This window comes from Callospermophilus lateralis, chromosome 14 (assembly GCF_048772815.1).
Source record: "Callospermophilus lateralis isolate mCalLat2 chromosome 14, mCalLat2.hap1, whole genome shotgun sequence".
In the NCBI taxonomy this organism is placed as follows: domain Eukaryota; kingdom Metazoa; phylum Chordata; class Mammalia; order Rodentia; family Sciuridae; genus Callospermophilus; species Callospermophilus lateralis.
Genome location: NC_135318.1, coordinates 80,963,750 through 81,035,838, shown reverse-complemented (window position 1 = coordinate 81,035,838; position 72,089 = coordinate 80,963,750). Strand labels below are relative to the sequence as shown.

Here is a 72,089-nt window from a genome sequence, read left to right as displayed (position 1 = left end):
GTGGGGATGGAAAGAACACAGTTGGTCTGCTAAGACAACAACGGGTACCATGAGACATTTTTGCAGGTATATAACAATTTCAGCCAAGCAAATCCAGATATTGTAATGGGTTTTAGAAGCCAAGGAGTCTGACTGTACTGAATTTCCACAGCTGGGGTACAACAACAGAACAACATTATTGTGAAAACCAAAGCATTTACAGAGTTTTGTGTGTGTTTAGCAATCAAAGCAGTAACTAAGTTTTCTGGAGTACATTTTAACCCCATTTGAGCCAACAGATGTTGAGCTGATGTTGTTAATGATTTTATACCCCCCCCCCCCAAGTCCCTGGAAGTCTAGTATCTTGGGATCCTCTTTTAGTGTATCTTCTCTTTTGAGGAGAGTGATCATTGTCCTTTTGTCTGGTGGGATTCTCCTCATCCACAATCAATTGCAACTTGGGGATCGGGTGGTGAAGTCCCTGGTTTCTGTTTGTAATTGATAGGTCTCACACACCAAGCTGGACTCTAAACTGGACCTCTTGGTGTAAGCATGCACTCTATCCTTCTCCCCATGTGATCAGAGTATGGTGTCTTGTCATTCTGGATCTGGTGGCAACCTATATACTATGTAAATTCTTGGCAATGGCTGTTTGGGTGGCCATGCTTAAAGCCATACCATAAAAGTACTTATCACCATGACATTAGCATTTGTGTCCAATAACCCTGTAATTGACTGTTCTTTTAAACAGAGTTAATTTACATCTACTTATAGTAAATGATAAACATGTTTTAATGACAGTAGAATCAAACCTTGTATGTCCCCTTTTATTTAAAGGTTGTAACTCTTTAAATGTAGCAAAGGTAACTGTTCATATTTTGGTTGGTTAGCGGAATTTATCTTAATAGGACAGACAGGTAAGTTATGAGACTCCCCCTCCTCCACAGCTTTTCCAAAACAATTAACTGGGATCTAGCTGGGGGAGGGGCAGCTGCCTGTCAGCCAAGGAAGCAATGACAGTGAATTAGTTAGAATTATGCGTGGGAGGCTCTGGGACAACTCCAGGCTCAGTGTTGTTGTCAGGGCTGTGCCACTGCCTTGTGGGGGAGAGGCAGGGGATTTAAAGGGGCCACATAGTTAGGCACAGAAAGAAAAGAGCAGGCAGTTTGTTAAATAGAAGTTTTATCAACTGCATCTCTACAAAGAAACCAAGTTTGAAGCACAGGAATAGAAGTTTGTGGCTTCTCATGTAGTGATTCACCTATTTTTTCCCAGTCTTTCAAATTTAGTGTCCCACTTTCTGGATAAAAAGGACAACAAAATCAAGGCAGTAAGATCACTATCACAATATGCGCAGCCTAGCTAACTAGGAGAGAAAGCTCAGCCTGATGACACTGTTGAGCGTCAGACAGAGAATTACCCATAGCCTACTGATTAGAGGTTGGTTCCAGCCAGTGAAAGAGACACACATCAAAAGCCTGTTCCAGGCATAAGTAAGCTACTCCCCCCACCCCCATCACCTGTCAATGTCCAGAAGGGTCTCTATTAAGGCAGATTCTGTTATCCCTCTCTGGAGTGGGAGGCCTTTTGGGGAGAGAACTTTTCTTGGGCCCCAATGTTGGTTGTCAGTTGTCAAGAATAGCACCTTTTGGACAAGGCTTGGCCCAAGACCTCACCCACCTATCCATGTCACCATCACTCCTCCTCCAATATGTGGATGACCTTCTTCTCTGCAGTCCCCTCCTATACCATAGTAAAGCCCACATGGCCAAATTACTAAATTTCTTGGCCTTGTGAGGATATCACATCTCCCCATCTAAGGTTCAGCTCTCTCTTCCCACAGTCGCTTCCTGCTAACCCTGTCCCACAAGGCCATTACAATGGATTGAAAAAACCTCATTTCTTACCTTCCTGTTCCCACTACAAAGACTAAAATACTCTCATTTCTGGGATTAACAGGATACTTTAGAGCACTCTTTCCCTTTGGATCTCACTAATTGAGGACCTTACTCTAACTTCAAAACCTGTCCTCCCCTCACTTTACTGCAAACCACCCAATAGTGCTACTCACCTTGCAGCTCAAATGAACACAATCCTCCAAACTTCACCCAGTACCAGAACAACCCAAAGACCACACCATCTCAGGTGAATGACTCTCTCTCCCCTTCTCGTAAATATCAATTTCTTCTCATGGACAGAGCTGGCTGCTGACCCAGGACTTCCAAGGGGGAAATCACTTCCACTTTCCTCTTTCAGCTCATTCAGGACTTAATTTTCAGAAAAGATAAAACAAAACACATAAATTTCAGAGTCTAATAGCTAAGTTGGAACTAAAGTTCTCTGGCAATTCCCTCCCCTCCTCTCTCACCAACCTATGGAAGCTTACCCTTGCTTGGGTCTCACCCCTACTGGGACCCTCACTGCCATTCTCTGCCTGGCCTTTTTTACCATGTGCTTTCAAGTTTTTACAGGAAACCATCATGGAAAGGACTAAGAGCTTCTTATCCCAGGTGTGTGTGTGATTAGTCCTGCACCACTTTCTTTCAAGTAGCACCTCCACCTGTACCTCCACTTGGACCAGTGCATGAGCAGAGAGTAGAGAGTGCAAGGCCAAAATGAGCATTGCTCTGTGACCACCTCAGGCCAGGGGCTCCTGTGTCCCTGCTTTAGAATTTAAAAATGGGACAAAATTGGTCCCATGGCTACACCATGCCTGGGAGTGAAGATCTCTTCAGGTAAGCACACAACAGAAAGTGATGTAATGTTACCTTCACAGCTCCTTGGTAGTTTCAGGTGATGACTGGATTCCAGACAAACTATATTGTCAAGGATCACAGAAAAGCATCAGGGCCTAGAATATCAGAACTGAAGTCAACCCAGCTGACTGGCTGGCCAGCCCTGCACTGTGGAACCAGTAGTTCCTCACTTCTGCTCCAGGGATATGCTATTCCTTCTGTGGCTATTAAATTGGAAAGGGTTAAAATTGAAACTGCATGGTGTATAGGGCTCTTATAATCCTAGCAACTAAAATAAAATAAAATAAAATATGCATATTCACAAACATGTACACAGACATGCTGGTTTTCCTGTACATGTACATTTTCATATTCATATTTGTGGACATGTACCTGTTCATATGCATACTCATATTTATGTACACCTTCTTTTTCAATTTTTATTGATTTTTTTAATAAATGACAGTGGAATGCATTGCAATTTATATTACATATATAGAGAACAATTTTTTATATCTCTAGTTGTATATAAAGTATATTCACACTAATTTGTGTCTTTATACATGTACTTTGGATAATTATGTCCTTCACATTCCACCATCATTGCTAACCTCCTGCCCCTTCCTTTCCCTCCCATGATTCTGCCCTATATAGAGTTTATCTATTCCTCCTATGGTCTCCCTTCCTACCCCACTATGAATCAACCTCCTTATATCAGAGAAAACATCACCATTTGTTTTGGAGGGGATTGGCTAACTTCACTTAGCATTATCTTCTCCAACATCCACTTATGTGCAAATGCCATGATTTTATTCTCTTTTATTGCTGAGTAATAGTCCATTGTGTATATATGCCACATTTTTTTATCCATTCATCCACTGAAAGGCATCTAGGTTGGCTCCACAGTTTAGCTATTGTAAATTGTGCTGCTATAAACATTGATGTGGCTGTGTCCTTATAGTATGCTATTTTTAGGACCACTGGGTATAGACCAAGGAGAGATATAGCTGGGTTAAAGGTGGTTCCATTCCCAGTTTTCCAAGTAATCTCCATACTGCTTTCCAGATTGGTTGCAGTCCCAACAGCAATGTATGAGCGTATCTTCTCTCCACTTCCTCATTAACATTTATTGTTGTTTGTATTCATAATAGCTGCCATTTTGACTGGAGTGAGTTCTTTATATATTCTAGAGATTAGTGCTTGATCTGATGTGTGAGGAGTAAAAAATTGCTCCCAAGATATAGGCTCTCTATTCACCTCACAGATTGTTTCTTTTGCTGAGAAGAAACTTTTTAGTTTAAATCCATCCCATTTATTGATCCTTGATTTTAATTCTTGTGCTCTAAGAGTCTTATTAAGAAAGTTGGGGCCTAATCCAACATGATGGAGATTAGGGCCTACTTTTTCTTCTATTAAATGCAGGGTCTCTGGTTTAATTCCTAGGTCTTTGATCACCTTGAGTTGAGTTTTGTGCATGGTGAAGGATAGGGGTTTAATTTATTTTTGTTGCATATGGATTTCCAGTTTTCCCAGCACCATTTGTTGAAGAGTCTATCTTTTCTTGTATGTAGGTTTTTGGCACTTTTGTCTAATATAAGGTAATTGTAATTTTGGGGATTGGTCTCTGTGTCCTCTGTTTTGTACCATCAGTCTACAAGTCTATTTTGGTGCAAATACCATGCTGTTTTTGTTACTATTGCTCTGTAGTATAGTTTAAGATCTGGTATGGTGATGCCACCTGCTTCACTCTTCCTACTAAGGATTGCTTTAGCTATTCTGGGTCTCTTAATTTTCCAGGTAAATTTCATGACTTCTTTTCCATTTCTAGTGGAATGCCATTGGTATTTTGATTGAAATTGCATTAAATCTATATACTTTTGGTAGTATGGTCATTTTGATAATATTAATTCTGCCTATCTAAGAGCAAGGTAGATCTTTCCATCTTCTAAGGTTTTCTTTGATTTCTTTCTTTAGGGTTCTTCAGTTTTTATTGTATAGATCTTTCATCTCTTTTATTAAGTTGATTTTGAAGTATTTAATTTTTTCAGACTATTATAAATGGGGTAGTTTCCCTCATTTCCCTTTCAGATGATTTCACTGATATATAGAAATGCTTTTGATTTATGGGCGTTGATTTTATATCCTGCTACTTTGCTGAATTCATTAACTAGTTCTAGAAGTTTTCTGGTGGAATTTTTTGGGTCTTCTAGGTTTAGAATCATATCATCAGCAAACAGTGTTAATTTGAGTTTCTCTTTTCCTATCCATATTCCTTTAATTTTTTCATCTGTCTAATTTTTCTGGCAAGTGTTTCAAAAATTATGTTAAATGGAAGTGGTGATAGAGGGCATCCCTGTCTTGTTTCAGGTTTTAGAGGAAATTGTTTCAATTTTTCACCATTTAGAATAATGTTGGCCTGGGGCTTAGTGTAGAGAGCCTTTATGATGTTGGGATATGTTCATGTTTTCCCTAATTTTTCTAGTGTTCTGAACATATATGAGTGCTGTATTTTGTTGAATGCTTTTTCTGCATCTGTTGAGATGATCATGTGATTCTTATCTTTGAATCTATTGCGTGGTGAATTACATTTATTGATTTCCATACGTTAAGCCAACCTTGCATCCCTGGGATAAATCCCATTTGATCATAATACACTATCTTTTTGATATGTTTTCGTATTCAATTTGCTGGAATTTTATTGAGAATTTTTGCATTTATGTTCATTAAAGATATTGGTCTGAAGTTTTCTTTCTTTGATGTGTCTTTGCCTGGTTTTGGAATCAGGGTGGCACTAGCCTCATAGAATGAGTTCAAAAGTGCTCCCTCTTTTTCTATTTCCTGAAATAAATTGAGAAATATTGGTATTAGTTTTTCTTTAAAGGTCTTGTAAAACTCAGCTGTGTGTCCATCCAGTCATGGGCTTTTGTTTGTTGGTAGGTTTCTGACAGTGTCTTCTATTTCATCGCTTGATATTGGTCTATTTAAATATTGTATATCATTCTGATTCAATTTGGATAAATCATATGACTTAAGAAATTTGTCAATGCCTTCAATATCTTCTGTTTTATTGGAGTAGAAGTTTTCAAAATAATTTCTAATTATCCTCTGTATTTCTATAGTGTCTGTTGTGATATTACCTTTTTCATCACATATGTTAGTAATTTGAGTTTTCTCTCTTCTCTTCATTAGCATAGCTAAGGGTCTGTCAATTTTATTTATTTTTTTTAAAGAACCAACTTTTTGTTTTGTCAAGTTTTTCAATTGTTCCTTTTGTTTCAATTTATTTATTTCAGCACTAATTTTAATTATTTTCTGCTTTCTACTGCTTTTGGTGTTTATTTTTTCTTCTTTTTCTAGGGCTTTGAGAGGTAATGTTAGGTCATTTATTTGTTGATTTTTTCTTCTTTAAAGGAATAAACTTCATACAATGAACTTTTTTCTTAGTATTGCTTTCATAGTGTTCCAAAGATTTTGACATGTGTGTCTATGTTCTCATTTACTTCTAAGAATTTTTAAAAGTCCTCTTTGATGTCTTTGGCAACCCATTGTTTATTCAGTAGTATATTTTTTTAGTCTCCAGGTATTGGAGTAATTTTTTATTTTGTCACTGATTTCTAATTTCATTCCATATGATCTAATAAAATGCAGAGTAGTGTCTCTACTTTTTTGTATTTGCTAAGAGTTGCTTTGTGGCATATTTTATGATCTATTTTAGAGAAGGATCCATGTGCTGCTGAGAAAAAAAGTGAATCTGCCTGATGAAGGATGAAATATTCTATATATGTCAGTTAAATCTAAGTTATTGATTGTATTATTGAGAGCTATAGTTTTTTATTGATTAAAAAATGACAGTGGAATGCATTACAATTCCTTTTACACATAAACAGCACTTTTTTTATATCTCTGGTTGTATATAAAGTATGTTGACACCAATTCATGTCTTCATACATGTACATTGGATAATGATGTCTGTCACATTCCACCATTCTTGCTAACCCCTGCCCCTTCCCTCCCACCCCCTCTTCCTTATCTATTCCTCCCATATTCCCCCTCCCTACCCTATTATGAATCAATTCCTCCCATATTCCCCCTCCCTACCCTATTATGAATCAACGTCCTTATATCAGAGAAAACATTCGGCATTTTTTTAGCATTATCTTCTCCAACATCCACTTACATGCAAACACCATGATTGTATTCTCTTTTACTGCTGAGTAAAATGTGTATATATGCCACATTTTTTTTATCCATTCATCCACTGAAGAGCATCTAGGTTGACTCCACAGTTTAGCTATTGTGACTTGTACTGCTATAAACACTGATGTGTCTGTGTCCCTGTAGTATACTGTTTTTAATTTCTTTGGGTATAATCGAGAAGCGGAATAGCTGGGTCAAATGGTGGTTCCATTCCCAGTTTCCCGAGAATCTCTATACTGCTTTCCATATTGACTGCACCAATTTGTAGTCCCACCAGCAATGTATGAGTGTACATTTTCCCCCACATCCTCGCCAACACTAATTGTTGTTTGTCATCATAGTACCTGCCATTCTGACAGGAGTGAGATGATATCTTAGAGGAGTTTTGATTTGCATTTCTCTAATTGCTAGAGATGATGAAATTTTTTATATATATATATTTGTTGATTGATTGTATATCCTCTTCTGAGAAGTGTCTGTTCAGGACTTTGCCCCATTTGTTGATTGTTTTTATCTTGATTTTTTTTTTTTTTTTTTTTGTGTGTGTGTATGTGCTTAGACCTTAAACTATACTACAGACCAATAGTAACAAAACAGCATGGTATTGGCACCAAAACAGACTGATAGACCAATGGTACAGAATAGAGGACACAGAGACTAACCCCCCAAAATTACAATTATCTTATATTAGACAGTGGTACCAAAAAACATGCATTGGAGAAAAGATAGACTCTTCAACAAACATTGCTGGGAAAACTGGAAATCCATATTCAACAAAAAGAAATTAAACCCCTATCGCTCACCATGCACAAAACTCAACTCAAAGTGGATCAAGGACCTAGGAATTAAAGACACAGAGACTCTGTGTCTAATAGAAGAAAAAATAGGCCCTAATCTTCATCATGTTGGATTAGACCCCAACTTCTTTAATAAGACTCCTATAGCACAAGAATTAAAACCAAGAATCAATAAATTGGATGGATTCAAACTAAAAAGCTTCTTCTCAGAAAAAAAAAATCTGTGAGGTAAACAGAGAGCCTATATTCTGGGAGCAAATTTTTACCCCTCACACATCAGATAGAGCACTAATCTCTAGGGTATATAAAGAACTCAAAAAAAAAAAAAGATCTATAGTTTCTTTATTCAACTTTTGTTTGGAAAATCTATCCAGTGGTGAGAGAGGTGTGTTAAAGTCACCCAAGATTATTGTGTTGTGGTCAATTTGACTCTTGAACTTGAGAAGAATTTGTTTGATGAACATAGCTGTTCCAGTGTTTGGGGCATATATATTTATAATTGTTATGTCTTGTTGGTGTATGATTCCCTTGAGCAATATGTAATGTCCTTCTTTATCCATTTTGATTAACTTTGGCTTGAAGTCTACTTTATTTGATATGAGGATGGAAACCCTGCTTGCTTCCACAGTCCATGTAAGTAGTATAATTTTTCCCAACATTTCACCTTCAGTCTGTGCATGTCTTTTCCTATCAAATGAGTCTCCTGGAGGCAGCCTATTGTTGGGTCTTTTTAAAATTCCAATCTGCTAGCCTATGTCTTTGGATTGGTGAGTTTAAGACATTAACATTCAGGGTTATTATTGGGACATGATTTGTATTCCCACCCATATTTGTTTATTTTTGTTATTTAACTCAACTTGAGTTTCTTCTTTAATTAGTTTTTCCTTTTGGGTACTACTTCCCTCTATTAATTTTCATTTTTTAATTTTCCTCTTTATGGAATATTTTTCCAAGGATGTTTTGTAGTGCTGGTTTTCTAGGTGTAAATTTTTTAAACTTTTGTTTATCATGAAAATTTTTATTTTATCATCAAATCTGAAGCTTAATTTTTCTGTATACAAGATTCTTGGTTTTGCAATCATTTTCTTTCAGAGCTTAATATATGTTGTTTCAGGATCTTCTAGCTTTCAGGGTTTGTTTTGAAAAATCTGCTGTTGTCCTAATTACTTTCCCCCTATATGTAATCGGATTACTTTTTCTCATGGCTATTAAAATTTTCTTCTTATTCTGTATGCTGGGCATTTTCATTATAATGTGACTTGGTTTGGTGTCCTGTAGGCTTCTTGAATTTGATTTTCCAATTCATTCTTCATGTTTGGAAAGTTTTCTGATATTATTTCATTGAATAGATTGTTCATTCCTTTGATTTGGAACTCTATGCCTTTCTCTATTCCAATAACTCTTAAATTGGGTCTTTAATGCTATTCCATATTTCTTGAATGGTCTGCTCATTGTTTCTTGCCATTATCACTGTGTGATCTACAGTCACACAAGATCGTATATTTTGTCTTCATTGTCTGATGTCTTATCTTCTAAGTGGTATACTCTGTTGGTGATGCTTTCAATTGAACTTTTAATTTTGTTTATTGTTTCTTTCATTTTAATGATTTGTTTCGTTGTTGTTTGTTTGTTTAAGTAGCTCCTTTTTGAAATGATCTTTTGTTGTCTGTATTTGCCCTCTTATATCTTCCTTTAGTTCACAGAATATTTTAACCATGTACATTCTGAACTCCTTCTCTGTAATTTCTTCTGCTGTTCTGGCCATGGATTCTAATAATGTGGTATCTTGATTTATTTGGGGGCACTTTCTTCCCTTTTCTTTTATGTTGTTCATGTGTCTTCCCTTCTAGCTCTGTGGATCTGCTGTGTTATTGTTTTTATCTTATAGGTTTGTAGTGCTCCTGTGGGTTTCAAAACCTCTCTTTATGAGGAAGGGCAATGTTAAGAGATCCCAATATCAACAATATACCACCTGTGAACAATTTGTTGCTATTAAAATGTTTACAGTTTGGCCACAGTGTACAGAAATATTGGGTTCAATTATTATCTATAATATAATTAGTAGTTTTGTAAAAAGGTTTACAGTTTCTGACAGTGGACAATGAACTGGGGGTGAGGCATAGGATGATATGCTGAGGAGGTAGGATGTGCAGATATAGAGTTAATATATCTTAGGAAGAGTGAAAGATAAATCTAATGAAGAGGGTTAGTAGCAAGAGAATAGACTATTAGTGTCCTTTTAAGGTACATGTACATATGCATATGCATACACATATTCAATTTCTTGCAGATGTACACATACACACTTATGTCCATGTACATATTCATGCACATATGCATATTCACACACATATACATATAATTGTTGATTTTCATGTACATGTACACTTTCATATTCATATTTGTGGAATTTACATGTTCATATGCAATTCATATTTATGTACACTTTCTTATTCATGGACATACACATGTTTGTCTCATACACATATCCATATTTACATATTCATATGCATGTTCTTATTCATGCATGTGTACATATACATATTTATGTACACATACATATTTTTATTCATGTACACATTAACATTTCTATATTTGTATATGTACTTGTATGTATTAATATTTATACACATATTTATATTTCTATTAATTTATATGTACATTCTCATTCATGTTCATGTTCATATCATATTTGTATACCTGTACATATTCATAGTCACATTTATGTACCTGTATATTGTATTCATATTGATATTAATAAACTTTCATGTTAACATACATATTCATTTATACATGTGCCTGTATTCATATTCATATCCCTGTACATATTCATGCCCTTATTCATGTTTATGTTCACCGTTAGATTCATATTCCTATTCATGTACATGTACATTTTTATATTCATGCTAACAGGAAGATGTCATCTCTAGAAGTTTTATCTCCACTGGTTTCATCTCTAGAGGACCAAGCCTGGGAAGCATCAGATCTGGGAACACATCCCAGAGCAGGCAGAGTCCTCTGCCTGAGGTTGGCACAGCTCAACTCGGAGCCTTGCTTTGTTTAGTTTTTGCTTTGCAGATCTATCCAGTAATGAGAGATTTGTTAAAGTCAGCCAGTATTATTGTGCTATGATATGTTGGATTCTTGAAATTGAGTAGGGTTTGTTTGATATATGTAGATTATCCATTGTTTAGGGCATAAATACTTATGATTGTTAAGTCTTTTTAAGTATAAGTCCCTTAAGCAGTTTAAAATGTCCTTCTTTGTTCCATGCAATTAACTTTGGCTTGAAGTCCACTTTATCTGGCATGAGAATAGAAAATTCTCTTTATGAGATCCATGTGACTGATATGTTCCCCCTGCATCCTTTCACCTTCATTCTGTGAATGTCTTTGCCTATGAGATGATTCTCTTGGATACAGCATATTGTCAGGTCTTTTCTTTTAAATTCAATCTGCCAGTCTATATTTTTTGATTAATGAGTTTAGGCCATTAATATTTAAGGTTATTATTGAGATATGATTTGTATTCTTGGTCATTTTGGTTTATTTCTACTTTTTTAATTTGAATGAGTTTCTCCTTTGATTGACTATTCCTTTAGTGTAATTTCTCCTTTTGCTGGTTTTCTCTTTTTTTATATTTCATCTTCATGGAATATGTTGTTGAGAATATTTTGTAGTGCAGGCTTTCTATTTGTGAATTCTTTTAATTTTTATCAAGGAAGGTTTTTATTTAATCATCAAAGCTGAAGCTTAATTTTGCTCAATATAAGATTCTTGATTGACATCCATTTTCTTTCAGAGCTCGGTATATGTTGTTCCAGGATCTCCTAGCTTTGAAGGTCTGGGTTGAGAAATTATCTGAGATTTGAATTGGTTTCCCCCTATAACCTGATAGTTTTATCTTTTGACCTTGAAAATTCTATCCTTATTCTGTGCCAAGTATTTTTATCATAATGTGCCTCAATGTGGGTCTGTTGTAATTTTTAATATTTGGGGTGCTGTAAGCCTCTGGTATTTGATTTTTCATTTCTTTAAGTTTGGGAGTTTTTATGATAATTTTCATTGAAAAGATTGTGCATCCCTTAGGTTTGTGTCTCCACAACCTTATCTACCCTGATAAATCTTAAATTTGTTTTTTTCATGTTATCCCATAGTTCTTGGAAGTCCTATTCATGGTTTTATAACATCTTCTATCCATGGTCAACTCTATTCTCAATATTATATATTTTGTCTTTGTTGCCTGAGGTCTGTCTTCCAAGTTGTTTAGTCTGTTGGTGATACTTTCTATTAAACTTTAACTTTGTTTGTTTGTTTATTTATTTATTTATTTTTTACTTCAAGGATTTCTGCCTGGTTGTTTTCAGAATCTCCCTCTTTATTGAAGTGACATTTTATTTCCTGTATTTCCTTTTTGCTTTTATTTCTTACACTGCCCTTTACTTCACAGATCAGTTTAACTATGTACATTCTAAATTTCTTCTCTTACATTTCTTCCACTGTGGTGTCTCCCATCTAAGAGTATGGATATGAGGTTGTAGATTTTCTACTCTGTGGATTTATTGTATCCCTAAAGGTTTCCAATACTCACTGTTTAGGGGGAGAAAAATAATAACAAAAAACAGTGCAAAACATATACAGTATTAAACCAAATTATTTCTGCTATAATGTCTTCAATGTTCATTATAACAATAAACAGAAATTATATAATCATTTATTGCCTACAATAAAAACAGTAAGTTGGAAAAGGGCTTACAAATTCAAATGTTGCACAAGGAGAGAACAGAAATGATATAGAATTGATGATTATGAATGAGAAGGAGAGAAGATAGAAGTAAAAAAATTAAAGGAATGGTGAAAGAAAGAGCAATAGAGATTGACTATTAGTGTGATAAAAGAGATAATCGAGAAAAACAGTAAAATATATATATTAAAAAATTACTATATATATATAGTAATTTTCTTTAAAAAAATAAAGGTAAAAATAAAAGAATGCAGAACAAATCTAATATATACTAATCCATGAAAAATAAATGTGGTCAAATATGCTAGAAATAATTTCAAAAATAAATATTAAAATGAATAAATGTTCATGTACCATTAAGGTCACAATTAAACAAACAAACAAAAAATAATTTTAAGAAAAGGAAAAGGAAAAAATCTGATGAAAATTTAATTCTTTCCATTGGAATTCAAAAGATTTTCAATTTCTCTTTTCAGCTCCTTTATGTGGAGTCATCAGGAACATGATGTTCCACCCTACATATTTCTGGAGGGAGAGAGGTAATCACATGGGTGGAATTCCTGGAGGCAGGGTTAGACTTAGGTGGGCTTTAAATTAATCTCTGAATGCTGATTGGTCTGGAGATTTAAAATCAGTGCACCTCCAGTGCCCAGTATTTGCTGATCCATGCTGGAAGACAGGACCCAGGGATTTCCTCTAGATTCCACTCATGTGGTGGGGGAAAAAATTCTGAATCCTCTACCTTACCTGCACAACCCACATTTCCTGGTCTTGGGTTGAGTCACTAAACAATCTCTCCCACTCCTGCCCTTCCACATTTCCAGTCAGCTACACCTCCCCCAGCTGGTCCTGCAAGCTGCCAAGTTGGGGAGGAGGGATAGAGCTGGGTGGGTTTCCATGACCGGTTGTCCCCTGTGTAAATCTCTCTCCATGTTTGATTGTCCCGTGGTCACTTAAGCACACTCTATGTCATAAACTGTGTGTTTACTGGGCCTGTATTTGGGGACATGCTTGAGTTTGTCCAGAATCAGTGGCTAGTCCCAGTGTAAAATCATTCCCAGGTTGTAAAATCAAGTGTAAAATCAAGTCCCAGGTTGTAAAATCATTCCTTCTTTTGTCATCTGCACGTGGCTTCTTTCCTCACATGATATTATGCAGCTCCTATTTCAGTTTGTTGGGCAATGTCCTTGATCTCTAAATGCTCTATACCCAGACACACTGGGTTCTTTAATTCCCTCACCTCTTCACTATGCTTACAGAGTGACAGCTCTGGTTGGTGCTTCTGGACTGGCCACTGCAAAGGCTGTGCCACTGGGAATTTTTTCCTTATTATATCCAACCTCCTGTTTCCTCAGTCTGATTTTAATGTCCAGTTTAAAATTCCAATAAACTTCCCTCCCCATTTTTTTTTGTTGTTGTTGTTGTTGATCCCCCATCCAAAGAAGCTACTTTTCTAAATTCTTGGCTTCACTCCATAAAACAGCAGGAAAGAAACTTCCTCTATTACACCATCTTTTCACCAGCTTCCCACCTGCCCCAAAGCAGCATTTATACCTTTGATTCTTGTTTTATGAGTTTTTTTTTTTTGTACTAGGGATTGAACTACCACATTGAACTAGGAATGCTCTACCACTGACCAACATCCCCAGCCCTTTTTATTCTTTATTTGGGGACAGGGTCTCATTAAGTTACACAGTCTGACTTTAAACTTGTGATCCTCCTTGCCTCAACCACCCGAGTCTCTGGGAATACAGGCAAGCCCACTGCTCATGGCTTGAATTTTTACATATTCTGGATATGAGTTCTTATCACAAATGATGCCCAAGATATTTGTCATCATCTGTGATTTGTCTCTTCATTTTCTAAATTGTGTCTTTCACAGAAAAGAAGTCTTTAATATTGAAGAAGTTCATTTTTTCAGATCATTCTTTTGGTATCCCATCTAAGAATTCTTGCTTAATCCCAGGTCATGAAAAGATATTCTCCTAAACATGTTTTCTTCTAAACATTTACTAGTTTGACTTTATATATTTATAATTATAATCAAATCTGTTTTACCCCTAAATTCTATTATATCACTCAGAACTATGCAACTGTATTTTTATTTCATTTAAATTTACTCAACAGCTGGATGCAGTGGACACACCTATATTCTCAATGGCTCAGGAGGTTGAGACAGGAGGATCATGAGTTCACAGCCAGCCTCAGAAACTTAGCAAAGGAGGCCCTAAGAAACTTGATGAGTCCTCTCTCAAAATAAAATAAATTAATTAATTAAAAGGGCTGGGGATGTGGCTCAGTAGTTAAGAGTTCCTGGGTTTAATCCTTGGTTTAAAAAAAAAAATCCTTCAATGTAAACTTAACCATTTTTTAGTGAACAATTCTGTGATGTTTGGAGCACTCACAGTGCTGCACCATCATCTGTTTCAAGATGTTTTTATCATTCTGTACCAGTCACACTGTGTGTGTCCTTCTCTGAACCTAGAAAACCAGCAGAAGAATGAGCAGTTACACTCCATTTATGTATAATGTGTCAAAGTGCATTTTGCTGTCATATATAACTTATGAGAATAATTTCTTTTTTTAAAGCCTAATATATATCAGTCTAAAATTGCATGACCTGCAGAAATACGTTTCTAGGATGAGGAGGAAACTGAAAGTTTCAGATAAACCAAAATGGGGATACCCATATATAATAGACCTATACAAAAGAATACTGTTTTGGGTCAGAATCCCTCAAAACAGCCCATGACCTTGTTATGTCTGTGACTTATTGAGGTAGAAATCCCAAGATAAACCTGTCAGGAAGTGATGGAAGCTAGACAGGTCAGGAGAGGCAGCAATGGGGTCTTGGCTGGGTAGAGGCACAAGCATCAAATCCCACATGAGCACAGGGAACATGGCATAACAAGTGGTTTTGGAAACGGTGTTCACATATCACAGAAGATTACCATGCTTCATGCTAGGTGACTTTGCTTATCTGCAGAAGTGATCTGAACATGTTTCAGGCAGGCTATCCTCAGCAATGATGCTTGGTAGGTTAGAGTATTCAACATATGGAAATCAATAAGCATATTTCATCACAGTAATAGACTTAAAAATCATACGATCAACTCAATAGATGCAGGAAAAGCATTTGATAAAATACAATACCCTTTCATGTCCAGAACATTAGAAAAATTAGGGATAGTAGGAACATACCTCAACATTGTAAAAGCTATTCATGCTAAGCCCAAGACCAATATTATTCTAGATGGAGAAAAAAAGTTGGAGGCATTCCCTCTATGAAATGGAATAACTCAGAGATGCAGTTTCACCACTCCTATTCAACATAGTCCTTGAAACTCTGCCCAGAGTAATTAGACAGATGAAAGAAAAAGAAGAACTCAAAATATCACTATTTGCAGATGACCTGATTCTATATTAAGAAGATAAAAAGTTCCACCAGAAAACATCTAGAACTAACAAATTAATTCAACAAAGTAGCAAGATATAAAATCAACACCCATAAATCAAATGTATTTCTATAACATCAATAATGAACTCTCAGAAAGATAAATTAGGAAAACTGCCTCATTCAAAATAGCCTCAAAAAATAAGTAAATAGAATACTTGGGAATCAACAAAAACTAATGAACAACAAAAACTAATGAACACTAAAGAAAGACATTGAAAAGGATGGGGTTGTGGCTCAGTGGTAGAACATTTTCCCCCATATAAATAAAGCAAGTGCAGTCTCTCTCTCTCTCTCTCTCTCTCTCTCTCTCTCTCTCTCTCTCTCTCTCTCTCTCTCTCTCCCTCTCTCTCTCTCCAGTGTACAAGCTTGATTCTTAAGATCAGAAAGCTGTCCTACCCCCACTTTCTATAATTACTTCTCATGTTCTGGGTGGGTTTTTTTTAATCTTCTTTTTCTTCGATTTTATTCTGTAGCCAGTCTACTCCACAGAAAGGAACCTCAATTCCACCACCTGAACAGGATATGGGTGAGATAGGCCCAAATGTTCATCATGTCAGATTAGGTCCTGATTTCCTTAACCAGACTCTTAAAGCACAAGAAATAAAATCAAGAATTAATAAATGGAATGAATTAAAACTAAAAACTTCTTCTTAGCGAAGGAAAAAATAATGTAAAGAGAGTGCCCTCAGAGTGGGAGAACATCTTTTCTACATGCTTATCAGATACAGCACTAATATCCAGGATGTATAAAGAACTTAAAAAATTTATCCCCTCTAAGTACATAACCCCAACAATCAATGGGTCAAGGAACTTAATAATGACTTCTCAGAAGATATACAATTGATCAAAATGTTCAACTTCTCTAGTAATTAAATAAATGCAAATCAAAATTACTGTGAGATTTCATCTCACTCCAGTCAGAATGGCAATTATCAAAAATATAAACAATAATACATGTTGGCAAGGATGTGGAGAAAAAGGTATATTCATAACATTACAGGTGGGACTGTAAAATGGTGCAACCACTCTGGAAAGCGGTATGCAGATTCCTCAGAAAACTGAGAATGGAACCACTATTTGATCCAGCTATCCCACTCCTTATATACCCAAAGGTCTTAAAATCAGCATACCATAGTGACACAGCCACATCAATATTTATAGCAGCTCAATTCACAATAGCTAAGCTATGGAACCAACCTAGATGTACCTCAACAGATGGAGGGATAAAAAAAAAACTGGTATATATACACAATGGATATCATTCAGCATTAAATGAGAATAAAATTGTGGCATTTGCAGGTAAATGGAGTTGGAGAATATCATGCTAAGTGAAGTAAACCAATCCCCCCAAAAAACAAATGCTAAATGTTTTTTTCTGATAAGTGGATACTGATCCATAATTGGGGGCTTGGGGTAAATGGAGGATCTTTGATTGGGCAAAGGGAGGGAGGGGAATGGAGGGAGCATGAGGTCAAGAAAGATGGTGGAATGAGATGCAAATCATTACCCTAGGTTACATGTATGATTGCACATGTGGCACAACTCTGCATAATGTAAAACAGAGTAATAAAAATCTATGTTCCATTTGCATAAATAAATTGAAATGTATTCTTCTATCATGTATAATTAATTCAAACAAATAAAAATAAATAAAATTTAAAAGAGTAATTACCTAAAGCCCTGCCCAACTTAAGTAAATAAAACATATTACATTCCTCAGCAAACAACATGTTATCTGTGGAAGAAACACAGCCTCACAAGGCTCCTCCTTGCCAGTAAGAACACAAGTGACCTGGGGTGGAGTGTGACACTTTCACAGACCAGATTCCAGAACTCAGGGAAATAGGGTAATTCTCCCTAAAATAAAACGTGTAACAAGTTCCAACTAGAACCAATCCATATGGGTCAAAATGACCTGGGATCACCTTGGACGTTTAGTTCAACAGTAATAAAATCTCCTTTCTATGGGGAGTTGAATGTCTGATGCAATCCTGATGTCAGTCAGAAGTCAAGAGGAGAAGCTTGGTGGGACTTTTTTACCTGAGTGAGAGAAAGGGGAATTTGAGAAGAAAAATCTATAAGCTGGACCTACAATGAAGTCAGAAAAGATGGTGGAATGAGATGCTGCACCCCCACAACATGGATTTTTTAAAAGATACAATTCACCTAAGGTATTCTGGCCCTGCTCTGGCTTAAAAGAATATGATACTACATTTCTACATGGTGAACCTGTTGTCTTCTAGTTGATCTCTCAGAGCCAAGGAATGCATGTCCACAGACTGCTCTCAGTCAATAAGAACATCTTACCCTGAAAGAGGACATTGTGACCTTCATAATGACCAAAGAATTCAAGATTTATGTTAACAGGATAATTAAAGCTAAGGCTATTGAGAATAAAAATCTGTAAAAAAAAAAAAAAAAAAAATTCCAAGTAGAACTAATCAGTGCAGGCCAAGATGACAAATCATTGCATTTAGATCTTTAGCAGATTATTTTAATCTTTTAATAATACAAGTTTTTATTATAGTTAAATCTCCCTCCCCACGTGGATTTTGCTTGGGCAAAACCATGTGCAGTAAGGATTTAAAACTGATGTAATCCTATTGTCAGTTAAGAGTTAGGCAGGAATGTGAAAACCCCCATAATGCCCCAGGAATCTTGGAGGCAAAGGGTTTGTGGGAGAGATCTCATTTCCCTTGGCTCCCTCTTGCTACAAGTTTGTTTCCTAATAAACTTTGCTATACTTCAACTATATTTTATGACTCATTTGAAATACTCTCCTTCAAGACTTCAAGAGCTACAACACACAACACCAGATTCCTGGACCAACCAGCAACAATACCAATCCTGTTTATTTTGTTTATTTATTTATTTTAAAATTTTGAGGCAGAATGTTGGGTCTGGCCTTGAACTTGAGATTCTTCTTAGTCAGCCTCCAAATACTTGAGCTTACAGGCATGTACCACCAAACCTGGTCCCTTGCCTATTTAAAAAAAAATTATTTTCACAGTTGCTTCTTATCTCCCCCAAACTATAAAAATGTCCCAAATTCCAGTGCTGACATATGAATCTTACTATATGATATAATGGAATGGGAGAAGACTACTGAGAGAGAGGGAGAGAGGAGGGAGGGAGGGAGGAAGAAAGGAAAAGAGAGTCATCAACTTAGAAAAAGTGGGGACAATGGTGTGCATGGCAGAACAGAATTTCAGCACTTGTCAATCAGAGACATGGAAAGATTTATTTAGGAAAGCAGGTCCATATTCAAGGACAAATGTGGGACATCTCTAAGGGAGATACAAAAAAAACATTCATCTGGGGTGTTATTTATAGATGCACATTAGGTGAGGAATGATGTAGAGCTGAAATCAGAGCAGAGTTGTGTGATTTCACACCAGACATTTCAGGTTGCTCATTGTCTGGGTGTCATGTTAGTATTTTGTGAGCAAGAATGCTGGAATAGGAGGAATCCTGGATTGCTTAGGAATTGCTTGTTTTTAATGTCAAATAATGGTCATGAGCATTTCCTGAATTCTAGTGGTTAATGAGCCTTCTACTTCGAGACTCAGTAGAACTTCTTTTTATCCCAGATTACTATCTTGTCCAGACATAGTCCTCACTTCCTTATGGCCACCAAGTGTTGCTAGAGAATCAATAAGATCATCATTTTATTAGACAAACACTCAGAGTGGATTCAAGGTGGAAGTCTTAAGAAAATTCTAATTATTAGATATATATTTCTTATTTATTTTGCTGAGTACTCACAAGATTTTAGAAGTGGCCCGTGATCCAATGGATCAGCATCATGTCTCCTGGAAAACTGAATTCCAGCCTCAGAACCAAGGATTAGGGTCCCACTCAGTGTTTCTTAATGAAGTGTGCTTGTGCTAAAGCCTGAGACGAGGGGTTCACACAATGACTTTTTTATCAGTGGTACAAACACCTCACCTGTGTATATTTTAGAAATGCAAAATCCCAGGCTACATGCCAAAACTATTATTTCAGAAGCCAACACTAACATGGTCTCTGGAGAATCAAATCTGAGAACACTTGACTATATCACCACATCTGCATGATACAATGAGGACCTCTTCAGTGAGCTTAGAAGTATAATACTCTTTTTTTTTTAAGAGAGAGAATTTTTTAAATATTTATTTAGTTAGTTAGTTTTCAGCGAACACAACATCTTTCTTTGTATGTGGTGATGAGGATCGCATGCCAGGCGAGCGCGCTACCGCTTGAGCCACATCCCCAGCCCAGAAGTGTAATACTCTTGTTGGAGAAGTGCTGAAATTATCTTAAAGAAATTATACTGAGTCTCAAAGTAGACTCGTTGGGCCCAGAACACCCAAGCTGCTTAACAAACTGCACGGTGGTGGTAGAGCTGAGTTCAGAGGGGTGAAAAGAAGTCTCTGCAGGGAAGACTCCAGCAGAAACACTCTCATTCCAGCTGGGCCCCAGGATCAGGTAGGTTGGGAAGGTTTCAGGAACTGGAGAGACTTCTGCAAAAGGCAGGAGAATAGAAGAAGCAGTAACTGGGTGGCTGATGCAAGCATGCAGCTGTAGATGTGTGGGCTGTGCTCCCTGGGGTCAGGGGTATTGGAGCTGCTCTCTTCCTGTGGGGAAGGAACATGTGCAGAATCAGGGTATAAGGGAGGTAGACCACAAACCTGCACAGGCCAGTAACTCCTTGGCTCCCTCTTTCCTTCCAAAATTCCCTGAGATTATCTTGCAGTTAGCTGTATTTTATTTAGAGACAGGGTCTCACTGAGTTGCTTAGTGCTGTGCCATTGCTGAGGCTGGCTTTGAACTTGTGATCCTCCTGTCAGCCTCCCATCCCACTGGGATTACAGGCATGCACCACCACATCCAGCTTCATGTATTTTTATTGGCTCTGAGAAAACCACTATCCACATTCATTTATCCAGCCTGAGGATGCTGTACAAATCATGCATATGCTCAAATAAGAGTGCTCACACTTCTCCAAGTTTCCTTAAGAGTGTTGAGTACAGACCCAGAGAGTAGAACCATTCACATTGGGGTGACATTTGGGATAGCAACCTGCAGATGTCCGAAAACACCTAAAGTCCTCTGCTCTCCCTACTGAGCTATGGTAAGCTAATGTAAAACTCCCTTAAAATCATTGAAGTTGGGCACAATGGCACACACCTGCAGTCTCAGTGGCTCCGGAGGCTGAGGCAGAAGGATCCTGAACTCAAAACAAGCCTCAGCAACTTACCAGGTCCCTGAGCAACTCAACAAAACTGTGTCTAAATAAAATAAAACATAAGAATGGGCTGGAGATGCAGCTCTGCTGTTAAGCATGTCTTGGTTTAATCCTCAATCCCCCCCAAAGAAACATTTAAATATTTAGTTGATGGTTTTACTTTGACTATAATCCATTTCATTTGACAACAGGCAAACATGAGGTAGTTGTTAAGGGTATTAGATATATTCTAAAACTCACTGGGTTTGTGGTCATTCAAGTGTACTAAAAAAAACCAAAAAAACAAAAAAACAAAAAAAAACAACCTTTTCCTGAAGACTTAAGGTCTGTGTGGGTAGTTTTTTGTTTGTTTGTTTGTTTTTAAGGCACAGTGACACATGCAGTGACTCAGGAGGCTGAGACAGAAGAAGTGCAATTCTGAGGTCAGCCTCAGCAACTTAGCAAGACTCTTTCTCAAAAAAAAAAAAAAAAAAAAAAAAAAAGAAAGAAAGAAAGAAAGAAAAAAAAAAGAAAAAAAACCCGAAGAGTAAATATATTGCTCAGTGGTATAATAGCACTGGATCCAATTCCCAATAGTAAAAAATAAAGTGCTTTTTATTGTAATACTGTTTCACACATAGGTCTTAAAAATTACCACTAATATTCTCTGTCACTCTAGGTAAAATAGAGATAGGTTAATCACACTTATTGCACTTGACCTCCTGTCCCACCTGCTTAGCAGTCTCCCTTTTCTATTCAAGGTGAATGATTATAAGATTCTCACAGATAACTGGGCTCAAGACATACCATATTGAAATAGTTATTTTTCTGGTTCATTTGGGAAACTGAATCGCCTTCATGGAAACAAGGAAAATTAAGGGGAGATGTAAATATAATGTGCTAGTGACTGTGTGTGTTTTAGGAAGTTAGTGGCTCATGTTATACTACACAATTATAGTGGGGCAAGTAAATGAAACACACCACATGCATCTCAATTTAAAAAAAGGAATGTGAACTTCCCATGTCAACCATACTGTGGTGACTTGCTGATGAATGGGCACATATACCATGGTGCCTAGGAGAGGAACACATGCCAATAGAAGAAAGAGGAAGCCATCTGCAGTGACTGATCTTTTGTATAAAATGTATGAACTTGATTCATGGGTCCCACTCTGGTTATGGGTTGAAAACAAAAGATGGGTTTATAAACAATTTCATGGAAAAAATAAGTTCTGGGTTTGTATGGTCCAATTACACAGTTGGGTGACTATATTAATGTGTAGTGCATTCAAAGATGAGAAGAAACACTCAATGTTTTCCCCAAAATGATGCAAAATATTTGAGGGAAAAGTTTTGTGAATTACTTATTATATAATAATACATGTATTGAAACTTCCCTTGATGCTGTTACATTTCCCTTGATGCTGTAAATTGAAAATTATTTAAAAATGCAGTAACATGGGCTGAGTTTGTAGATCAGTGGTAGAGTGCTTGCCCAGTGAGGCACTGGGTTCAAACCTTACCACCACATAACAATAAATAAATAAAACAAAGGCATTGTGTCCAACTACATCTAAAAATACTTTTTAAAAAAATCAGTATCTTCCAAGTCACTCCCAATTTCAGTTTAACTTGCCTTAGGAACCCATTAAATGACTTGTCAGAACCAAAGCAGTCTTTTATGTGAGATAAAATAGGGTGTAGACAAGCAGAAAAGATACAGCCATAAAACTGGTATGAAGAATGGGTGGTGAGTGTGGCAGAATATGAAAACCAAGATCTCTCTCTCACACACTGCCTCTGTTCCTTATGCATAAAATTTATCATTCCCTTGAAGTACTTAGAATCCCAATTAATTTAAATAAGACAAAATTTTGTGGGTGTTCCATTGACCCAAAGAGTAATACAACAACAAATTGTTTTTTTCCATTTTTGTGTTTAACTTTTAATAGGGACTTGTATAGAACCTGCAGTGGCTCATCTGAATAGGGACTTTGTCTTTCTATATGTGGTGGCATGTGCTCCAGTCCTGTTAAACAGGGAAAATTTATGACAGATATGATTTGGAATATCTCAGAAAGACTATGTGCTAAATAAGTTTGGGGAGCCTGTGCCATTTACTATAATTCCTCTGATCCCAAAAGTATAATAACAATTGTAAATTATAGAGTAGAATAAAAGATACCTAAAGTCAAAAGATATATCATATTATAAATTATTTTGAAGGTTTAAATGCTCCATGAGTATGGCTCTTTTTTTTACCCTCATAATTGAACACTTGTTTCTGGTTAAATTTTCTACTGATTGTCCAAAACCAAATAGGCATTCAATATTGGGCAGAAATACTTTTTTAAATTTTTTGACATGACTCAAGTCTCCTCAGTGGGTAATTATCTAGGGACTTCATAAGGAAATGCTTGGATTCTTCAGTTTTTTGTTGGTTTCTATCAGACATGCCAGGAGCCAGAATGGGTCAGTGTTCAGCTGAACATGTTGCTTCCTGAATAACTATTGGGAATCTCTCTGCAATGACCCTCCTTTTCACAATATATGCACTGGTGGCTCTTGGTTTCTAAGGTAGTTGAGAAGTTGTGTTCTCTCTCAAATTGCAAGGCCTTTAGGAGTAAAGTCATTCTATAGGGAAAAAAAAATGGAGGGGGGAGTACAAGGGATTGAATTCAGGAGTGCTTAAACACTAGGCCACATCCCCAGTGCTTTTTATCTTGAGACAGGGTCTAAGTTGTGTGGGGCCTCATTAATTTGTGGAGGCTGACTTTGAACTTGGGATCCTCCTGCCTCTGCCTCTTAAGTTGTTAGAATTAAAGTAATGTACCACCATGTCCAGAACTTACACAGTAAAATTTTAAAGTACTAATTCAAGATAGTAAAATCTGGTGTTTATTTTCATGTACTTATATGTTATCTATAACTGTTTTAATGTCTCCTTAATGATAAACAGGTGGATAAAGGTCTGATTTATGGGAACACTATTTTCTAAGTGAGTTGATGTTTCTAAAAAATTAATGGTGGTATTTTAGTATGTTTTTACTATCTGCTATGTAGAACCCTTAGTAAAGAGGCACTGTGATACCAGTGAGATAGTATCATGATCCAACACATAACACTGTTAACACATTAACATATTGTATACAAAATATTAATCAGGTATTTCAAATACACCACAAAGTCTCAAAAATATAGATTACCAACTCTCAGGAACAGATTTTCTTCTCATGAAATGATCTATGTTAGAACTGTTTTCAAAAGTGAGGATACTGAGTATTCTTTAATTTTTAATAAATTCCTATCTGTTCAGAGACAAGTTTTCTACAAAATTCTATGATATTTATGAGAATTTCTTTGTTTTCCACATCAGCTAAGGATTTTAATAAACTTTAAGCAAAAGTTAAAGGCAATTCCTCATTTCTTACATACATAATAAAATGGAATACAGAAGAGGGCTTTCCTATGTTTTTTATATTTCTAGCATGATTTCTTCCTTATAGATATTTTGCTATTATTTAAGGCATGTATTTCAGGGAGATGTCTTTCTACCTTCCCTATAGGTATCTGGTTTCTAATGCCAAATTTGAAATTTGAGTAAAGACTTGGGCACAGTATTCACATTGCTTAGGGGTTTTATGCACTATGAATTCTCCAGTGTTTAGTAATGCTAAAAGGTCTGCAACAGAATGTACATTTGTATTACCTCTCCCAGTTATGAATTCTCTGGTATTGAGTACAGTGTGGTTTTTGATTAAAAGCTTTGCCACATTCTTCACATTTGTAGCAATACTTTCAAGTATGAATTCCCTGGTGTTGAAGAAGGCATGCTCTTTGAGTAAAACCTTTGCCACTTGCTTCACAATTGTAGGGCTTCTTTCCAGTATGAATTATCTGGTGTTGAGTAAGGTGTGCTCTCATAGTAAAACATTTCCCACATTCTTCACATTCATAGGGCTTCTCTCCACTATGAATTCTCTGGTGTCGAATAATGTACTGTCTGTGAGAGTAACCTTTGCCACATTCTTCACATTTGTAGGGTTTCTCTCCAGTATGAATTATGTGGTGTTGAGTAAGGTGTGCTCTCATAGTAAAACATTTCCCACATTCTTCACATTTGTAGGGCTTCTCTCCAGTATGAATTATCTGGTGTTGAGTAAGGTGTGCTCTCATAATAAAACATTTCCCACATTCTTCACATTTGTAGGGCTTCTCTCCAGTATGCATCCTCTGGTGTTGAGCAAGGTAATATCTATGAGTAAAGCATTTGCCACATACATCACATTTGTAGGGCGCAGTATGAATTTTCTGGTGTTGAGTAAGCCATGCTCTTAGATTAAAGCCTTTCCCACATTCATTACATTTGTAGAGCTCCTCTCCACTGTGAATTCTCTGGTGTAGAATAAGCTTTGCTCTTTGAATAAAACCTTTGCCACATGTTTCACAACTGTAGGGCTTCTCTCCACTATGAATTCTCTGGTGTTTTGTAAGTTGATCTCTTTGATTAAAAGCTTTGCCACACTCATTACATTGGTAGGACTTCTCTCCAGTATGAATCCTCTGGTGTTGAGGAAGGTAATTTCTTTTAGTAAAACATTTGCCACATACATCACATTTGTAGGGCTTTATTCCAGTATGAATTCTCTGGTGTTGAGGAAGGCTTCCTCTATGAGTAAAACCTTTCCCACATTCTTCACATTTGAAGGGCTTCTCTCCTGTATGAATTCGCTGGTGTTCAATAAAGCTTCCTTTATGAGTAAAGCCTTTCCCACATTCATTACATTTGTAGAGCTTCTCTATACTGTGAATTTTCTGGTGTTGAGCAAGGTAACATCTTTGAGCAAAACCTTTTCCACATGTTTCACAATTGTAGGGCTTCTCTCTCCTATGAATTCTCTGGTGTTGCGTAAGGCATGATCTTTGAGTAAAACCTTTGCCACATGTTTCACAACTGTAGGGTCTCTCTCCACTATGAATTCTATGGTGCATTGTAAGTTGATCTCTTTTATTAAAAGCTTTGCCACACTCATTACATTTGTAGGGCTTCTCTCCAGTATGAATCCTGTGGTGATGAGTAAGGTAACTTCTTTTAGTAAAACATTTGCCACATACATCACATTTGTAGGGCTTTATTCCAGTATGAATCCTCTGGTGTTGAGTAAGGCTTCCTCTCTGAGTAAAAACTTTCCCACATTCTTCACATTTGTAGGGCTTCTCTCCTGTATGAACTCGCTGGTGTTGAGTAAGACTTCCTTTCTGAGTGAAACCTTTGCCACATTCTCTACATTTGTAGAGCTCCTCTCCAGTATGAATTGTATGGTGTTGATTAAGCTGTGAACTTTTATTAAAACCTTTGCCACATTCTTCACATTTGTAGGGATGCTTTATAGTATGAATTCTCTGGTGTTTGGTAAGAGTAGAAACCTGGTTAGAGGTGTTGCTTGCTTCATTATGTGTATTCCATACTTTCCAGAACTCTGTATCTGAATTTTGATTAAGCAGTAATGAGTACACAGGGGCCTTCCCACAACAATTAAAAGTGTATGTTTGGGCACAAGAAGGAATTTTTTGTTCATTGCTGAACAATGGACAGTTTTTAAAGAAACTTTCAAAATGATCATCTTTAGAAACTTGTCCTTCAGTTATATATGGAATACTTTTCTGAGGTATTAAATGTTCTTCAGGTCTGCTGACAGTAAAATTTTCATTATGGACATGCATTACTGATTTGTCTTGTCCTTTATAATAGGATTTCCAATCTTCATTCTCACCTACACTGTCCTGTACTTTCTTTTGTTGTAAATAGTCAAGGTCACAATTTCTATATCTTCTCTTTATCACTTTTTTAAAAAAAAGTTTTATGCAAGACTCAGGTGAAATTTTCTGGGTATAATGAGAGTTCACGGCTGAAAGAATAAAAATAGGAATTATTTTACATATTAGACTGGAATATACTTAACAAATATAACATGAAATTATAGGTAGTCAGGACACCAGCAGGGTAGTAGAACAATATATCATAGGCCAACAAGCCTCCATAAATATATAAACTAAATAATAATACACAGACAAAATTTCTTTCTGAGAATTACCCAAAGTATTCACAATATCTATAATGAATATATTATTAAGGAGGCAGTAGAGTAGAGGTAAGGAAAGTGTGTTTACTTTTATCCTCCAGGCCTTCCTCCTCCACAATATAGCACTGTGCACAAAATCAACCTCAATTCTACCTAATAGAAAATGTATAATGGGAACATTTCTGGCGTGGGGGGGAACTGTCTGAAAATTACTTCCTGTCGATCAGGAAACAGACTTAAATATAATGGATAGGTTTCGGATGACAATAATACAGATATTCAACAGGGTTTAAGGGCTTATGATCTCTAATGAGAAATAGGGATAAATCTTTTTAATGAGAAAAATAAACACACACACGGCTAATATCAATATTACATGAATAAAATCACTAAATAACAATCAAGACAAATAACTTGGTTTTAAATTTTTATAATTTTGAATTATTTACTGATTTGTTTCATTGACAAATTAAATTTCATTTGCTAAGGATACTTTAAAATATAAATAAAATATAAATAAATGATGAAATGACTAAATATACCTAATTAACAAGTACACTGTTTTAATGTAATTATCATTTTAGTGCTTTAAAAAATTGTATTCATTCTATTAGCATTCATCAAGAATAGAGTATATTAGCTGATGTGGTGGTACAGGCCTGTAATTCCCAATACTTGGGAGGCAGAGGAAGGAGGTTCTCAAGTTCAAAGTCACATTCAGCAACTTAGCAATGCCATAAGTGACTTACTGAGACCCTGTATCAAAATAAAATAAATTTTAAAAAGGGTTGGGCATATTGCTCAGTTGTTATGTACTTCTGTTTTCAATATTTGGTTTGCTCCTTCCACAGAAAACAATATAATACATTACACTCACCATGGGTACAATAGAACTCTTGACCTTTTTATATCCCTTACAATAATACTTTGCAGACATTGACCAACACTTCACAAAACACAGTACTAGTAGCCATTTTACTTTCTGCAGTTCTGATTTCCACATGTGAATCAGAATACAGACATAAAATTGTGTTTTGTGTCTGCCTTATTTCACATAATGCAAAGTACTGCATATCATCCCATGTTACTTTTAGTGACAAAATATCTCCTTTTTACTGTTAATTAATGGTGTATTAAAAACATTTTTTATTTATTAAACAAAAGATGGACACATATTGCACTGAGCATGGTACTTGAGATATGTCTTCAACATGCTGATTTAATCCCCTTTGGATACCTATTTATAATTTGCATTTCCAGATCTTGGGGTTATTCTACTTTTAATTTTTTTTATGTGTGGTGCTTAGGACATGGTGTTAAAAATTTGCCATAACAGGCATTAAACAAAATCCACTTGCAAATCCTCTCCATTATCTAAGATTACAAGCATGTATCAGTGTGCTTACCTCTTTTTGAATTCATTAATAACTTCCATGTTTTTTTCCAAAATGATTAATAGTCTACCATTGGCTGTTTTTTATATGGACAAATCAAAAATACTATAGTACAAAAAAAGATACTTGGCTTAAGCAAAGAAACAAAACAAAACACTAGCAGTTGAAAATGATAACTTCTCCACCAACATTTGGAAGTTTGGCTTCCTCCTTGAACTTTTTGGACCTCTCAACTGTGTTCTCTGATTCATGAATTTCTATCTACCTGGGAACATGGCTCAGGGCTCTCTCCTTTGCTCCAGAGCAAGGTGTGCAAATATGGTTTAGAGACAATAAGATGTGTTCATTGGAAAATAAAATGACTATTTTTGGGATTCTTCCTGTGACTACTGATGCCTCCATTCTTGTACTGTAAAGAAAAGAAATTGGACTTTAATGTGTAGGTCACATCATTTGGTATCACAAAATTACTGTAAGTACCACCAATCTAAAGAAAAGGGTATATAACACCTGAAGAAAGGGAGACATTAAGGACTAAAAGTAATGAAAGTAATATTTTCTTCTCTGGAAAAAAAAAGAGAAAAAAAAACCTGCCCAATCCTTTTACTTGAAAGCAAAAATCTGAAACTCATTCAAGAAGAGCAGAAGCTTCCCAAAGATATTCTGCATGGGAAAGAATTAAAAATTCTGATTAACGATGAATTCTAAAGGGAAGCGCTGCTCACCCAGGAAGATCAGGTTTCTGTAGGTCTCTAACATTACATCTCTGTATAAATTCTGCTGAGCAGGCTCCAGGCATTTCCATTCCTCTTCAGAGAACTCAATGGCCACGTCCCTGAATGCCAATGATTCCTGAAATAAAAATAGGTAAATTGATAGTACATTGACCAAAATATCATTAACAGGGAGCTTTTAAGTTGAAAGAAGATAAAAATCAGAGTTAGTAGAAGTGGCTTTCAAGTAGGTGAGTAAATTTTAATTATTCAAGAAAATACTTTGTAACAGTGATATTCTCTACTCTATAATTCTGAAGAGTGTTGAGTCATATATACATAATATGTGTGTGTGTGTACATACTATTTATATGTCACCTTTATGAAGTAGAATGTAAAATTAAGGCATCAATACAGAAATATACACTTTAATTGCAACTCTAATATCATAAAATAAATTTTCTATTTCTAAGACAAAAAAGTTATAGTGAGTAAAAAAGATGATTTTCAAATTTTAAATCAAAACCATGAATCAGAGATTTACTAAAATACAGACTCTTGCCCAGTAGTTCTGGGATGAGACCTGGTTTTCTGAATATGTAGCAGTAATTCCAACCTAGTGATCCTAGCGCCAGTGGGCCAAGAAATACTCCTGCATAACGATGAAGTAGACCAGTGTAGGAAAAAAAAAAAAAAAAAAAACCCTTGATGGAGTTCAAATATTTCAAAGGATTTATGTACTTTTCATGTCTTTTTTCAGAAACCCAAAAGAATGTGATAGCAATAATGATATTCATTTTTATGACATTTTGTCAAACACCCAGTAAAAGACTAAGTTTATTTGACCTGTAATTCAGAAAAAAAGGAGAGCATTAAAGTCAATTTAAGGTCTGGAATTGTGGCTCAGTGTAGAGCGCTTGCCTAGCACGTGTGAGGCACTGGGTTTGATTCTCAGCAACACATATAAATAAATAAAATACAGATCCATTAACAACTACAACAAATTCATTAAAAAGTCAATTTAAAGTGTGAATTTTTTGAAAAATTTCAGAGCAGGGTAGTGATTATACATGAGAAAACTAATGGAAACATGTTAAGAAGAAACAAAAGCAGATTGATGAAATGATATTTAACTTGTATAAATTATGGGTTTGTTTGAGCCATCACAAGGCAAGGAGTTTGCTTTTTGGAAATCTGGAGGTGAAATTCCACCTATGCACACCCTGCCTTGGCTTGGACAGCCCTAGATTTAAACACAGCCACCCAAAGCCCCCAAAAAGTTGTTTTTGCCATCTTCATCCCATGTTCCTGAAGAAGTTCATCTCACTGAATTCCTTTGGTGCACCTATCCATATAAACTACTGCTTGGACTCCATCTTTTATTAGATCAAATCTCCATCACAGCTGAATCATTTTGCCCCTGCTTTTAGTAAATAAATTTTTTCTCATTTCTGTACTTTGTAATTAATTTTCCAGTCTGGCTCACCACCTGTGATGGTTACCCATCCATCTGCAGTGCTGGTTGCAGCAGACTATATACGCCACATAGCACACATAGGAGCAGACTATATATGCACACATAAAAATGTTAACTTTATAGGAAACAACAGACAATTTTTCATGCAAATAAGAATAAGTCATATCTTCCATTTGGTAAAACAAATCAATTTGGGAGGATGCTCTTTTAAAAGACACTATTGAGATACACACTTTTAACAATGGAGAATAAAATAAGAGCCACAGTTACTGGGTCTTTTATACTCTTTATTTTCTCCCTGTTATTCAAATTCATCTTGAGGTACACTTTATAATTTTCAGGCACTTGTTTCTTTCATTGAAAATGCAAAGAGGTATGTCTGTAAGCTGGAGGCAGAATAAAATGAAAGCCTATAGGACTGTGGTCTGCTTCAGAATTTTCAGTAACAAAGCCAGTAACCCTGGTAATCAAAAGCCAGATGCTTCGTTCACCAAAGCAAGGCACAAATGAAAAGTACTAAGAAAAAAACGGGTTCTATATCAAAGATAAAAGTTTATGTAGACTGTTTAGAAAAATCCTATCAAGATTCATTAAAATAATGAAAAAAAAATTTAACTTTATAGGGAAAATCCTGCAAACAGCATTTACACCAAGCAAATAAGGTTAAAACAGCTGTAATATAACAAATGGTACAAAGTGTAAGTCAACATAAAAGAACACATCGTCATTGCTGTGATATCAGTGGCCAAATCAAAACAAAATGATATAATATGGAACTTTATTAGACTTTCCTTGGCATTCTAGAGTTTGGGTCTCTTCTAATCATTCTATTCTTTTAGAACTTAGTAAGTTTCTAGATGCAACCAATGTGCATTTAATCGACTCTTTTGTATTTATACATGACAGAGCATCCAGACGGAAAGAAAACAAAGCACAGTTCACTTCTTTGGCAACATCTGAAGACACAAAAACATCCCCAATGGAAATCTAGAATAGCAAGATTTTCTGATGTTCATTTATCAAAAAGTTTTTTTTATTTGTTCAATCCTGCATGTCATGTAAGCATGGCATGTCTTGGACGAAAGTGTAAGAAAAAGGTTCCCAATATAGGGAGTATATATGGGCATATATGTTTTAAAGAGTTAGTGTTGGTATTGTAAGAAGAAAAGGAAACAAAATGGCTAAAACAAGTTAAGCACAAACCTGAATGGTAGAGAAGTAAAGGTATGCACATTCCAAATATCAAGTACTTTGGGGGAAAATACAATGCTGCCCCTGGCCTGGGCCACACACCTGGAAAACAACATCTTTCTCCTCTTTCTCTAGGCTTCCTTCTCAGGACCGACCGCTACAATTCAATGCCTTATATGGAAAATACATGCCTCAGAAAACAAAACACAAGGCTCCCAAGGAACTTCTTTTATAGGCTCAAGATAAATTTAACTAGAAATCACTAAGCTGTGACTTTCCTGCTTCCCAATTTTATTCATTCAGTTTTAAAAGAGAAAGGAACCACTACTTAATGAGTAAAAGTATTCATATTCAGTGAAATTTCATTTTGAATTAGAGACTGAATCCAGGGACTATTTACAGATTTACTACTAGCAACATCCATAGCCTTTTTTATTGTTATTTTTAATTTTTTAATTTTTTCTACTTAGTTGTAAATGACAGTAGAATGCATTTCAATTCAACTGAAGCACAACATTTCAATTCTCTGGTTGTACACAGTGCAAAGTTGCAACATTTGTGCAACCATACATGTAACTGGGGTAATGATGACCATCTCATTCCATCATCTTTTCTACATCCATGACTCCCTCCTCCCCACCATCCCCTTTGCTTGATCCAAAAATCCTCCATTCTTTCCATACTACCCACGTGCATTATGGATAAGCATCCACTAATCAGAAAACATTCAGCCTTTAATTTTGGGGGGATTGACTTACTACACTTATCAAGATATTCTCCAACTCCATCCATTTACTTGCATATGCCATAATTTTATTCTCTTTTAATGCTGAGTAAGATTTCATTGTGTGTATGCATATGTGTATGTGTGTGTGTGTGTGTGTGTGTGTGTGTGTGTGTGTGTATACTCAGTTTCTTCACCCATTCATGTATTGATGGGCATCTAGGTTGCTTCCACAGTTAAGCTATTGTGAATTCAGGTGCTATAAACATTGGTGTGGCTGTGTCACTATAGTTTGCTGACTTTAAGTCCTTTGGTATAGACCAATGAGTGGAAAAACTGGGCCAGATGGTGGTTCCATTCCAAAATTTCTGAGAAATCTCCACAGTACTTTCCAAAGTTGCACCAATTTGCAGTGTCTGAGTGTACCCTTTTCCCCTCATTCTCGACAAAACTTAATATTGCTTGTATTCTTGATAACTGCCATTCAGACTGGAGTTAGGTGAAATCTTAGAGTAGTTCTAATTTGCATTTTTCTAATTACTAAAGATTTGAAAATTTTTTTCATATATACGATGATCATTTGTGTAATTTCTTCTGAGAAGTGTCTGTTCAGTTCCTTAGCCCATTTATTGACTGGGATATTTGTGGTTTTTTGGTATTTTATTTTGGCATTAAATTTTTTTGAGTTTTTTTATTTTTACTATATCCTGGAGATTAGTGTTCTATCTGATGTGCATCTGATAAACATATTCTCCCACTCTGTAGGCTCAGTCTTCACATCACTTTTTTTTTTTCAGTTTGAATCTATCACATTTATTCTTAATTTTATTTCTTGTGCTTTAGGAGTCTTGGGCCTAATCCAATATAATGAATATTTGGGCCTACTTTTTCTTCTATTAGGTGCAGATCTCTGGTCTAATTCCTTGTCACTGATCCATTTTGAGTTGTTTTTTTGTGCATAGCGAGATATAGAGGTTTAAGTTCATTTTGCTACATATGGATTTCCAGTTTTCAAAGCATCATTTGTTGAAGAGACTATCTTTTCTCCAATGAATGTTTTTGTGCTTTTGACTAGTATGAGATAACTGCATTTATATGGGTTTATCTCTGTGTCTTCTATTCTGTACCATTGGTCTACATGTCTATTTTGGTGCTAGTACTATGCTGTTTTTGTCACTGTGGCTCTGTAGCGTAGTATAAGGTCTGTGTCACTTTTCTTGCTAAAGATTGCTTTGGCTACTCTGGGTCTCCTATTTTTCCAAATAAATTTTATGATTGCTTTTTCAGCTCTATGTCATTGGGATTTTAATAGGAATTGCATTAAACCTGTATAATAGTTTTGGTAGTGTGGCCATTTTGACAATAGTAATTCTTCCTATTCAAGAGCATGGGAGATCTTTCCACCTTCTAAGGTCTTTTTCAATTTCCTTCTTTAGCGTCCTGTAGTTTCATTGCAGAGACCTTTCACCTCTTTTTGTTAGATTGATTCCCAAGTATTTTATCTTCTTAGAGGCTATTTTGAATGGGTAGTATTCCTAATTTCTCTGTCAATAAATTCATTGTTTTCTATAGAAAAGCAATTATATTATGGGTATTGATTTTATATCCTTGCTACTTTGCTTAATTCATTTATTAGTTGTACAAGTTTTCTGGTGGAATTTTTTGGATATTCTAAAAATAGAATCATGTCCTCAGCAAATAGTGATATTTGACTTCTTCTTCTCCTATGCATATCCCTTTAATTTTTTTCATCTGTCTGATTTCTCTGGCTAGAGTTTCAAGAACTATGTTGAGTAAAAGTGGTGAAAGAGGGCATAACTGTCTTGTTCCAGTTTTAGAGGGAATACCTCCTATTTTCTCCATTTAGAATGATGGTGGCCTTGGGCTTAGCATAGATAGTTTTTACAGTTTTGAGATATAATCCTACTATTCCTAGTTATTCTAGTGTTTTGAACATAAAGAGATGTTGTATTTTATTAATGGTTTTTCAGCATATATCATGATTCTTGTTTTTAGTTCTATTGATGTGATGTATCATAATTTCCATATGTTGAACACAACCTTGCATCCTTGGAATAAGACCCACTTGATCATGGTGCACTATTTTTAAAATATGTTTTTGTATGCAATTTGCCAGAATTTTATGAGAATTTTTGTTTATATTCTCAGAGATATTGGTCTAAAGTTTTCCTTCCTTGATGTGTCTTTGTCTGGTTTTGGTATCAGGGTGACACTAGCTTCATAGAACGAATTTGGAAAGGTTTGCTCCTTTTTTTATTTCATGGAACACTTTGAGGAGTATTGGTATTAGTTCTTCTTGGAAGGTCTTGTAAAACTCAACTGAGAATCTGTTGGGTGCTGGGCTTTTCTTGGTTGGTAGGCTTTTGATGGTATCTCTATTTCCTTGCTTGAAATTAATCTGTTTCTGATTCAGTTTGAGTAGATCATATGTTTCTAGAAATTTGCCAGTGTCATTGAGATTTTCTATTTTATTGGAGTATAAATGTTCAAAATAGTTTCTAAATTATCTTCTGTATTTCAATAGTGTCTGTCATGATATTTCCTTTTTCATCACAAATTTTAGTAATTCAAGTTTTTTCTCTTCTGTTTGTTGGCATAGCTAAGGTTTTATCAATTTTAGTTTTTCCAACAAACAACTTTTTGTTTTGTCAACTATTTGTTTCTTTTATTCCAAGTTCATTTATTCCAGCTCTGATTTTAATTGTTTCCTGTTCTCTACTAATTTTGGTGTTGATTTGTTCTCTCTCTCTCTCTGACTTATGAGATGTAATATTAGGTCATTTATTTGTTGACTTTTTATTATTTTAATAAATAAGCTTAATACAATGAAGTTTCTTCTTAGCACTGCCTTCATATTGTCCCACAGATTTTGATATGTGGTATCTAAGTACTCATTCCTCTACGAATCTTTCTCCTCCCTGATGTCTTCTGTTGTCCATGCATTATCCAATAGCGTACTACTTAGTCTTCCGGTGTTAGACTAGATTTTATTTTTTTATTTTATCATTGATTTCTAATTTCATTCCATTATAATCTATTAGAATATAGAGTAGTAACTCTATTTTTTAATATTTGCTGCGTATTGCTTTGAGGCATAATATATAAGGTCTATTTTAGAGAAGAATACATGTGCTGCTGAGAAGGTGTATTCACTTGATGATGGATGAAGTATATATGTATATATGTATATTAAGTCTAAATCATAGATTGTATTATTAAGTTCTATAGTTTCTTCATATAGTTTTTATTTGGAAGACCTAACCAATGGTGAGAGATGTGTATGAAAGTCACTCAGTATTATTGTGTTGTGGTCTCTTTGCTTCTGGAAATTAAGAAGGGTTTGTTTGATATATGTACATGCTCTATTGTTTGGGACAAAAATATTTTAAATTGTTAGGTCTTGTTGATGTATGGTTCCCTTAACCAGAATGAAATGATATTCCTTATCCCTTCTGATTAATTTTGGTTTAAAGTCTACTTTATCTGATATGAGAATAGAAACCCTTGCTTGTTTACTTGGTCCATGTGAGTGATTTTTTTCTCATCCTTTCACTTCCAGTCTGTGCATATCTTTTCCTAGAAGATTAGTTTCTTGCAGGCATCTGGATCTTTTGTTTTAATCCAAACTGTCAGTCTACATCTTTTAATTGGTGATCTTTTCTTTGCATCCTGGTCTAACACCAGCTTCTCATAACTAAGGAAGTTAATACATAGAAAAGAAGCACAGAAAATGGAAAGTGGCAGAAGACGTAGCTGATTGAAAATATTTCCCCATCCTTTGTGTTCTTCTACATCAGCTTAGGAGAGTGTTACTCTGCCAGAGCCATGCATGGTAGTGCACACCTGTAATCCCATCAGCTTGGGAAGCTGAAGCAGGAGGATCATGAATTTATATCCAGGTTCAGCAATTTACTGAGGCCCTAAGCAGCTCAGTGAACTCCTGTCTCTAGATAAAATATTAAAAAGGACTGGGGATGTGGCTCACTGGTTAAGCACCCCTGGGTTAAATTCCTGGTACACTCCCCACAAAAAAAAAAAAAAAAAAAAGTTACCCTACCCATTGTGACCTAGGTGGTCCTTCTTATTTTAACTAAAACAATGCAAGCATTAACAAACAATTAACTGAACAGTATGTTTTTAGTGGCCAGAAATATTTGATAATTAATATTGGCTTAAATTTCCCTCCTGCCTATAGCCCCATGGAGTCTGACCCACAACAATGGTGCCATAGATGTCCATAGAAAGAGGGACCAGATGGAGTCTGACACACACTCTTTTCATGTTTCCTCCTAAATACATGCTGGCTTTATGGTAAAGGATTCTTTGATCTTACTTTTTTTTTTCTTTTTAAATTTCATAGTATCAGGGATTGAACCAAGGGGCACTCCACAACTGAGCTACATCCCCAACCCATTCTATTGTTTTGAACTTTTGTAGTGTAAGTTCTCCAGACTGACCTTGAACTTCTAACTGTCTTGCCTTCATGTATGAGTTCCTGGGATTTTTGTCATCCAGCAGAATGCCTAGCTGGATCTGAATTTTATATTCTTCATCAATGCCACACACTCCCACCTGCCAGGTGTTTTATTGGCTTCTCCCTATGAATGTAACAGCATCCATTCCATGCTTTGAACATAACACTTCCTGCTCTATCACTGTGGCTTATCTTAAAGCTGACTTGTCTTTATTTTTCCTGTCTCTTTTCCCTCTATCCTTCATAATCATGAAAAATATTAGATTAACCTTCTTCCTGTCTTTAGTCAGGGTTTAAGCCAGGTTATATATAATCTTCCTTCAGCAGAGCCACCATAGGAACCAAGAAATCCAGAGTTTACAGGTGGCACAAGAATTATTAAGAAATAACTCTCTCAAGACTACAAATGAATTATGAATCCTGACAGGGCACAGCTGGAGGGTAGTCTGAGGCTCCAACGACCTTCATAAATTCACCATTTTAAAGGAACTCTGTACACCTGGCAATTAGAATCACAGTTTTTAGACAGGAGTCCTGCGTTTCTCTTTTGCTAGCAAAGCAATAAAATTTCCTTTTCCTATATCAAAACCTTTTTCTCATTATTGAATCGGGATTGAGACCAAACACCATGCTTTCAGTATCAAATTTGGTATAATGAAGAAAACCGAGAGTGCCCTGCTCCAGCCCTCTTGGCCGTTCTTGCACTCTAAGCAACCCCACTTCCACACTGATGAGCTCACTGACAGCTGAGCCTGGAGAATTAGGAGACAGGTGAGTTGCCTCAGGTTGTTCTGGAGGAGCTCTACTTGTAAGTAAAGGGAGGGTTTGAGGGACCTTCCTAGTGGCTGCCAAGGCACCTTGGCTTCTGGGACCTCCTGCCTTCTCTCACTAAATGGTGTAGCTTTCTCCATCATGAATCTACTCTGGGAAGAGGAAATTGAATACAGTGACGTGACAATGTGGACATCTGGTAACCTCCTACAGTATGCACACCAAAATTTTTGATTCCACACATCTGGCCCTCTACAGGGGAACGTCTGGTCCCTCTTTCTGAGGATATGTATGGCACCATTGTTGTCAGAGTTGTGGCTATATGGCATTAGGGAACATAGGATATATTTCCCCATCTAGTCTGTTTTAAAGGCTCCCTTCTGTTCGCCAAGGTTTGGGGGAATCCCCTCTGGTTGTCTCTGTGTTTTTGATTGAATGCTGCTGACCCTTTAAGACATGGCAAGGCTACATTGATCTCACTTGTAGATTCTTGGGAATAATTCTGGCTAAGAATGCCACAAATTGTTATACTCTGCCTAGGAAAAAAACTGATGTTTTACTGTAAAAAAAAAAAAAGTCACTTATTGACTTTCTGAATTATTATATAATCTTGCTACTGGGATTAATCTCTCAGAGGTAGGTAAATGGAAGAAATTCTACATGTGCAGGTAATCATGAAGTTGTATGAGGAGTCTGACTGGCCCTGAAACTAAGTTGATGTTGTAAAAAAGACACTGTCTTTAGTGTGCAAGGATATGAAGACATCAGAAAACAAAAGTTTGCCCAGCACTGTTTCTCAGCCCAGTCCCAGAGAGTTGGAAATCATCCCACTGTGGGTCAAAGCAACCAGGTCTATGTTGGGGAAAAAAAAAAAAACAGAAAACTCCGAGGTTCAGAGAAGTAAAAGAAGAGGACTTGACCTCTGTCTTGCCTTGCATCTCCATTACACAAGCTGGGTGAAGAGACACAAGAGGACATGAGAAAAAGTCCTTATCTGGAATTCCAGATTAGCCAATAACCTGAATTTCCATGCCATATTGAGAACAGGCTTTATTCAGGTGTCACAGACCAGAGACAGTTATGTGTTTTCCTGAAAATGTCATGGTTCTGCCATAGTTGGGCCCCTATTTTTAGACTAATAACTAAATGTCTTTATGAAACTCTAAAAGGAACAGGAGCCAAAAATATAACTTGTACACCAGAAAGCCAAGCTGCCTTTGAGAGGTGAAAATAGACCATCATGACAGCCCCTACCCAAGCCTGCCCAACTCACAAAGACATTAAGACTATATGTGATTGAGAAACAAGGCACAGCACTGGGAATTCTCATACAGTTACTGGACATAAATTGTGGCTAGAAGCTTACTTGTCATAACATTTTGACCACACAAAAAAAGAAGGGTCCTCCTGCCTTCAGGTGTGAATACCACTTATGATTTACTAAATGAGGTTGAGAAACTCACTCCACGTCAACCCTTATTCTGTGACTTCCTCATGGAGTCCTGGTAATGCTGAAATACAATGATGGGTTTAAGCTGACTGCTGAGAGGATAGGGAGATTGCAGGTCATCCTATTAGTATTAGAAATGTCAACCTCAAGAGAAACCATGCCACCTTAAATCAAGCAACCATGTTACCAGAAGATAGAAATGGGCCAATACAGCATGACTGCTCAGAGAGCTCAGAAGACTCTTCAGCAAGTGGCATTTGCTTCAGTAGCCTATGATTGAACTAGATGGGGCATCTTCAAGAATAGAAGCAAGTTCATGGACAATGATCAGTGGATAGCTGGACACTCTGTCATCAAGGAACAATACATATTTAAAGTTGAGGCTTTGCTGCTAAAACATCAGCCCGGAATGCAAAACTAATTTCTCTGAAAAGAGCTCTCAACAACCAAAGGTAAGAAAGTAAGCATTTACGCTGACTCAAAATATGCTCTCCTGAGAGTGTAGGCACCTGGAGCTATCTGGAAAGGAAGAGGAGTGCTTGCTGCTAAGAATGACATTTATAAAGGCCTTGAAATGACTGGCATTGATATACACTGTGGCCACACAAAAGCAGGTGGCAATCATGCACTATAATGGTCACCAGAATATTGACATCTAGGTAGCCAGGAGAAATCAGGCTGCTGATAGAACAACCAAAAGGGCAAGAAAGAACAGACTCTTTATCAGGGCCCTGAAACTCAGCTTCAATCAGACCAATGCAAACCTTTTCATAGATGAGAAGAAGAATAGGGGCAAAGAAAGTTTTGACTTTTGGGATAACACTGCCAAGTGTAGTGAGACTCCTGTGGGCTCATCCTTCTGCCTGAAGCATTGGCCTGCTCTTGATAAAACACTTCCATAAGAGTGTTCACTGTGGGAAGGGTGCCTTGGCAAATTTCTCCAAGCCCCAGTGGTGAGGGTCATGCCTCCACTGGACTATTGAGCAAGAAATATAGAACAGTGTCTTTTGTACTCAAACAATCCAAAGACTGAGGTATTTGACCATAATGTCTCAATATGTAAAAATATAATATTACTATGATTGACAAGTAAAGTTTACCCAACGTCCTGCGTCAAAGGAACCTGCAAATATTTGCTAGCATTGGTAGATATCATCTCTGTGTGAGTCACGCTTATTCTACCAGAACAGAAAAGACTCCAGAAAAACACAAATCCTCTGGAAGAAGCTGATCCTAAGACATGGGCTTCCCTTCTCAATGCAAAGTGACAATAACTATCTTTCACTGCAGAAGTGGCCCAACAAGTGAGCAAAACATTGCATATCCAATGGAAGTTATATGCTTTCTGGAGACCCCAATGTACAGGGAAAACAGAAATCACATCTTAAAAAGGACAGGCCAAGAAGCCAGCCTGCAGTGGGAATAGGTGTCTATGGAGTAGGAAGTAAGTAGAATTAATTAGACATTATTACCCTAGGTGCCTATATGATCACATGACTGGTGTGACTCTACATATTTACAATCAGAAGAATGAGAGGTTATACTTCATTTTTGTATGTGTCAAAGTGCATCATACTGTCATGAATAAACAATTAGAACAAATAATTTAAAAAAAAAAAAGATGGAATCTAAATTATGATGAGACCCACCTGCAGTGGGAACAGGTATCTGTCAAAATGCTCTCCTCCAAAGGATACTGATATTAGCAGGATTAAATTGTTATATATATGACTACAGAATGCATTACAATTGACATATAGAGAAGAATTTTTCATATTTCTGGTCATACATAAAGTAGAGTTACACCATTTGTGTCTTCATACATGTACTTAGGGTAATGATGTCCATCTCATTCCACCATCTTTCCTATCCCCATTGCCCCTCCCTTCCCCTCCCACCTATTTGCTCTATCTAGTGTTCGTCTAATCCTCCAATGCTCCCCACCCACTAAACCCCATTGTGAGAAACATTTGGCATTTGTTTTTTAGGGATTGACTAACTTTACTTAGCATTATATTCTCCAACTACATCCACTTACCTGCAAATGCCATGATTTTATTCTCTTTTAATGTTGACTAATATTCCATTGTGTGTGTTTTGTGTGTGTATGTACATATGTGTGTGTGTGTGTTGTGTGTGTGTGTGTGTGTATATGTATGTGTATGTGTGTGTGTATATATATATATCACATTTTCTTTATTCATTCATCTACTGAAGGGCATCTTGCTTGCTTCCACAGTTTAGCTATTGTGAATTGTGCTACTACTATAAACATTGATGTGGCTGTGTCCCTATAGTATGCTGTTTTTAAACCCTTTGGGTATAGACTGAGGAGAGGGATAGCTGGGTCAAATGGTGGTTCCATTTCTAGTTTTCCAAAGAATCTCCATACTGCTTTCCAGATTAGTTACAACAATTTGCGGTCCCACCAGCAATGTATGAGTGTGCCTTTTCCCCCACATCCTCACCAACACTTATTGTTGTTTGTCTTCATAATAGCTGCCATTCTGACTGGAGATAAAATTTTAGAGGAGTTTTGATTTGCATTTCTCTAACTGCTACAGATGATGAATATTTTTTCATTTATTTATTTATTATTGTATATCATCTTCTGAGAAGTATCTATTCAGTTCCTCGGCCCATTTATTGATTGAATTATTTGTTTTTTTATTTTGTTTTGTTTTGTTTGTTTTTGTTGTGTGTGGTGTGTGTTAAGATTTTTGAGTTCTTTATATATCCTAGAGATTAGTGCTCTATCTGATGTACCTGTGGTAAAAATTTTCTCCCATTCTCTAGGCTCTCTATCACCTCACTGATTGCTTATTTTTCCTGAGAAGCAGCTTTTTAGTTTGAATCCACCCAATTTATTGATTCTTGATTTTAATTCTTATGCTCCAGAGTCTTATTAAGAAAGTTAGGGCCAAATCCAACATGATGGAGATTTGGCCCTCTTTTTCTTCTATTAGGCATGGTGTCTCTGGTTTAGTTAATAGGTCCTTGATGCACTTTGAGTTTTGTGCATGATGAGAGATAGGGGCTTAATTTCATTTTGTTGCATTTGGATTTCCAGTTTTCCCAGCATCATTTGATGAAAGGCTATCTTTTCTCCAATGTATGTTTTTGGCGCCTTTGTCTAATATAAAATAACTGTAGTTATATAGGTTTGTTTATATGTCCTGTGGTCTGTACCACTGGTCTACAAGTCTATTTTGGTGCCAATACCAAGGAAATGTGCATTAGAGAACCTTTTTTGTATCATGGTGAGAAGGCAGAAAATATGGAAATAGCAACCCCACCCACAAGAGAAACCTAGTTAAAATAGTATGTACAACAATCAGTCAAAAAAACTGCTGTACCAGAGTGCTTCTTCCAGGTAACCACCAAGGCGAAAATTGCCTCTCCCTCCCTTCTAGTAAAAATTCAAAAGATAATTTACAATAGGCAATAATTTTTAATTCTAGAAACCCCTCCTCACCCCTCTGTCTGCACAGGAAGAACCTTAGAGATGTAGACACCCAATTTTCCATAAAAAGGGACTGTGGGGAAAATGAACATAAGCCTTGCTGCTCTGCCACTGTGACTTATTCTTTAAATTACTGTTTTCTTCCTTCCTTTTCTCCCTCTCTCCATTCCTAACCATAGGAGGAGCAAGAGTAACCTTCTTCCTGTCCTTGGCCAATTATCTCTCCTTTACCTCTTGCACCAAAGGAATTAAAAAAAAAAAAATCAAAACTTCAAGGCTGGCAACAGAAAATTTAAGAAATGGCCATCTTTCAAGGATAACAAGTAATTTATAACTCCTGATAGGGCACAGCTAGAGGGTAGCCTTATCACTAAGAACCATTATTCCCCACGGCAGTTAGAATTCCAGCCTCTGGGTCAGGAATCCTCTTTCTCTTTCACTAACACAGCAAAAAACTTATTTTTCCTTTTCTCAAATCCTTGTCCTCATGATGGATTGGCAATAAAAACAAGGACAGAAAGCAAGTGCTTCTCTTAACTTAGGGATGCTTCCTTTCCTAGTTTGTCAATGCATCTTTAAAATACACTTATCTGAGGGGCTAGGGTTGTGGCTCAGTGGTAGAGCACTCATCTGGCATGTGCAAGGCACTGGGTTCAATCCTCAGCAGCACATAAAAGTAAACAGATAAAAATAAATGTATTGTGTCCAACTACAACTTTAAAAATATATTTAAAAATAAAATAAACTTACTTGTTACCCAAATCTAAATTTTGTACATATGATCGTATACAAACAGCCTCACTAAAAATTATACCATCAGAAAGGTCATTAAATTCTCTTAGAAACACATCTACCTTTGGATCCCCAGTTTCCCAGTGCTCTGTAGCTCTCTCAGGGGAAAATTCTCTTTCCATGCTTGATGGAAACAAAATGTAACAGCAGCAGAGGTGCCTTAGAAATAACAGGAACCTCAAAAACATCATTTACAGGTTCCAAAGTTTGCCTTAGTTTATAACTTTTTGTATGTTTGGGGCTGAAATCCACCTGTCTTGCCTCTTAGGAAATATTTTTCTGTGTTTCAAAAGTATATTCACTAATTTTAGTCTTGTTTTTTCATATCATTTTTCTTATGAAAAAAAACAAGCTTAAAATTAGTGAATATGATTTTACAAACTGAAAAAATCAGGGTGATGATACTGCTGAGTTGAACACAAACATGTCTGACGCTAAGGTCAAGAGGGGATATTGGCTGGGGTTATGGCTCAGTTGGTTGCATGCTTGCCTTGCATACACAAGGCCCTGGGTTCAGTCCCCAGCACTACACACACACACACACACACACACACACACACACACACACAAACACAAAAGTGAAAAAATACTCCACAAAATCTTCCTCCTTTAAGGACTCAATAATCATCCTGACCATGAGGCACTGTTTTGTACACTCATATCTGCATAAAGTTGAGTTCTGCCCAGAAAACACCAGTAAAAATTTACTGAGATAATCTTCCTAATTCTTTTAAATATTTTAATCTCCTTTTACAACTCTGAGGATCCAAAGAACAAGAATTGTCTTTGCCTTTCCTTTCACTACCAGGAGCTAAATGGCCGAACAAAAATGTGTCTGCAAAGAATTGAACCTACAGTTGGTGGAAGATGGTCCTAATGACTAAATCCATGATTTTCATAGACAAAACCTATGCCAGAACATTCCTGAATTTCCAGGGTATCCAGCTGCTCCCACAAAAGCCTCCATCTCCCAAACTCAAGCTTTTCTGTAGCACAAGAGAACAGAGAGGCTGGTAATCTGTAGGAATTCTAAGAGACAAAGCACCTATGGGTAGCTGTGTCACCCACATGCAGTGCTTAAATGCAGGATAGGAAAAGATATTGCAGTGACTATGCACCTATCACCTGTCAATTTTCCTGATGCAAGACACAACAAAAACACATTCAAATATGGTTAAGTATGCCTAGGGTGGATAAATGGAAAAGAGGTACAAAAATGTTTAACATCTGAGAGTTCGGTGATTATTCTCCGCTTCCTGTCATTTGTAAATTGCAATGACATTTTACAAAACTTGGTGAGAAGATGAATTTCAATACTTTGTTATTTGCAGTGTGGATGGATGAACATATAGTGAGTAGTGAACAGGATGGAGGAATACAGTATTTGAAAAGAACATGCTCGCCACAGACTTGGAAAGCCTGGTACAGAATGGGTGGCCTCGGGGTAGGAAAGAGTGACAAGGAATGCTACAGACCACAGCTACTACAAAGATAAGCCCCTTACATGGGTCAGGATTCCCCTGATGACCCTGCCTGCCTTCGTCACCCACTCTGGGTCAGTGTGAGGTATGGGGAAGGAGCTGCACAGAGAGGACTCAGATCACTCAATGGTAACCAATAGGGCACAGGACAAAACCACCAGAGCTCTGGCTGCCAGGCCAGCCTCACTATGAGGAGTCAAAGGACAAAATACTAAGCTGTCCTAGCACTGAAATGGAATTCAGATTTAATCCTTGACCTTAGAAAAGCCCAGGTCCCCAGAGCCAGGTGTGGCTGCTTCCAAATAACCCTAATCCCCTGTAGACTTAACCATTTCCTGGCTTCTATTATTTCAAGGCAACCTCTCTACAAATCTTCCAGCACCCGAAAGTCACAGTGACAAAGCCACCCACATATCAGAGAACATGAAGATGGACTCACAGCTTAGCTGGAGCCAGAGACAAAACCTTCCAAATGTGAAGTCCACCTCCTGTTACCTGTCTGTGCCTCTGATTGGTAACTGCCATCCCATCCACCCTGAGTGGTCAAAGCTTCAGGCTTGGTTGGGGTCCTCTAGCCCTGAGTGGCAGGTGAAGAACAGTGGCTGCAGAACACAAGACTGACAGATTCCTGGTTACAACCCTTTTTAAACACAGCTTCTTACCTTGAAGAATAGCTGACCTTGTAAAAGGGACATTGAAGTTCACCTGAATTGTAAGGTGACATCAACTTACCAATACAATAATAATATTGATAATAATATATATTCACAAATGTAAAGAATGCAGTGAGAACTAATTTTATTTTTTACATTTTATAATCTTCATGTTCTAGTTCTGTGTGTGTGTGTGTGTGTGTGAGAGAGAGGGGGGGGGATTATCTTTAAAAACTGGAAAAAGACAGGGATGCATTCTTTTACCACTTCCATTGAACATAATTCTTGAAATTCTAGCCAGAAGCAATTAGACAAAAGAAAGAAAGTAAAAAGTTATGAATATGAAAAGAAGAGCTCAAACTATCCCTATTGGCCAAAGACATAATTCTATTCATAGAAGCCCCAAAACACTCCAGAAAACTTCTAGAACTCAGAAATGAATTCAGCAAAGTAGACTGAAGGAGAAATTAGCACAACTATCCCATTCACAATAACCTCAAAAAAGATAAAATACTTGGGAGTCAATCTAACAAAAGAAGTGAAAGACCTCTACCATAAAAGCTACAGAACCCTGAAGAAAGAAACTGAAGAAGATCCTAGAAGATGGAAAGATCTTCCATGTTCCTGGATAGGCAGAATTAATGTTGTCACTATGACCATAAAGTTGGGCTGGGGTTGTGGCTCAGTGGTAGAGTGCTTGCCTAGCCTGTGTGAGGCACTGGGTTTAATTCTCAGCACCACATATAAATACATGAATAAAATAAAGGTCCATTAACATCTAAAATAATATTTTAAAAAATGACCATAAAGTGTTAAACAGATTTAATGCAATTTCTATTAAAATCCCAAGGACATTCTTTATAGAACTAGAAAAAGTAATGAAATTCATTTGGAGGGCTGGAGTTTGTAGCTCAGTGGTACAGCCCTTGCCTAGCATGTGTAAGGTACTGGGTTTGAACTTCAGCATCAAATACATAAATGGAATAAAGATATTGTTTATCGAGAAATAAAAATATAAAATAAAAGAAATACAATTGGAGAAATAAAGAGACCCAGAATAGCCAAAGCAATCCTTAGCAAGAAGAGTAAAGCAGGAAGCATCACAATACCAGACCTTAAACTATACTTCAGAGCCATAGTAACAAAAATGTCATGGTACTGGTACCAAAATAAACATGTACCAATGGTACAGAATAGACGACGCAGAGACAAACCCACACAAATACAGTTATCTCATACTAGACAAAGGTGCCAAAAGCATTCCTTTAGAAAAGACAGCCTCTCCAATAAATGGTGCTGGGGAAACTGAAAATCCATATATAGCAAAATGAAATTAAACCCCTATCTCTCAACCTGTACAAAACTCAACTCAAAGTAGATCAAGGACCTAGGAATTAGACCAGAGATGCTTGACATAAGAAAAGAAAAAACTAGGTCCAAATCTTCATCATGCTGGCTTAGGACCTGACCTCATTAACAAGGCTCCTAAAGTGCAAGGCATAAAATCAAGAATCAATAAATGAAGGCTGAGGATATAGCTCAGTTGGCAGAGTGCTTGCCTCCCACGCACAAGATTCAATCCGTAGCACCACACACACACACAAGAAGAATCAACAAATGGGATGGATTCAAACTAAAAAGCTTCTTCTCAGCAAAGGAAGCAATCAATAACAAAAAGAGAGAGCCTACAGATTGGAGAAAATCTTTACCACATGCACTTCAGATAGAGCACTAATCTCCAGAATATAGATACTCAAAAAACTTAACACCAGAAAGCCAAATAACCCAATCAGTAAATGAGTTAAGGAACTGAATAGACAGTTTCCAGAAGAAATACAACCAATCAACAATTATATGGAAAAATGTTCAACATCTCTAGAAATTAGAGAAATGCAAATCAAAACTACTCTATGATATCACCTAACTCTAGTCAGAATGGCAATCATCAAGAATACAAGCAAAAAAAAAAAAAAAAAGAATACAAGCAACAGTAAGTGTTGGTGGGGATGTGGGGGGAAAGGAATGCTCAGACATTGCTGGTGGGAATGCAAATTAGTGCAACACTATAGAAAGCAGTATGGAGATTCCTTAGAAAAGTTGGAAAGGAACCACTCTTTGATCCAGCTATCCTACCCTTGGTTTATAAAAAAAGGACTTAAAATGAGGATACTACACTGACACGACAATGTCAATGTTTACAGCAGATCAAATCACAATAGCTAAACTACAGAACCAACCTAGATGCCCTTCAATAGATGAATGGATAAAGAAACTGTGCCATATACATACACAATGGAATATTACTCAGTCTAAAAGAACAAAATTATGGCATTTGCAGGTAAATGGATGGAGCTAGAGAATATCATGCTAAGTGAAATAAGACAAACCCAAAAAACCAAAGGCCAAATGTTTTCTCTGATATGCAGATGCTGATCCATAATGGGGGCAGGGTACTATGAAAAGACAGAAGAACTTGGGAGTGGGCAGAGGGGAGTGAGAGGAGGGGATGGAGGTGGAGTGGGAAGGATTGTGGAATTAGAGTGACATTATTACCCTATTGTACATTATTACCCATGATGCAGGAATGGTGTAACTGTGCATCATATACAACCAGAGAAATGAGACGTTGTACCCATTTGTGTACAATGAGTTGAAATGCATTCTGCTGTCATGTAAATAATTAGAATAAAAAATTCCTCCTAAATTAGAAAAAAAGAGAAGTAGCTATCATTACCTGACACTAATGTATAAAACTAATATTGCATTAATAATAAGAATTCATAACACAAACAAAATACATAGCTAAATTCATGTGTATGTAAATTTTCTATTGCCAAGAGCAACAGAAAGGAAATATGAATCAGAACATGAATAATTACATTAGATTTCAATGCATGGTCAGCCCAATCTAAAGGTAGGTGCAGGAACTGGCAGCATAGTTCACTGGTACAGTGTGCATGCAGAATGTGCAAGGTCTGGGTTCAAACCCTAGCACCACAATAAAAGGCAGGTATTAATGGAGGATAGTGTTGGAAATTCAGCAGAATAGGAGGCTCCTGACTCTCCCTCCATCTATGGATACACTGAATAAATATCTACTCATGTTTCAAGTCCTTAGACAAAGTCATGTCATAAGTAAATTGAGAGACCTAGGAGAGGAAGATTGGGACTCTACATATCCTAACTCTAAAGCTTTCTGTGGTTTGCATCCTATTTGTCTAGTGCTGAGAGAAGAGGGGACTACAAACACACAAGTATCAAGACCACAGGAAAAAGGGATTTTTTATGGACATGCAAGTACTTCCATGGGCTTCATCACCTGGGACCAGGGAAGACAATGGGTTAAATCTCAAAGGTGTCAGTTTATCCCTAGAAGGGCTCTGGGTCTGCCAGCTCACTCTGCCAACTGCTGCTGCAGATGAATGAGCTCCTATCTAGCCAGAATCAACTTCAACACCTTTTCTTCCTGGGTCTCCATCCCAGGAAGTTCTACAAACAAATGTAACTGAGTTCTACAAACAAATGTAACTGAGCATGTGCAAATCTCCACAGATCACAATCAAGTGGATTTACACTGGTGGGCAAGTACTTCCTTGGGCACAATCCCCACCAGGAGAGAAGAAAGGGGGATAAAAAGCACATACATACACACAAAGTCACAATACACTCTTCCAGTGGCAACTTGACAGGCTGGATTCTAACTTTCATCAGAGACTTAATGCACAAATAGTAGATTTCCTGCAGCCTGAACAGTGCAATTAAAGTGGCCACTGTCAAAACTTGCCAAATAATTCTAGGTACATATCTAAAGGGATTGGAATCAGTATGTCAAAGAAATGACTGTGCTCTCATTTTCATTATAGTGCTATTCACAGTAGCTAATAAAAGAAACAACTGATATGCCTTTTAGGTGGAGGGCGGGGATCTGGCAGAACATTCAGCTACTCCCCTGAGAGGCTTCACCCTCGCACCTCCAATTACTCTCTGAGAGCACAAGACCCAGGGAATGGCGTTCACTAGACACTCCAAGAGGATTTAGACATGGAGTTGTGTCAACCTGTGTCAGGCAGTTCTGAAACCCAGGGCCAGGAAAAGATGGGAGGGTCGGGTGAGTACATCTCAAACACTGACATCCGCAGAGGGGAATCTCAACTCAAAAATCATGATAAGTTTTGTGCCAAGGAAATATAAAGGGAAAAGCACACACAATTTTTTCCCCAATGGTCAAAAAATTCTCTGCTTTCCTCTCATGAAAAATGCTCAAAACGAAAAACCAGATCTTTAAAAAGTACCATTCAGTACTTGGAAAAAAATATTAGAAAAATACTGTGACCAGCTGTTGTCCAGGAAAAACCTGGATAAATCCATAAACGTAGGCATTTAGAAAGAGCCAGGCTGCAGGACAGGCTCCTCTGGGTTGGACGTGCTGCTTCCCACACATTCGGGAGGCCCAAGAGGAGACCCCAGCCATCCTCCCGCAGGAACACCACGCACAGAGGTGGACCCTTCCTGAGGATGGTCCCTAGTCTCACCGCACAGCTGGGGTGAGGCCGGGCTGCTGGCAGGCTGTTGCCCAGACAGGGCGGAGGCGACCATGCAGTGACCCGAAAGGGGGCTGGGTCCCTGCCGCGGTGGACCTGGCAGGAGGAGAAAGCCCCACATTCAAAGAGCAACACCTAGGTTGGCACCATGTGGCTGCCACACCAGGAACTGCACGGAATCTGCCCTCCAACCTCGGCAAATGGCCCATGGAGAGATTTACATTGGTGGCTTTTATACAAATGATATCCCAGATCATCAATCTCTACTACGATTTGCATTAGATTTAAGAGTTGGAGAATCCCAGCAGCCAACATCCTGCACTGGGAGATAACAAAAACATGCTGCATCTTGAAGCATCAGAGGCTCTGTGTACACCTCCCTTCCCTAAATGACAGTTCCTCTCAGGGGTTTCAGTACACCATCTTTGGGACAGCACTGAACTCTGACTTAAAAGCCCACATCTATCAAGAAAAAGTCAAATACCTTGGTTACCATCTGACTGAGCAACAGAACAGACAACAACTGGGCCTCTAAAGAAAAAGGAAGACTGCTCAATTTCAGTCCCTTCAACCTGCCATTAGATTAAAGAATTCTTGGGGGCTGCTGCATTCATCCATATATGGATCCCCAACTTTCAGTTATGGCAAAACCCCTCTACGAAGCCACAAAGGGGGGAGAATGGGATCCTCTAATATGAGGGCCAACTAAGCAAAAGGCCTTTGAGAACATTAAACAAGCACTCCCAGTGCATCTTGACAAGGGCTCCCTGACCTCACAAAGCTTTACTTTCTTTATGTCCATGAACAGTCTGGAGTGGCTATGGGAGTCTTGATTCAGGTGCTGGGGACATAGACATCTATCCAAACAGCTGGACTCTGTAGCCCAAGGCTGGTCACCTTGTTTATGGGCCCTTGCAGCCACAGATCTTCTGGTGTTGGAAGCTGATAAACTGAATATGGGACAAAATTTGGTTTTCAGGGTTCCTCATTTACGTTTGACATTGTTAGAGTACAAAGGACAATACTGATTTACTAATGAGAGAATGGTCAATACCAGGATATGTTATGTAAAAACCCATGTGTCCATGTTAAAGTCATTCAGACTCTAAACCCAGCAACTTTTCTGCCCCTCAGACCTGGACAACCTGATCACAACTATATTGAAGTCATGGACAAAATGTTCTCCAGCAAACCAGACCTGGCAGACCAGCCCTCAGGGACCCTGATGTGGAGTACTTCACAGATGGAAGCAGTTTTATAAAAGATGGGGTATATTTTGCTTGATATGCAATGGTCACTCTGGACTCCACTGTTGAGGCATAACCTCTGCCTCAGGGAACTTCAGCACAAAAGCAAAACTTATTGCTTTAACTCAAGCACCTCAGTGGACAGCAGGAGTCTGTGTGGATAGATACACAGACTCAAAATATGCGTTCGCTACCCTTCATGTTCATAGGGCCTTATAAGGAAAAGTGGCTAATTAACTCAGGGATTAAAAAAAAAAAAGTATAATATATGGGCAAGAAATTCTTCAACTTTTGGATGCACTGTGGGCTCTCAAGAAGGTTGTGATTATATATTGCCAAGGTCATCAAAAGGGAAACATTGTGGTTGCTCAGGGCAACCAGAGAGCTGACAGAGAAGCCAGGTTAGCTGTCTGCAAGAAACAAGAAGAAAATCCAGTCCACTCTGCCTGACTGATCATCTAACAGAATGGGGGCCAACATATTCCCAGCATGAAAGTAAGTGGTTTAAGGCTGAAAAAGAAAATTTTCTCCCAGGTGAATGGTGGAGATTTTCTGATGGCCAGCTCTAGCCATCCCAGAGATTCTAGCCCCAGCCTTTATCAGACAGTTCCACAGAAGAACACATTGAACATACAGCACTTGAGACAGTTCTGAGTCAACATTTCTATGTCCCCTGGCTCACAAACATCACCCCAGATGATCTGTAAATAATGTGCTTACAACAATCCTTGTAAGTTGCCAAAGCTCCCATCAGGAATCCAAACTATAGGAGGAGCACCTTTTGAAAACTTAGAAGTAGACTTCACTGAACTATCACACTCACGGGGCTATAAATAACTTTGGGTTTTCTGTGTTCCTTCTCTGACTAGGTGCAAGCCTTTCCCACCACCACTGAAAAGGCTAGGGAGATACTAGGATGCTTCTCTGGGAAATTATTCCCAGATTTGGTGTCCCAAGAACTATTGGCTTAGACAATGGGCCAGCTTTTGGGCAGAAGTGATACAATTACTGACCAAAAGTTTAAACATCAGATGGAAGTTACATACTGCCTATACACCACAGACTTCTGGTAAAGTTCAAAGGATGAACAGGACTTTAAGGCTCAATTGGGTAAGCTGTGTCAGGACACTCACTTACATTGTGAAGAACTTCTCCCTATTACACTGCTGAGGATTAGATCCACTCCCACTAAGAGGACTGGATTCTCTCCTTATAAGATAATGAACATGAGGCCCACCTCTTATTAGGGGGACTATTGGGAGACTTAAGAAAGATAGGAGTATTAACCCTGAGACTACAGCTTCAGGCCTTAGTGAAAACTTTATAGGTTCTCAACCAATGTGTTACAGAAAGACTGCTAGTAAGATTGACCACAGATGCACACTCCTTTAAGCCTGGAGATTGAGTCTGGGTCAAAGAATGGAATATTCAACCCCTAAACTTCTTTGGAAGGGCCCTCTCACTGTTATTTTATCCACCCCAACTGCAGTAAAGTTTGCAGAGATAGGTCCCTGGGTTCATTACACCAGACTCACCCCTGCAGCTGCAGACTGGGAGTACTCTCCAGATGCTGCTATGCCTTTGAAGCTGACCATCTGGGAAAAAAAAAAAAAAATGAGCACTGGAGAAGCTTGAGGATCAGAAGGACAACAGCCCTGCTCCAGTTACTCTGGTAGCTGACTGGTCTATGCACAGCTGAAGCCCTGTTTCAGCCACACAGGAGGGACTGGCTAATGAATGCTTGGTGAAAGATAAACTTCCCACCAGGACTAATAAACTCTTTCAACCTCTAAGATAGTTCTTATACTGTAATGCATTGCCACTCCTTGCTTCTAGACATATACACAGTTCTCTGTTTGGTTTTTGCTACTGGTTTGATAACAGTAACTCCTACTGACTGGACTCTGGGTAACAAAATTTCACTTTACTTTTTAATCTTGCTTATATAAGTTTTCTAGGGTTTGCCTGGTGTTATTAGTTTGGCTTTGTTAATTTATACTGTTTAACCTTTGGTACTCAAAATGTTACTCTATCATTTAGCTTGGTTTTCTTTGATAACCTTAAGGGATTCTGCCCTACTCCTATTCTAACAGTGTAGATCATGTAAACCATGTGTCAAGCCAATCTACTATAACCAAGAGGTGGTAAAACATATATTTAGGACCTGTCTCACCAGAGGAATGCTATAGATGAATAACTGGAAAGAAAAAAGAGGTTCATTGGGAAGGAACTTGATTTAGAAGGTCACCAATCTTGGGATGAAGGTAACTGGCCACCCCAGAGCACTACTGCCACTTCTCATTCAGCTACCTGGGCACAAAATTCCAGTTGAGGCAATGGAACTCCTATTTACACAAAACAGAATTATTCACTTACAAGCTGTGCTAGAAGTTATTATTAATCAGACTGCCACAGCCTTTGACCTCCTACCCACACAACAGACCCAGATGCGAGTAGCTAACTATCAAAACCACTTGGCATTAGATTACCTACTGGCTGAGGAAAGAGAAATATGTGGAGAGTTCAACAGCTCAGATTGTCGTATCCATGTGGATGATAACAGATAAGCAATTAAGGATAAAGCCATCAATACAAGAAAACTAGAACACATGCAAGTTCATACCTATAAGGGTATTAAAGTTTGGGTCCCAAACATGCTTTTGGGAAATGGTTTTCAACTCTTGGTAGATATAGAACCTTAACTGGTATAATGGGTATTCAGTTGTTAACCTGTTTATTGCTCCCATGTTTGGCTCCACTGTGCATTAAAACTATTGGGTCCACTGCAGAAGTTGCTGTTGAAAGGATGACAACAACTAAGGTTTTGGCATTATATAAGGCTTTAAGCCAAGATAATGGTAATGATGCTCTTAAATTTAAAGGATTAAATTATGGGGAGCATCATTAAAGGGGGGAATTGAAGTGGAACCCCTTTCTCCACAGAAAATTCTTAACTGGGCTTCTCCAGAAATCTTCACCATGGCTGATTTTAGGACTGTCAGCAAAAGAGTCTCTACAAAAGAGTCCAATGTAGATAAACTTCCTATTCTCCTATTGCCCAGTCTTACTTGGCCACTGGCTGGGAAGAAATCAGCACTCCAGGTGCTAGACACCCCTTATTAGTTTTTCAAAAACATGTATCCAGTATAGTAGTTTGTATAAATGTGTAAACAAGGCCTCTGGCTTGAGCTGGGGCTTCAAGAGATATCTACATTTCTAAGATAAGAGAAGTTACCAACTGGGCTCCATGTAACAGCTGGCAGGGAGAGAAAAGAAAGGGGAGAAGCTCTCCCCTTCTCAGGTGTTGTCCTTGAAGGGTTAACTTGCCCAAAACAGTGAAAGAAAAAGCTGCTTTTATGTGAACTTCCACAGACTGTGAACTTCTGAGCCCCTCCATTTACATGCTGGGTATAAAATTCTACCTGAACCCAGATTCAGGGATTCATTGATTATATCAAACGCTGTGCCCTCTGAACCTGGCTGCAACCAAACAAAAGTGTTTCCGAGTATCTTCTGTGCCGTGCCTCCTCTGTCCCTACAACATTCACAATAACTAATAAAAGAAACACTGAAATGCTTTTAGATTTAAAAAGAAAAAAAAAAATGGGAAACAGAACAATCAGCTACTCCCCTGAGAGGCTCCACCCTTGCACCTCCAACTCCTCTCTGGGAGCACAAGACCCAGGGAATGGTGTACACTAGACACTCCAAGAGGATTTAGACATGGAGTTCTGACACCTTGTGTCAGGAAGTTCTGAAACCCAAGACCAGGAAAAGATGAGAGGGTGGGGTGAGGACATCTCACACACTGACGTCTGCAGAGAGGAATCTCAACTCAAAAAATTGTGGTAAGTTTTTGTACAGAGGAAACACAAAGCGTAAATCACACACATTTCTTTCCCCAAATGGTCAAGCAATTCTCTGCTTTCCTCTCATGAAAAATGCTCAAAACAGAAAACAAATTTTTTTAAAAGTGCCATTTCCGCACTTGGAGGATAAAATTAGGGGGTGGAAATGATGTGTCCATTTGAAATGTAGCATGGGAGACAAATAGTTCACAACCTGGAGAGGAGAATTCGGCATTGCAATAAGGACAGGGAGCTGGAAACCTAGGGGTTTATCTATAACTTAGGCATTTATAAAGAGCCAGGCTGCAGGACAGGCTCCTCTGGGTTGGACGTGCTGCTTCCCGCACATTCGGGAGGTCCAGGAGGAGGGGGAGCTGGGGTGCCCGCAGATCCCAGCCATCCTCACGCAGGAACACCACGCACAGAGGTGGACCCTTCCTGAGGAGGGTCCCTGGACTCACCGCACAGCTGGAGCGAGGCCGGGCTGCTGGCTGACTGATGCCCAGACAGGGCTTCAGTCAGGGCCGAGGCGACCATGCAGTGACCCGAGAGGGGGCTGGGTTCCCGCCGCGGCGGACATGCGCTCCGCTAGGACGGCCAGGATGGCTGAGAGCGGCGCTGCCCCGAGGAGGACTGGAGAGGACGGGGTGTCCCACCCACCGTTTCATGTTCCCGCCGCGCCAATCCTGCCAGTTCCACGCAGCGCCCGGGCTGCAGACGCGCCCGCTCACTCACCATTTCCTGGAGGTCGGGAGCGCAGCGCTCTCCGGTGGGTTCCCTGCGCTTCCTGGTAAAGCCATGCAGACAGAAGGACGTAGAGCGAGCGTGAAGACAGGTCGGGTCAGCAGCGGGCTCCTGAAACCAGAGGTCCCAGACAGCAGAAGCCCGCCCCCTCCTCACGGGCTCTGCGCTGGATTGGACAGATCTCATGATCATGCCTCTGAATGGACAGGACTTCAGGGCCCGCCCCCTGGAACGGAGCATTGAGCCAACTCTCTGACAGTAGATTGTATCCAACCAAGGATGAATGAGAACAGAATGTGGCAAGTCCTTGGCGACTTTTGATTTTATTTTGTCTTTTCACTCCAGTACAGGGTTTATCCCAAGGGCAGTCTGTCACTGGGTAACGTCCCCAATCCTTTTATCTTTTTTTTTTTTTTCCTTTTTTTAAATTTTGAGACAAGGACTTTCTAAGTTTCCAGGGTGGCCTCTAACTTGGAATCCTGGAAATTTCAGTCATGCCCCACCATGCCTATTTTCTTTTTCTTTCGGGGTTATGGACATTGAACCCAGACTTTCAACCTGCAGCTATTCTAAGGTATGGCTTCTGTTGAATAGCGGGATTTGGAACTATTCGGAAAGAATTTGCATTTAACCTTTTCCGATATCAACCTTGATCCTATTGAAGTCAGATTTAAAATTAGGTAGTCAGTGTAGTTTAGGTAAACCAGGTCTAATATCCAGTGAAATCTAAAATGGAGGCCATGTTGAGAATGAATTCCAGGAAAAGTTGAGCAACTCTCAGAATGTTAATGAAGCGAGGAAATAGCCTCCAACAGATTTGAAGATAGCCCATCCCCAAGAAATGTTAATGAACAGCCCCAGCAGATTTAAAGATAGCCCATCCCAAAGAAATGTTAATGAACAGCAAGCCATTTCCCTTTCAGATATCACACAGCAAACAAAGGAAGATGGGTGTCATCCTCAACAGTTAGGCTTTATTTCAAGAAGATTAAAGGAAATCTTATTTTGCAAATTGGACCTAATGGCCAGGCTGTTTCCTCCTGTGGTATGGGAACCGTGAGAGTTTTAGCACCAATTACATGCACATATATCTGCTATATTTCTGTAAACTTCAATACCATCTATCAAGAAATCCAACTTTTAAATTAGGAAAGAAGAAAATCAACAAAGGGCACCTCTTGTTTGCTACATAACTGCTAAGCCACATGCGATTGAATCTTGGCAGCCTGTCTATTGTGAATGTATTAGTTATTGATTACTGGATAAAAATACTCTAAAATGTATTAGCTCATGATAATCCTCCATTGGGCTGTTCATCCATTTAGGATGAACTCAGCTGGGGTCTGAATGCTGCATATGGTTAGCTGATTGTTGATAAGTTTGCTGAACTTCAGAAGATGTGCTGGCTGTCAACTGGAGCATCTGATCATCCTCCTCAAGATATCTCATCCTCCAGAAGACCAATGTTGGATTCTTCTCATAGACATGACAGGGTTATGAAACCAAAAGCAAAAGCATTCAAGGAATTTTGATCCTAGATATCCAAGTAATCCATGATTTTGATGATCACATCTTTATATGGACCATAATAATAATAAGGAAAGCCCAGATTTAAAGTTTGGGAAAGAGAGTATCTGTGTTTTCACAGGAGAATGAGTAAAAAAAAAAAAAAAAAAAAAAAAAAAAAATCTTCAAGGTTGTGGATACATTAAGGCCGAAGAATTGCCTACATTTTGACCCTCAGTGTCATTCTACATTTTCTTTTAAATGATATTCATAAAACTGCCTTATAGCCATTAAACAATTGGGCTGGGATTTAGAATCCACTTTGCCTGTTTCCAAAGTCAAAATGCCTCCACTAAACCATATCAGTCATCCTTTTCTTAGTATCTTAAGTGTTGGATTGTGACACTTACTCAGAACCTCAGCACTAGATCAACACCTAGTGCTCTTCTCCAGTGGGACTAATAACCTCAAGTTAATGCCTCTGCAGCTTCTGGGAAGTAACAGAAAATTTTTAAGAAATGAGTAACAGGTGAATTTAGAAAACTAAAATAACAACATATATATATATATATATATATATATATATATATATATATATATATATATAAAATTTCAGGGGGGGGTACCAGGGATTAAACTCAGGGGCACTCGAACCCTAAGCCACATCCCCATTCCTATTTTTTTTTTTTTTTTGTATTTTATTTAGAGACAGGGTCTCACTGAGTTGTTTAGTGCTTCAATTTTTGCTGAGGATGACTTTGAACTCGAGATCCTCCTGTCTCAACATCCTGAGCCACTGGGATTACAGGCATGTGACTCTGCACTGGGAAAAACAACAATATATTTTATTTTCTCAGGGCAAGAGAAATTTGAAAACAGGTACAATGTACATACAGGCATGGTGATAGAAAGCATGATATGGTAACAGAAAAATAAGGTTCATTTGTATCACTGCAATACTAAAAATGGACAACTTGAATCACCAAATAAGAAAGTATAAGATGTCATAGAGTAAGACAGTGTTTTTAAGCCATAGATCAAAGATTCATTACATGTCCCATGTAAAAATATCACTTGCAAACATATCTACAAAGGAGCATGAAGGCCAATGCAGCTTGCTTCAGCTCAGAGAATTTGAACTAGTCTCCAACCAGGAGGGAAATGCAGGAAGGAGGCCCCTATGCATGGATGGAACACACTCTCAGACTTAAGAGAAAGGAATCAATCTAAATACATTTGTAGGGAATTATCTCGAATATGAGCTATGGTGGAAATATAAAAGAATAAAAACAATGGATAACACACACATATAGATATACAAATTTGAATAAAATAAATACTGACAGAAGCTGGAAGTATGTAGGGATTACAGATAAAGAAAGATTTAAAAAAAAAAAAAAAGACAAGGATATTTTAACAGAAAAAATAAATCCATAACCATGAGGCATTAAGTAACATGAGAGAGTCCACAGGTATCCCCAAAGAATGGATCCTTGAGACTCTGTGCCCCTTCTGGAAAGCCAATGATTTTTTATATTTATTTCATAACCTGAAGCATTGCTGAACTTGTTAGCTCAGCAGTGTTCTGCTGGAGCCTTTTTTTTTTTTTTTTGGGTAGTGGTGCTAGGGATTGAACCCAGGGCCTTCTACATGGGAGGCAAGCATTCTAACCAACTAAGCTATATCCCCAGCTCATGCTGGAGCCTTTTGAACCTTCTAAGTATGCAATCATATCATGAACAGTGATAATTTGACTTCTTCCATTTCTATTTTATCCCCTCTATTTCCTCCTCTTGTCTAACTGCTCTGGCTAGAATTTCTAATGCTATATTAAATAGGAATGGTGAGAATGGATGTCCTTGACTTGTTCAAGATTTTTTTAAAAAATGCTTCCTGTTTTTTCTGTTCAGCATATTGACAGCCTTGGGTTTTTCATCTATAGCCTTCATGATATTGAGGTAAGATCTTCTACTCCTATTTTCTCTAGTTTTTTTAAACATGAGTGGGTGCTGGACTTGCTCAAATGCTTTTTCTGCATCTATTGAGATGACTGTGGGCCCTTTGTCCTTATTTCTTTTTATGTGATGAATTACATTCATTGACTTGCATGTGTTAAACCATCTTTGCATTCCTCGATTGCTTCATTTTGGTCATGAGGTACAATCTTCTTAATATTGAATAGGAATGAGCAAAACATTTCTGATGATAAGTAGATGATAGAAGAAAATAGGGAAGAAATTTAAAAAATTTTTTAAGAATCAAACAAAAGTGGTGATAAAACAAACCAGAGCCTATAGGACAATATGAAGGCTTTTCTAAGAGGAAAGTTTATAGTGTTGAGTACCTACATCCCACATAAAGAACCTAGTGATGCATGTCATGGCCCTTATGAAACAAAAACAAACCAGCTCCAAATCCAGTTGAATCTGACTTTTCAATATTTTATTAATAATTTTGCAACTAATTTCATCAGGTATGTTGGTCTGTCCTTTTCTTTCCTTGTTGTGTCCTTATCTGGTTTTAGAACCAGGATGATACCAGTTTCCTGAATTAATTTGATGTATTCCACCCCTTTCTATTTCCTGGATGTTATGATTTAGGTGTGGTGTCCCCCCAAAGTTCATGTGTGATATAAAGCAAGATGGCTCAGAGAAGAAATTTTTGGGTTATGAGAGCCCTAACCCAATCAGTGAATTAATAACCTGATAGGTATTAACTGAGTGGCAACTAAATTGGAAGGGTGTGGCTGGAGGAGGTGGGAATTGGGGCGTGCCTTTGGTTTATATATTTGCATCTTGCAAGTGGAGACCTCTCTCTCTCTCTCTCTCTCTCTCTCTCTCTCTCTCTCTCTCTGCTTTCTGACCACATGTAAGCTGCTTCCCTCTGCCACATTCCTCTGCCATGATGTCCTGCTTCACCTTGAGCCCCATGGAATGGAGTCAGCTGTCCATAGGCTTAGACCTCTAAAACTGTGAGCTCCTGAGGAAACCTTTCCTCCTCTACATTTATGCTGGTCAGGTCTTTTTATTCACAGCAAAAAAGCTGACTAAAATACTGGAATAATTTGAGAAGTGTTGGCATGATTTCTTCTTTGAAGGTTTGCTGGAATTCAGCAACAAGCTCTCTGGTCCTTGGCTTTTCTTGTTGGAACACTTTTTATCACTGCTTTCTACCCATTGCTCCTTATTATTTTGTTAAGATTTCCTATAAACCCTTGATTCAATTTCAGCAGGTTATATGAGCTAGAGATATATCCATTTCTACTAAGTGCTCCAATTTATTAGACTATGTTTCCAAAATAGTCCCTAATGATCCCCTGGATTTTCATGTCTGTGGTAACTTTTTATTTTTCATCTCTAATTTTATTATTTTTTTCTTTCTTTGTTTTGATTTGTTTGGCAAAGAATTTACCTATTTTTTTTTTTTATCTTTTCAAAGAACCATATATCTACCTTCTACTGTCCCAGAGGTGCTGGAATGCTTTAATGATGAAGCACAGAAGCTACCACACACCCAAGAGGTTTCTAGGAAGCAGGTTTTTTTTTTAACCTGCAGCAGAGCAGAGGGGCTACTGCCTAACATCTCTGAATGCCAGGTCTGAAGAGTATTTGAGATTTATACTCAGTGGGTGGTTAAATGGGGGGGGGCAGTAACATAACCATATACATAATTCCTTGAAAGGATAAATAAATAAATATATATGTATATGTGTGTGTGTGTGTGTGTGTGTGTGTGTGTACATATGTGGGGTGTGTGTGTGTGTGTGTGTGTGTGTGTAGTGTTGGTACCAGGAATTGAGCCAAGGTGCACTACACTGCTGAGCCACGTCCCCAGCATATTTTATGTTTTATTTTGAGACAGGATCTTGCTAAGTTGGTTATGGCCTCTCTAAGTTGCTGAGGCTGGCTTTGAACTTGTGATCCTCCTGCTCACCCTCCTGAGAAGAACCGACTCTTAATTCCATTGATGCTTTGTATTGTTTTATTTTCTATTTTACAGACTTTGGTCCTGATTTTAATTATTTCCTTCTACTGGTTTTGGAATTGGTTTGTTCTTCTTTTACAAAGACCTTGAGATGTATTGTTCCATAGTTTATTTGGGATCTTTTTGATTTTCAAAGCTATAAACTTCCATTGTAGAATTGCCTTCTAGTGTCCCAGAGGTGCTGGAGTGCTTTAATAGGACAAAAGATACCAGACGCCCAAGGAATTTTTAGAAAATTTGCGGAAGACCAGAGGTGCTAATGCCTAAAAATCTTGTATGATATAAATTTGTCACAGTTTTTCCCACATAGTTTATTGAGGCATAATTGATAAATAATAAATTTCACACCTTTCAGTTGTGCCCTAAGGCTACCTTCAGTGCAACTAGGATAATAAATGTATCCATTCCCAACAGTAGTTTTCTTATATCCCTTTAGTACCTTCTTGTTTGCAAGAAACTGCTGCTTTTCTCCCTATAAATAAAGTTTGAATACATTACATAACCATTCTATATGTTCTTGTCCATCTTCTAGAATTTTTGGAATTGTATATTTTGTATGTCTCAGTTCTTTTCTTTTTAGTGCTGAGTATTTATTTGCATTTATTAAAGTTGTTTACCAATTCACTTGATCCCATTGGATGTACATGCAGAATTCAGCTCTCATCAGCACAGTAGCTGCCAACGTTTCCCCATGGGCTTTGTGTAGAACTTTGCATTTCTCTCCCTGTTGCCCAGGAATGGAATGTGTGGACCATGATGTGGGGGTGCACTTAAAGAACCTGCCAAGCTGTTTGCCAAAGTGGAACCCCTTTACATTTCTGCCACAGTGTAGACAGTTCCTGCTGCTCCACATTTGCTCCAGTACTGTGTATTTCTAATATCACACAATATAACATAAAATTTGCCATTATAACTCTCAAGTGCATAATTCTATGACATTAGGTTCACTTACAATGTTGGGCAGCCATTTTTTTTTCAGTTGTCAATGTACCTTTATTTTCTTTATTGATATGTGGTGCTGAGAATTGAACCCAGTGCCTCACACATTCTAGGCAAGTGCTCTGCTACTGAGCCACACCCCAGTCCTGTGCAGCCACTTCTACCTCTCATTTCCAGAACTTCCTAATCATGCCCATATTTACACTATTGTTGTACTATTGTTAGAATTGTTTTAAAAATAAGAAACAATAATTTTATGATTACCCTGTGGTGGCTCTTTCCAGTGGTCTTCATTGTCTCATATAGAACCAGTTTCCTCTTGACACCATTGCTCTGCATGAGTAAGACAGTCATTGCACACAGTGCAGCCCTGCAGACAGTCAGTACTTGCCCACAATGCCAATCCAATAATCAGGACATGATTTTGAAAGAAAGGAAAAAGTTTTATTACCCTGCAGGCAAAGGAGAAACACAGGAATCCTGTCCCAGAGACTCTGATTCTGTTCATGGGAGGAAACAGGACTTTTAAAGAGGTGATTCAAAGGCTATATTGCAGGTGTGCATTATCAGGGGTCAAAATTCACTCATAGATCTGGGAGCTGGCCATTTCCTAGGCCTTTTTGGGCTGCTCCTGAAGTCTGACTTTCCTGATTCCTGTGGTATGTGTGAGCTCAAGGACAGATAACTGCCTAGGATGGGAAGAAGGCTGACCTTGCTTTCCCCAAGGTTACAGAAGAGAAGAAAAAGGGAAACAAACCATGTCAGATTTATGATGAGTCATAAGGACAGAGCAGAAGGGTTGTGTTCACAGCATGGAGTAGGCCTGTTACAATCCAGAATCCTGTTAAGTATAAATGCATACCAAAAACTCATAGGTGTCAATTACAAACCTAAGACAAGTGATTATTCACTCATGCTGTAGTGTTTGTGAGTGTGGAATGAATGAAAGAATGGGGTGGAACAGCCAAGGTATTCCCCAGGCTCTGTGGACTGTGGAAAGCAACACAGCTTCTGACCACTAGGTGGCTCCAGTCCCCGATGCAGTTTTCCCAGCACAGTCTGTGAACTTGTGATGTTTTTGCAGTTGTGTTCCTTATATGCCTCCTGTGTGGTTGGGTGTGTTGGTATGTCATTGCACATCTGTCCATTCCCTACCCCATTTTGAAAAACTGGAGTTCTACTGTTAGACCAAGACGCAAAGAAAAGACCACTGACTCCAATTAAAATCAAATTAAAGCAAGCTTATTATTTCGACCAGCCGGGCTGCCTCTTCCACCCAAAACCTCGGGAACAAGACAGCAGCAGCATCTTTCCTGCAGCCCAGCTTTATAGCCCAGAAAGTTACACAAAGGGGGGATACAGATAACAAAACTCTGAGGAGCATAACAATAATGCTGGTTTACATTTTTGCTGGCCCCGACATCAGAATTTATGAAGGTCATTAGAGACTCAGAGAGGGTCGTTATCTGGCCAGGGAAAGCCAAGATTTATGAGGCGTCACCAAAGTTTCTGAGAGGGCTGCTATCTGGTCAGGGACAGCCAGGCATGGGTGAGTTCAAGGTATGGGCAGGCATTCCAAGCTAGGTCAGAATTTGCAGTAATTTACAGTAAAGCCAAAATTAGCTTTTATGTCTTTGTGGTGAGATGGCTCCCAATTTAAAGAGTGAATCAGGCTGGGTCTATCACTACTCCAATTTGAAAAGGCTCTTCCATGAGATGACATTGGTTATGTACAGAGTATTAAAAAAGAATGCTTTCTTGGGAAATGAAGGCAATAGCAATGTTATGTTCATTCCCAAGATGTTTTGTTGTAATTTTTCTATCTGGGAGGATTCTAAAGCATGATTAGAAACCACTCTGCTGACAGAGCCTGGACTTCCTCCCTCCGTTCCTTGCCTGCTTGCCACAGCCTGCCACACATGGCTTCTCCTGCCTTCTCAGTCCCCCAATATCAATAGACCCCCAATGCTTGTCTTATGTCCCCATGTGATTGTTGTTTCCCGTGACTTCAGCAAGACTTTCTGGGAGAGGGAAGCATTTTATTTTGGGTTATGTGTGTGTGTGTGTGTGTGTGTGTGTGTGTGTGTGGTTTTTTTGTTTGTTTGTTTGTTTGTTTGTTTTTTGGTTTTTTTTGTTTTTTTGTTTTTTTTGCAATAAACTGGCTCCCTCAGCGTATGAAAGGAGTAAGAGCAAGAGTGATTAGATTGCAGAGAAGAGTGAGACAGGTGCTGAATGTGGAGCCCATGGGACTGCATATCTACAATTCACAAGCACACCAAGGGACCCCTTCCCTTGGTGTGCTTGTGAATTGTGTCCCTGCAGGGAGGCTGAATTCAGGACCTGCTCCATTTATTGGCATCATGACCTTAGCCTCAATTTATCATCTATAAAATGGATAGTAAGTCCCTCCAGCCACCTCTGGAATGTGATGTTAGATGCAAGACACTTAAGATCAGTGGACTTTTTTTTTCCCCTTTTACCTCTAGAGCTATAATTTCCAATAGGGGTGATTTTGCCCCTTGTAGAAACATTTCAGAATATCTGGAGAAATTTTGGGGTGTCAAAACAGCTGGGGGAAATTTGCTCTCAGCCTTAAGTGGATAGAGGCCTCAGAGCTGCTAACCATCTTGCAGTGTACACACCCCCCATGGCAGGAATGGCCTATCCCAAGTTTCACAGTGCTGAGGTGGAGAAGTCTTGTTCTGGAGTCCACAAGACAGTGCACACTGGACACTATAAAAATCTACATCTGGTATGGTGTATTTACATTAAATCACTTAGTGTGAATATGGTTTTAGTATTAAAAACATATCTTTATGAGTTTGTGTGTCTAGAAAAAGTGAAAGAATGTACGGAGAAATACTTTGATAAAAGACAATTTTTGTTTTCTTTGTAACTTTCTGCCTCTTGTGTCTTTTAAATGGTGATCCAACTTTATTTTACAACTAGAGAAACAAAAGCAAATGGTCAAACCATTTACCTTGATGTGAGGAGTTGGGTTGGATTGGAACCAATCGTGATCTGCCTCTCCTAGGTTGCCTGGTCCTTTTCAACACCAAGTACAAGTCACTGTAGCAGAGCATCAGCTTGGATGGGTCTAACACCTTGACCCTGGCAGCATGCTGGGCTATAGGTCTCAAGGTCAATTGACTGTGGATTTCATATGGTGGTTCCTGGAGGAAGACAGAGGCCTCTTTATGAGAATAATTTGAACCCAATGTTTCAGGGTGTGGTGGAGAGCCACCCAGTGCTCTTCCTGGCCTATCTTGCAGTTCCCTCCACAGCCACATTGCAGGCACAGTCCACTTGGCCCTCACTAGCAGGGGAGACGTCCCTTAAGTCTCCTCCTGCCTATTCCTTTAACACATCCTTTAAAACCCATGTGTGTTGCCACTTTTTCCCTGAGCTAGAAGTGAGCCCTGGAAATGGGCCCTATTTGAGAGTGTATCCCTGCTATCTGTGCATGTATCTTCCTTGTGTCAGCACACAGTGTGGGGACGCTCAGGATAGGTGGAAGTGTGGCAGCCAGAACCACAACTACTTATTCCAGAATGCCACCATTAGTGGGAGGAAAACCAGAGGCCCTGCGCTAATGAACAGTGCAGTATGAGTTGGGTGTGGTGGTGCACAGGTGTAATCCCAGTGGCTCTAGAAGCAGGAGAATTGCGTGTTCAAAGCCAGCATCTTCAACCTAGCCAGGCCCTAATGAAAGCAGTGAGACCCTGTCTTTAAAATTAAAAAAAAAAAAGAGGTGGGGACTGGGTGGTAAAGCACCCCTAGATTCAATCTCTGGATTCAAAAAGAAAAAAAATAAAGCGTGGCATTTGAGCAAGAGAATGGTGGCCAGTGACCACTCTGCAAGGGCTTGTTCTGCACTGAAGTCTGGGTGGGTAGCATCCACTGGTATTTACAGGGACCATGTGAGAGGTTCAAGGGCCAAGATAAAGAGCAGAGAGGAAGGCAGTCTTACCTATACCCAGTACCCTCTGCCAGAAGGGCCTGGTCCTACCCTTTATGAACTATGAGCTTTAAATCCAGCCCAAGGGCCAGAGAAATGGTGATTTTAACATATTTCCCCACTGGGCTCTCTGGGTGCAGCTGCAGTAGTAGAAGGAACAATCCGCAGAGCCAGCTTGCCCTTACCTGGCCTGGCTACCCTTGAACCATGACCATCTCTGTGCCAAGCCTCTTTTTCAGTGTAAATTGCCAGGGTTTTCCATATTTATGAAAAAATGCACCAAAAACACACTGCTACACAAAATATGGTTCCAAAGCCACTGTCCCTCACCAACTTCCAGCTGCACCCACTATGCCTGTCCTCTCTGGTGACATCTCATTCACACGGACCTTACCTTTGTTCCTGAGCACACCAGGTGTGTTTTGAGGCAAGACAGCTTGTCATCCCTTGATATAGCACCCCTGCCTGACAGACACCTGGGAACACAACTCACAGCAGTGTTGTTAGGATTCCCACCTCAGCCTCAGGTTAACATAAGAGTCTTCCTTCCCATCCTGGGGCACATTCTTATTGCACATCACAGGCATCTAACGGGGCAGGACAGACCATATAAGCACAAGAAAGTCCTGGGTTCTCACTGACCTTAAACATTCATATTTAATTTTTTGTACAGAAAATGTTTTTAGCCAATTTCAGTTGGCTATATTCCATTGGCCAAACCCACCTTTAGAAGCAGAGAACGGGATCTTGCCCTGCCCAAGGTGAGGGGTGGTGGTGCTGCCATTCCCGTGCACTGGAGTGGCTGTGTTGTAGTTAAAAACTGGGACCATCAAAGCCATCTGCCCTGAGAAAGTGCTTTTCTATCTAGCTTGACTGTTCTCTCTTTAATTTGTCCTCCTCTTATAAACTTCTATGAAATATTAACTTAGACATATTCTTTAATAAAAATGTTGTTGGCTACTCCCTCCCATCTCCATGTCTATCATTCTGCAATGTATTTGAATCCAAGCACTGACCATAATATTATATTATCTTGTCTATAGTTTGTCTCACTGTGCAAAGTATGAGCTCCCTAAAGATTTTCCTCTCTGTAGTGTCCTGTAAGATGGTGAATGGATGAGTGAATGAATAAATGTCTCTAGGTCTAGGGAAGATTTGACAGACAAGGATATAAATTCCATGTCTTTCAAATTGGGAAGTCCATTTTGAAAATGCCAGAGTGCCCATTCCAAATATCCATGAAGAAGCTGCAGTCAGGTTCAAGGTGAGTTTCTAGCCACAGTGCTGTGTATTGTGCAGGTGACAGCTGTGACACTTATGCTCTGGCTTTCTGTTCCATTTTTTCTTGGCCAGTGAGTATGGATGGCTTTGTTGGGAAATTGGCAACTCGGAGACTAGAAAGTTGCCTTACTCTTGGAGGACAGTGCTGTGATTAGGACTGGGAATATGCTTCATCTTTGAGACTTGATTTTTGGCTTTGAGTAAGGGATGAAGTTCTCCCTCCCAGTAGTTGTAAGAAAATTGCCAGTGTCTTCCTTCATGACTGGTGCCAGGTGTTTGGGTCCAGAAGTGCAGGGGAAAAGATGAGAACTAGGAAATTTAACATAGGCAAGGTCTTAGTGGAGATAGTCCTGTATCCTCCAGAATATCCAGCTGCTCCTGCAAGAGCCTCCATCCCCTAAACTCAAGCTGCTCTGTAGGAAGAGAGGAGACCACAGAGGCTGACATAAGAGAAAAAGCACCTGACGGTAACTGAAGATAGGATAAGTGGAGAAGAGGTACGAAGATGTTTAGCATTTGAGTGTCAAATTATTATTCTTGGTTTTCTAGTAAAATGTACAGAATGCATACATAAATAATTTTTTCATTATTTAAGATTATTTTGAGACAGGGTCTTTTTTAAGATGCAGAGGATCTCACAATTATGCTGAGACTGCATTCAAACTTGTGATTGTCCTGCCTCAGCCTCTTAAGTACCTAGGGTACAGGCCTGTGCCACCACAAATGGCTTAGCACCCAGCTTTTATCAGGAAGGGATGTTATAGGTGAAAGTGGTGGCAAAAGTTCAAGGTCAGCTTCAGCAATTTAGCAAGATGCTACCTTAAAAGTAAAAAATAAAATTGACTAGGTATTCATCTCAGTGTCAAGCAACCATAGGTTCAAATTCCATTAACAAAAGAAAAGAATATGTTGCCATTTAAAATAACATGAATGATGCTGGAGGACCTCACGGTAAGTGAAATGATCCAGACACGAAATATATTGCATACTCTATGTGTGGAATCTGGAAGAAAAATGTTAAATCCATAGAGAACTGTGGATACCAGAAGACCATAGTTAATAATAATGCTTTGAATAGTACAAATTCTAAAGAAAGTAGAATTTTAGATATTCTTACTGCAGAATGAAGTCATTATGTGAGATGATAGATTTCATTAACATATATCCACTGTACATATTATTGAGATTTGGTGTGGTTTTATTTATTTATTTTTCATAATTGTAGATGGACAGAATGGTTTTTGTTTATTTTCATGTAGATGGACAGAATGGTTTTTGTTTATTTTCATCTGGTGTTAAGGATCAAACCCAGTGCCTTACACATGCTAGGCAACTGTTCTACCCCTGAACTACAGTCCCAGCCCTCACTGTGATATTTTCATAATACATGCACATGACATGAGCTGATAATGTCCCACCACCCTTCTTCCACTTTGTTTTTTTGGGGGGTGGGGGCTATGCAGGAACACTCAACCACTGAGCCACATTCCCAGCCTTTTTTTTTTTTTTTTGTATTTTATTTAGAGACAGGGTCTCACTGAATTGCTTAGTGCCTCACTATTGCTGAGGCTGGCTTTGAACTCAAGATCTTCCTGCCTAAGTTTCCCAAGCTGCTGGGATTACAGATGTGCACCACCACACCCAGCTCCTTCTTCCACTCTTGATGCCCCAGAACCCTGTCCCAGCCAGTCATTTCTCTACTTTCACATGAATTTTATTTTAGCTGCCATATGTAATAGACAGCCATATGTAATAGAAACTGGAAATGAATGAAACTGTGTGATTTTATTTGCCACATGGGCATGAGATCAGCCCAAAGTAAAAACGCTACAAACACATACTTCTCTTTCTGTACTGTCTTTTTCACTTAGTATCACATCCTCCAGTTCCATCTTTTTGACAAAAACTACAGGATCTCATTTTTGTATATGGCTGAAAAATAATACACCATTGTGAGTATCTAACATTACTTTCTGATCATATTTTAAATTGCTTACCTATGGAAGTAATTTTTCTTTGTATGTATTACTAAACATACTGTTACACAACCTAAATTTATACAACAAAAGAAAGAAACAAAGAATAAAATGAATTATAAAACTATGCTCCATGTTCTGATTGTATCCAACTGAAAAGTAATCTAAAGCACGAAAAATCATGTACCTATTTTACTTTAAAATTGATGATAAATAAAACAATAATATGCTAATTCTCTTTTTACCTGTCACTAAACAATATTTAGTAGATTATGTTACACAGAAATACTGGTCTTCTACAAAGAAATAAAACAGTAAGGTGATAGTAGATGTGTGATTCATAATCTTTCTGAAAATTTATACTCTCAGTGTTCCTAATATGTGGCCCCAAACCCTCAACTTCTCTTCATCCACCAATGGAATCTTTAGTTGTATGTCTGTTTCAGACAGACAGTGACAGAAGTGGTCCTGAACCTTAACATGTCTTGGCTGGTTTCTGCCACAAGCTAGACAAGGAGTTCTGCCCATGGTGCTCCTCAGATTACCACTGACACTGACATTTCTCACCCGTAAAATGGAGACAGTAATACACATTTGCAAATCCAGACCTCATCGTGGGCCAACCCGTAGTAATATGAAAGTGAAGAATGCAATACACTTTATAAGAATCTGACTCAGGGAAGAACAAACCTAAATGGCTGAGAATCAACTCAAAGATGACTCAAGCTGATCATCTGGGAAATTGGAAATGAATGAAACTGTGTGATTTTATTTGCCACATGGGCATGAGATCAGCACAAAGCAAAAATGCCACAAACACATATTGACAGAAAAAAGAGATGACATTCAGGAAATCCTGGCTTCAGAGAAGCAGTAACAATCAGATTTCTGGTGGCAAGTCACTTCTGCAACTCCAATGTGACCATCACCTACCTGTAGCTATTACAATGTTACAGGTGTCTATTCTTTCACTCAGTATTGCCTTTCCTGAGGGTCACTCTTCAGCAGGAAACTAGTTTTTTGTTATCACCTGAGTTGTGTCCCCTCCCCAAATCTCATGTTGATATTTAGAGCCAGTGCTTCAGACTGTGTCTTTTATTTTATATGTGGTTCTTAAAGACATAATCAATGTTAACCAGTTAATTTGTGTGAGGACTAATCCAATAAAATCCACTTGTCCACTTATAAGAAGTGACAATTAAGACACAGAGAAGCATAGGAAAATGTCTTGCCAACACAGAGACACAAGATGGAATCTATCTGTCAAAGAGTGGGCCTCAAAAGAAATCCTACCAGCATGCACCTTGATATGTAGCCTGTGGATTTAGGAAAAACAAATTTCTGTCCTTAAGCCCACTATTGATGCCATTGTCTTATGACAGCACTGTGAAAAGGACACAGCCCCCTAGGACACACATACACTGTCCCCGCAGCATGGCCGAATGAGGGTGCAACTGAATCACATCACGTTCCACCAGCTTTGAAAGGCTGAACTGCTGCAAGAAGTGGTATTTCTTACTGCAATATTATGAAGGGCACTGTTCCTTTCCTGGTGGAGCCATAGTGATATGTGATATATCATACTTCCAAAACATATGTAGCAGAGTTTAACCTGCTTATGTAACTCACTCCTCTTCATGTAAATATTATCCTGATAAGGCTGTTAGTTTTTAAGTTTAAAACTTAAAAAAGTGTTTTTTTTTTAATATTCTTTTAATAGGATAGTTAATAAAAAGTTAAACTTTAAAAAGTTTTAACAGGACTAGAAGTTAAGTAGAATTGATTGCTATGTGGGATTCCCGGAACCAGAAGCTAACACAAAAAAAAACTAGCAACAGTAAAAAACACACCCATTACCACAAGGGCCATCTAACCTCAGACCAGATGTATTATTGTTGGTTGAATGGTAACATGGAGACAGAGTTACCAAATACCTCCTCAATGATCTGCATGGAACTCTATAAAGAGATTGGCTGACATTCAGTACAACATACAACCCTGACCACCTTGACTGGCCCCACAGGGGACACTCCTTGAAAAAGTTTACATCCAGATCATGTATATATAATTATATGTACAGACCCCCATCCAGGAGTGACACCAGATTACAGAATAAGATCCCCGGATAAATATTACTATCCAATGTTTAAATATTCATGCTGGTCCACAATGATCAGTGGTATTAATATGAGAGACCACAGACTTCCAACATTGGTAACATCCTCCTGCTATTTCAGCTGTTCTACTCTACACACACACACACA

General features: G+C 38.2%; 1 protein-coding gene across 1 annotated transcript; it reads right to left on the bottom strand.

Annotated features, from left to right (window-relative positions):
* Positions 1 to 23,955: 23,955 nt before the first annotated feature.
* On the bottom strand, positions 23,956 to 56,245 carry LOC143379893 (uncharacterized). The gene is made up of 3 exons (XM_076832627.2): positions 56,173 to 56,245; positions 29,317 to 29,443; positions 23,956 to 27,023 (listed from the first exon to the last, which is right to left on the bottom strand). The coding sequence occupies exons 1-3, from the start codon at positions 56,173 to 56,175 to the stop codon at positions 24,913 to 24,915; spliced, it is 2,241 nt and encodes a 746-aa protein (XP_076688742.1). The 5' UTR covers positions 56,176 to 56,245; the 3' UTR covers positions 23,956 to 24,912.
* Positions 56,246 to 72,089: the final 15,844 nt, after the last annotated feature.

Coding starts and splice junctions, on each gene's coding strand:
- LOC143379893 (XM_076832627.2), bottom strand. Junction 27,024..29,316: donor CAGAAACCTGATCTTCCTGG/GTGAGCAGCGCT, acceptor TTATTCTTTCAG/CCGTGAACTCTCATTATACC.